Raw genomic sequence first — 72,089 nt, 5'->3', positions numbered from 1 at the left:
AATCCATACATTAAGCCAAAAAATATTTTTTCCTGAACCTTTTCTGAGGGCCAACAATTTCCAGGCATTGTGTATAATCTTATCAGCTTTGGTCCTGTGGACTGGTTGCATGTATTTTACACTGGACTGAATGAAGTTGTACTTCATTTCTAGAGAAAAATACTCAGGTTTTCAATTGAGATAATGTCTTAACTTGACTGAGAATGGTATTGTACCTCTGGTACAGATGTGTAGAGTTCCTAAAGGCATTTGGCTATCCAAAGGCAGCATATCTTATCTCTGGTTTTATTCTTAAATATAATCAGAAATGAGGTCTCTATCTACTTCTGAAGAAATGTCATTAGTGATCAGATCAAATTGGCTGACTAAAAAGCATCCTTCTCTACCTTCTACCCGCACTACATGTTAGAATTTCAGTGAGTTATAGTGGCCTGTGATGTTACAATAGTCTTTGATGCTCATGAGTTATACTGTCTTTAATTGATAGGGAACAGATTTCTCACCTAGTTGGGTACAACATAACCAGGATTGTAATGTTATCTTATTACAATTTACAGTAATACTTTTCTATAATGGCAACGTCATAGCTCTAAAGACTGAATGTAATAGTCTTGCAGAAAATGGATGAATACCTCTGTTCAATAGAGGAAATATGCACTGCTCTCTCTTTTTTTTTAAGTCAAAGGAAATACCAAAGTTATATTTTAAAGGCTAGAGTTTTGTAAGATCTTGGGTCCATTTGTGGCTATATAAGACCACAGTCTATTTGACTTGTTTCCCAAGCACACTCTAGTAATTTCGTCTCTTTATGCATCTTGTGAATAGTAAACATAATTTTAATTCTATATTTTTAGTAGAAATTTTACTTGAAATTAAAGCTTTTGTTATGTTTTTAACCTATAGGATAAGATTCTACTATTGTATATGAATTTCAATAAGTGAAAAAGTCAAATCATGTACATACGGAAATATCTGCACATATTTTTTATGAAAAATAATGTTACCTTTTAAACTACTCTGATGTGTCCCTTCTGAATGAAACTATTAAATATAATAAAAATGCTAAATTTTAGGTGTGCCAGTACTTTTTTATTAGTTGGGATATAGTTGACTTACAATATTATATTAGTTTCAGGTATATCATATACTGGTTCAAAATTTTTATAGAATATACTCTATTTAAAGTTATTATAAAATACTGGCTATAGTTCCTGTGCTGTGCAATATACCCTTGCAGCTTATATATTTTATACATAGCAGTTTTTACCTCAGAAGTCCCCACTGCTATTTTGCCCACCTTTCTACTCTCCCCACTGGTAACCCCTAATTTTTTGTCTTTATCTGTGAGTCTGCTTCTATTTCATTATATTCATTTGTTTGCTTTATTTTTTAGATTCCACATATAAGTGATAACATGCAGTTTTTGTCTTTGTCTTTATTTCACTAAGCACAATACCTAACAGGTCTATCCATGTTGCTCCAGTGGCATTTTTTCATTCTTTTTTTACAGCTGAGTGATATATATATATCATAATATTCCATGATATATATATATATATATATATATATCTCCATGATATCATGGAATATTACTCAGCTGTAAAAAATAATGAAAGAATGAATGAAATATTACTCATATATATATCTATCTATCTCTCATGTCTTCTTTATCTATTCTTGGACACGTAGGTTGCTTCTACATACTGGTTATTACAAATAATGCTTCTGTGAACACTGAGGTGCATGTTCTTTTCGAATTAGTATTTTCATTTTCTCCAGATAAATACCCAGCAGTGGAATTTCTGGGTCATATAGCAGTTCTAATTTTAATTTTTGGAGGAGCCTCCCTAAAGCTTTCTACAGTGGCTGCACTTATCTACATCCCCACCAGCAGTGTAAAAATGTTCTCTTTTTTCCACATCCTCCCCAACACTTGTTATTTGTGGTCTTTGTCATGAGAGTCATTCTGACAAGTATGAGGTGATATCTCACTGCAGTTTTGGTTTGCGTTTCTCTGATGATTAATGATGCTGAGCATCTTTCCATGTGCCTATTGGTCATCTGTATGTTTTCATTAGACAAAATGTCTATTTGGGTCTTCTACACATTTTTTAAAAAAATACTTACCTTTTAGGTCCCAGTTTCTTTCCTCTCCCTTCCTTCCTTCCCCCCTTTCTTTTTGGCTGCAATGGGTCTTTATTGCTGTGCATGGGCTTTCTCTAGTTGCGACGAGTGGGACTACTCTTCGGCTGTGATGCACAGGCTCCTCACTGTGGTGCCTCCTCTTGCTGCAGAGCACAGGCTCTAAGGCATGGGGGCTTCAGTAACTGTGATGCGTGGGCTCAGTAGCTGTGGCCCATGGGCTTACTTGCCCTACGGCATGTGGGATCTTCGTGGACCAGGGGTCAAATCCATGTCCCCTGTAACTGCAGACAGATTCATAACCTCTGGACCACCAGAGAAGCCCTTCTGCCAGTTTGTTTTGATTGGGTTGTTTTTTTGATGTTGAGTTGTATGAAATGTTTATATATTTTTAATAATAACTCCAGTGGATCATATAATTTGCAAGTATATTTTGTCACTGGTTTCTTGTGCTGTGCAGTGGTTCAGTATTTTTATCAGCCATCATTTTGATGTATTCTTCATAGCTTTACTTCCATTTGTTTGGGGTGTAATTTCTTTTTGTAAAAGACTTATTGATGCAATAAACAATGTCACATAAATATCTCAGTTCAATCTTATAATTCTTACCCAATTATTTCCAGCTTGTTCTGTGCAATGATTTTCATTATTTTAAGCAAACTTCTCTTTCTGGTACGAATACACATCAAAATGATGCAAAGCCTAGTGTACTGTATGAATTTTCACAAAATAAGCACACCAGTGCAGCCAGCACCCAGATCAAGGAGCAGGAAATAGCCAGCTCCCCAGATACCCTCTCCTGCTCTCTCCCAGTAATTGCCTCAATGGATGATTACTGTCTTGACTTCTAACACTTGTTCTTTGAATTTCATATAAATGGAATCAAAATGGAAAGATTTCTATCAAAATATAAGATTGTTTCCCTTTCTCTTTTGTGTCTGTCTTCTTGCACTCAGTATTACAAATGTAAGATTCATCCATGTTATTGTATATAACAATCTTCATTAATTCTCATTGTTAAACAGTATTCTTTCATCTTGGATTCCCTAGTGGCTCAGATGGTAAAGAATCTGCTGGCAATGCAAGGGACCTGGGTTTGATCCCTGGGTTGGGAAGATTCCCTGGAAGGGAGGGCATGGCAACCCTCTCCAGTATTCTTGCCTGGAGAGTCCCTGTGGACAGAGGAGCCTGGCAGGCTACAGTCCATTGGGTCGCAAAGAGCTGGACATGACTGAGAGATTAAGCGCAGTACAGCACATCCCACTGTATAAATTTACCACCACTTATTTATCTGTTCTACTGTTTATGAATAGTGGGGTTGTTTCCAGTTTTTAGCTTTCATGAACAGTGCTGCTGAGAACATTGTTTCATTTTTTTTGGTAAACATATGCAGACTACTGTATGAAGTATATACTCAGGAGCAGAGTTGCTGTGTCATATGGTTATGTTCAGGGCTTCCCTGGTGGCTCAGTGATAAAGAACCAGCCTGCCAGTGCAGGAGATGTGGGTTCCATCACTGGGTTGAGAAGATCTCCTAGAGAAAGAAAGGGCAACCCACTCCAATGTTCTTGCCTGGGAAATCCCAGGGACAGAGGAGCCAGAAGGGCTGCAGTCCATGCGGTTGCAGAAGAGTTGGACACGACTCAGTGACTAAACTACAACAACAATACGTATGTCCAACTTCAGTAGATACTGCAATAGGTATCTACGGCAGGCCATTTTCCAAAGTGATTGCATCGACTCACACTTGCATCATATATGAGAGTTTCAGTTGCTACATGTTTTTATCTACACTTGGTTTGTGTGTCTTTTTCATCTGAGCTATGCTTGTGGCTGTGTATTAGGATCACACTGTGTTTTTAATTTGCATTTGTCTGATGACTAAAGAAATTGAACACCTCAGATATTTATTATCATTTAATACTCGAGGGAATCATTGACCTGACTCATTTGTGTATTTTTCTTTTTGGACTAACTGCCTTTTCTTTTTTCCTTTTCTTTTTTTTTGTTTTTGGCTGCACTACATGGCACTTGGGATCGTGGTTCCCCAACTAGGGATCAACTTGTATCCCCTGCATGGAAAGCAAAGGGTCTTAACCACTGAACCACCAGGGAAGTCCTGGGCTTTCTGGCCTGTTCCTGTGGTCTAAACCACTCACCTGCCTGTCTGCCTGCTCTCCCTACAGGTCTTCAGAAAAGCAGCTGGGGATTCACTAGTATTCTCACAGAGCTCCAAGAAGCTGAAGACCTATCTAGACTTTATACTAATTTTAAATCTGCTAAGGTACCCCACTTCATCTCTTTCTTCAGGAACATCTTTAGGCCTAGACACAGAGGAAATATTTGTGCACAAGATCCAACCCATGTCACTGTTCTAGACCAAGTGCTCCAGTATTCTGAATCCCTCTCCATTATGTTTAAAGAAAAAAAAGACCCTTTTATTTTGAGATGATTATAGATTTGCAGGAATTTGCAAAGACATGTACAGCAAGGTTCCTTTGCACCCTTCACCCAGCCTCTCCCAATGTTAACATCTTGCACAACTGTAAAATACAGAACCCAGGAAATTGACATTGGTACAAACCATAGAGCTTATTTTTATCCCAAGTATAACTTCATGTGGGGCTTCCCACATGGTGCTAGTGGTAGAGAATCTGTGTGTCAATGCAGACCTGCAGGAGATGTGGGTTCGGTCCCTATGTTGGGAAGATCCTCTGGAGGAGGGTATGGCAACCCACTCTAGTACACTCGCTTGGAGAATCCCATGGACAGAGGAGCCTCATGGGCTAGTCCATGAGGTTGCAAAGTGGGACATGACTGAAGTGACTGAGCACGCATGCACACACATAGCTCCACGTGCACACCATTGCAGTCAAGATGCAGAGCTGTATCATGAACACACAATTCCTTCTGAAGGGCCTTGAAAAAAAGCACAGATATATGTCTCCACATCCCACCACTCCAGACTGAACAAGGACGTTCTGAGTTGGAGGAGCACCTCTGATAATACACTTCCTGTGGCCAGGATACATTGACCACCAAATATTCCACTTTAGAATGTGCTTGAAGTTTTCTCCATTTTTACTCATGACTATCCCAGCATGGAGGAGCTCTGGGCCATACAGGAGGAGCATGTGAAAATCACCCTTTGGATGTAAAAGAAGGATACAAGTCCTTGACCAACCAGTACTACAAGTTGGCAGAGACTCTTCAGTACGGAGAACAGGTATGGTTCTTGTCCTAGTCAGTTCAGGCTACTATAACAAATTACCATAGATGGAGTGGCTTAAACAACAAAAGTTCATTTCTATTTCGCACAGTTCTAGAAGCTAGAAGTCTGAGATCTTGTGCCAGCATGGTCAATGAATGCCCTCTTCCTGGTTTATAGAGGACACTCAGGTGTTGTCTTACTGTTTCTTCATGTAGCTAGCTCCCTACTTGGAAGACCCTAATTCCATCATGAGGGCTCCACTCTCCTGACCTAACTACCTCCCAAGGGTCCCACCTCCAAATACCATCACTCTGGAGCTACAGTTTCAACACTGGAGTTTGGGAAAGGGACACATTCAGTTCATTGCAGCTCTCTTCAAAAGACCTGTGAACTTGGTGGCATTGCTACACACCTGAGGATGGGTCCTGATCAGAGTAGTCAGCCCGACCGCTTCCAGGTGAATTCACTTCTGAGCTCAGCAATTCATGGTGAGTGTAGCACTTCAGGATCCTTTAACCCACTCCCCCAAGCTTACACCATATACAAAAGGAGGCCTGGGCATCCTTTGATTCCCTGGCACAGAAGTATTCAGGTGAATAGGAGCGGTCTGGACCAGTAGAACAATTGGTGTGCCTATGCCCTTTCTCCAGTAAGCTCCCAGTTAAGTGGGTAAAGGAAGGAAGTGGTGAGAAATAAGGCTGAGAGGTGGACTGGGGCCAGATTACGAGGGACCTCGTATGCCACATTAAGCAGCTTGGATTTTATCTATCCTCAATTCTGGTAAGAGATAAAAGCAAAATGGCTGGGTTACATTACCTAGCTAATCCAGTCAGCTGACCTGGATACCTAGAAATAAATTCAGAAGGTGAAATTAAAGTAGAGATGAATGAAGCTCTTGTTGTTGGTTTCCAAGGACAGAGTAACAGATGGAGGATTAAGCTTAGGGATTTTTAAAGACAATTTCAGAATTCTATCATCTACAATGATATGAGGCATTACTTTTATGATTAGGAAGGTATGTGCTATATTAAAACATTTAAGGCAGAAGTAGATACTGATTTGAGATTGAGGAGTCAATGTTTCTTCATAAACATGTTGCTGTTTCTATGCAGGAGTCCCTGTCTTTTCTGGTTTTACCTGCTTTTTTTTTTTTTTCCTTAAAAAAAAAAAAAAGAACTTTTGGTCCCTAAAACAAAGGAGGAAGTGATTGCTTAATATTCATGTTTAAAGCAGTTGTTAAATGAGTGTGACAAAATACAAGTGTACTCTGTGCTACCTGCTCCGGAAGAAGTGAAAGCTTCCAAGCTGTGGGGATGAAGCCTGCTTTCTTATTCCCTCACCACCTCTCCTCTACACTGAGTGGTGGCCCAACCAGAGATACAGCCAACCACTCAGTGAGAAGAGGCTCAGGAAGAAGATCTGGAGGAGAAACAGCATGCAAGCCTGATCTGCCTGCTTAAAGAGCTGAGGCTACTTTCTTTTTAGTTTCATCTTCTTTTATTTTGTTCAGGGTACTAGCTTTTCCATCAGCTCCTTATTCATCAAGTGCCTTTCCTGTGACATGTACGGAACTAGAAGCTGGGTAGACATTCAGTGGGCAACAAAATTGAGCCCATCTCTATCCTCCTGGGCTAAAGTCTAATGTGGGAGATGGTCGATAAACAGGCCAAGAGCCTGGTAAATAGAGGCTGACAACTTTACTTGTGGTAGAGGCTTGAAGGCGACACACAAAGGGCCTTCTGTCATGGTGGATGACTGGCTTGGGAAGGCTGTGTGTGCTCTCCAGGGAGGTAATGCTTGAGGAAGGAACTAGCAAGCACAGACCTGGGGGAAAACTGTCCATGCGGAGGGAACAGGTCAAGAAAAGCCCTGAGGCAGGATTAAGCTCGGCTGAGAAGCGATCATTTGGGACTGAAAGATCGGCAGGATGGAGGAAGGTCCTAGATACTCAAGAGTTTGTAAATGGAAGATTTTTAGCTGGGAAAGGGATGGCCAACTTTGGTTTCAAAAGATTACTCTGGGTGAATTGTTTGTTTCTATGTGCAGAGAGTATCTCTCAAGGAATACACAGGATCTGGTCATCCTGGTTGCCTTCAGGAAGAGGGACTAGGGGTGACTGGGGGCAAGGGCAGGAGGAAGAAGCTTTGTAGACCATTTGTTCACTTCTGATTTTGAAGGTATTATATATTCTAAGACTAGACACAGGAATAGGAAGAAAGCTATTGTAGATGTCTGGGACAAATCTGAGACAGACATAAAAAAATCTGGTGATCAGACTGTGGAAGTGAGGAACAGGGAGGAATTAAGCTGATCTGTGTTTTTGGATTTAGGACTGAATGACAAAGTAGATGGTGATCAAAACAAATTGAGGAGAGTTGAAGATGGACAATTTGGGAGCACTGGCAGCTCCAGAATTTCTAGTTAAAAGAGGCTTAGGAGTGCCCAGCTTGTTGAAGTAGTTGCTAGAAGAGATTTGCCTTAAACAATGAATTTTCTTAACACTTTTTTTTTAAATCAGGCAGGGTATGTCATATTATATGTAGTAACCCCAAAATACAGACAGGCTTGAGAGTCCCTTGGACTGCAAGGAGATCCAACCAGTCCATTCTGAAGGAGATCAGCCCTGGGATTTCTTTGGAGGAAATGATGCTGAAGCTGAAACTCCAGTACTTTGGCCACCTCATGCTAAGAGTTGACTCACTGGAAAAGATTCTGATGCTGGGAGGGATTGGGGACAGGAGGAGAAGGGGAAGACAGAGGATGAGATGGCTGGATAGCATCACTGACTCGATGGACGTGAGTCTGAGTGAACTCAGGTAGTTGGTGAGGACAGGGAGGCCTGGCATGCTGCGATTCATGGGGTCACAAAGAGTCAGACACGACTGAGTGACTGAACTGAACACACACATGAGAACTAAAAAAAAAGAAAAAGCAAAACCTCAGTGACTTATATAACAAAGGTTTTTTTTTCTTCTTCTTTTTTATTGTTTTCCTCTTGCTCAAAGTTTGCTGCATGTCCAAATGACTCTCTGGGCAATTTTCTTCCACGTGATGGCTCAGCATTGCAAGTTGCTTTAATCTTAGGTATCTTTATCTCAACAAATGATAACCTTAAAACAAAGAAGGGGGAAAAAAAGACAGCAAGGAGAATTGAACACCTAATCTTAAATAGTTTCTACCCGGAAGCAGCACATGTAATTTTCAACCGCATTTCAGTGGCTAACATAAGAGCCAGAGCTAAGCCTACCTTCAAGGAGGTAGATAAACATAATCCTTTTATATAAATAAATATGATGTCTAGGAAAGGAAGGAGAGCCGAAGTGCCGGTGACTCTAGTAATGCTTACTATTGTATCTTACATAAGCATAAAAACACTTCAAAGATCTGTATTAAAGAATGGGGGTAGAGGTCAGAGGAGAGGTGGAACTTGGGTCCTCAATGAGCACCAACGACCCTCTGCAGTATGCTGTTTTCTGTATGGAGAAGAATCCCAACCACTCAAGAATCCCAATGTATTCTGCATACATTAAAGATACCTCTATCCAAGTGGAAATGTCAAATAAGCAGCTAAATCAGGTCAGAGGACAAGTCTGGGCTGGAGCTATAATTTGTGAGATTAAAATATATCTACCTGCAGTTGGATATGAGAAGTCCACGAGAGTGGTGTAGGCATGAGAGTGTCTACAAAAGGAAGATTTACAGAGGATGACTCGGAGACAGTCATGGATAGAATCCTGCTGACAGTGAAAATTAAAGGTGGGTCTGGAAAGGAGACTAAAAGTTTTAAAAAGTATGCACATTTCTGCTCTTATCAATGCAAATGCTTCCACTTTCATGGTGGAGCCCATCCCTTCTGAACCTCAATTCCTCTGTTTACTGAGTCAATTCTGTTAGCTCTTAAACATGCGTCAGTGAGATCTCCCCTCTGATAAAACAAGGCCTCCTCTTTAGCCACTGTCCTCACAAACCTCTAGGCAAGTGGCTCTCCTTTCAGTCTCCCAACATTCCAAGTTCTGTGGTGCCTTTGTGCTTACTGTTCTCTCTGCCTGGAGGCTTCCTCCCAGGGTCTGCTAAAGATGGCCTCTTTTGCAACTTTTATGTTGCAGCTTAAACGGCATCTTCTCAGAGGCCTTCTTTGTCCATACTGTGTAAAGCAGCTCTCCCTCAGCCGTAGGTGCTCGTCTTAGTCTGTTTGGGCTGCTGCCACAAAAACGCCAAAAACTCAGTAACTTGTAAACAACACACATTCATTTCTCCCAGTTCTGGAGACCGGGAAGGCAAAGATCATGGCTCTGGCAGAGTCAGTGTCTGGGGAGGGCTCACTTCCCAGCTCACAGAAGGTGCCTTTTCACTGTGTCATTACACGGGGGAAGGGGCAAAGGGATCTCTTTAAGGAGTGATCATTTCCTCCTAAAATATATTTTCAGCAATTTAAAGATGCTATGTTGATAGGAGAGTTGTTAAGAATATGATGAGGGACTTTTCTAGTGGTTCAGTGGCTTAAGACTCCCTGGTCCCGATGCAGGGGTGGGAAGAAAGAAGGCTTCAGTTCCTGGTCAGGAAACTAGATCCTGCAATTAAGAGTTTGCAGGCTGCAAAGAACATCCTGTGTGCCACAACTAATCCCAGACACAGCCAAATAAATAAATAAATAAATAAAAGGAATATTAAAAATAATATGATGAAAATAATATTTGAGCAAGTGGTGTGAAAGGCAGATTGCAATGCAGAGAAGTGAGTCAAAGTGGGCACATTTATCAGAGCTTGCTGTCCTATTCATCCAAATAGTGGGGCTCACCTGCCCAAGCCCAGGGCCTGATATCTCTGATGAATGTTCTAACCTGGCTGCACCCTCAAGACAGGGCCTTATCTAGCTAAACATCATACTGCTCATGCACAGTAGGTGCTAGGTAATTACTGGATAAATGCTAACAGCTGCAATCAAATATTGCAGCTGGCTTTCTTAGATCAGCGCCAAAAATCACCCAAAGATCTTGACATGAGGAATTTCACTGGTAACCGGCGTGGGGGTATTTGCAATTGGGTGTTGGCAAAATGGTCTAATTGCAGGAAGGGCATAGAAAGAGAGGACAGGAAGGGGAGCCAGGGAGACTGCTCTTTCTAGAACTGTGGCTGCAAAGCGAAGAAAGGAGAGGATAGCAATTACAAGATGCTAAATGGACAGAGAATTATCTTTCAAATGGTCGAGATTTGATACACTTCATTAGAATCTCCTGGAGTCTGGGAATCAAAAACCAGAACACAGTTTTACCTGTAACTATTTTGGACAACTGCTTTAATAATTATTATGGATCAAATGCTTAGTTTTGGGGCCACAATATATGCACATTGCCTTATTACCACACTTATTATTATTACCACACTTTTCTCTTTCCATAGGACTTCCAAACTTTTGATGGAAGACAGACAGTATGTATGTGAGACTTTATTTACCTGTGACTAGTGCCATCTAGTGGACATCATCTCTGAAACAGATTTGAGTTCAGGATTTTTATCTACCTGGCAAAGGTGGTGATGATCTGGATAACATTCACTACATGCCTATTATTTATTAGTTGGAAACAGCCAACACCATTTTGCAGACTATGGAGACTGAGGCTGCTCAGGAAATAAATTTCAGGGTCCATGTGCTAATACATTGGGAGGTGAGTGGATGGTGGTGGTGTTTTAGCACCTGGGAGATGACCGATAGGTTCCAAGAAAGCAGCTCAGCTATCCCCTGGGGCAATACAAAGAGACTAAAGATATGTCCTGCACTGGACACTGGGCAGATAGGATTCATTCTGAATTCCTCTGGTGCTCTAAGCAAGAATACAGGTGGGCCAGGCCATCACTTTTATTGTCTTTCATTGCAAGAGATAAACAAACACAATAAATGGGATAGCTGAAGTAGGGCGAAGACTGGCACTTTCCCTCCTGCCGTATCCAATTAGAAAGCTCAGATTCCACCCAGACCATCTGGACTCTTTCTTTCCTGATGAAAGTGAAAGTGAAAGTGAAGTCGCTCAGTCGTGCCAAATTCTTTGCGACCCCATGGACCCACCAGGCTCCTCAGTCCATGGAATTTTCCAGGCAAGAGTACTGGAGTGGGTTGCCATTTCCTTCTCCAGATGAAGGAAGAGTATATATCTCTCTGGCCTCTTAGTGAGAAGTTCAGTACACTTGCCAACTCTGAAGTCTAAAGTCCAGAGTCTCACCTAAATATCATCTAAATACAAGTGAAAATGTAGATACAATTCATCCTGAGGCAGAATTCCTCTCCAGCGGTAAAACCAAACAAGTGCTCCCAAAATATAGTTGTGGGACAGGCATAGGAGACACTTCCATTCCAAGAGGGAGAAATAGTTAAGAAGGAAGGATCAGTTCAGTTCAGTCGCTCAGTCGTCCAACTCTTTGTGACCCCATGAACCACAGTACACCAGGCCTCCCTGTCCATCACCGACTCCTGGAGCCCACCCAAACCCATGTCCATTGTGTCAGTGATGCCATCCAACCATCTCATCCTCTGTTGTCCCCTTCTCCTCCTGCCCTCAATCTTTCCCAGCATCAGAGTCTTTTCAAATGAATTAGCTCTCCGCATCAGGTGGCCAAAGTATTGGAGTTTCAGCTTCAACATCAGTCCCTCCAATGAACACCCAGGACTGACCTCCTTTAGGATGGACTGGTTGGATCTTCTTGCAGTCCAAGGGACTCTCAAGAGTCTTCTCCAACACCACAGTTCAAAAGCATCAATTCTTCTGCGCTCAGCTTTCTTTATAGTCCAACTCTCACATCCATACATGGCTACTGGAAAAACCATAGCCTTGACTAGATGGACCTTTGTTGGCAAAGTAGTATCTCTGCTTTTTAATATGCTGTCTAGGTTGGTCATAGCTTTCCTTTCAAGGAGCAAGCATCTTTTAATTTTATGGCTGCAATCACCATCTTCAGTGATTTTGGAGCCCAGAAAAATAAAGTCAGCTGCTGTTTCCCCACTTATTTGCCATGAAGTGATGGGACTAGATGCCATGATCTTAGTTTTCTGAATGTTGAGCTTTAAGCCAACTTTTTTCACTCTCTTCTTTCACTTTCATCAAGAGGCTCTTTAGTTCTTCTTCACTTTCTGCCATAAGGGTGGTATCATCTGCATATCTGAGGTTATTGATATTTCTCCTGGCAATCTTGATTCCAGCTTGTGCTTCCTCCAGCCCAGCATTTCTCCAGGAAGGATCAAGCAGGTCCAAACTCCACAAGGCAAATTCCATTTGTCCCGGGTCTTCGTTGTGACATGCAGGATTATTACTTGCAGCGTGTGGGATCTAGTTCCCCCACCAGGTTCCATCCCTGGTTTGAGAGCACAGAGTCTTAGCCACTGCGAACCTGGGCCCTCTGCATTGAGAGCCCCTAGTCTTAGCCATTGCACCACCAGGGAATTCCCTCCATTAGATCTTATGGCTGTTTGGTTTGATGCTCTTGCCCTCCAGCCCCACAGCTCAGTGGGACAGCCCTGCCCTCATGGCTCTCTAGGAGGGACCTGTCTATGCAGCTCTGCTGAACAGCAGTCCTGCCCTTTGAAACATGATGGAGGCAGCCTTGCTGCCTTGTTCAGCCTTGCCTTGGGTGCACTGGACCTGTGATGGGCATGGCAGCCTTGAGAATCTGTGTAGTCACCTAAGGGATCCTTCTTGCTTCTTGAAGGATAGTTTTATGGTCCCACCCTTTGAAATCCAAGTCCAACCACCTTCCTTCATTCCATCCCATCTTGTCTATTCATTTTACTTCAAACTGGCAGTCTCTGTTGTATAATCCCATCTTTTTGCCTGGTTTCTGTTTAGATGGCCTCTGAGTCCATGACTCTACCAGATGGTTGTTCAGCCATAGCCTTAGTGTTCTCTTCAGAACAAGCTTTTTCATTTTTTTGTAATATGAATAGGCTGAAGATTTTCCAAATCTTCAAGTTCTGGCTCCTTTCTTTGCTTAACAATTCCTTCTTCAATTCAGTTCTTTCCTTTTGCATTTTACTATATGCAGTCAGGAAGAACCAAGCTGCCCCTTCAATAGTTTGCTTAGAAAGCTCCTTAGCTAAATGTCAGTTCTACCTTCCACGAAGCACTACAGTGCAGCCAGGTTTTTTACCATTTGATAATGAGGACTGCCTTTTCCTGTAAGCATGTTTCTGCAATAACATTCTACATTTCTTCTTAATGTCTGTATGCCTAGTACACATCTCAGAACTCTGCCAGCCTCTTCCAATCACCCATTTTCACAACTTTAGGTATTTGTGGCAGCAGCACCCCACTCACTGGTACCAAACTCAGTCTTAGTTAGCTTGGGCCACCATAGCAGGATATCATAGATGGGGTGGCTTAAACAATAGAAAGTTATTTCTTCACAGTTCCGGAGCCTGGACCTCTGAGGTCTCTGAGGGTGTCAGCATGGCTGGATTCTGCTGAGAGATCTCGAGCTCATTGCCTTCTTGCAGTCTGCTTACATGGCCTTCCTTGGGGTGTGCACGTGAATAGAGAGAACAAATTCTCAGCTGTCTCTTTGCTCAGTCGCTCAGTCATGTCTGACTCTTTGTGGCCCCATGGACTGTAGCCCACTAGGTTCTTCTTCCCATGGAATTTTCCAGACAAGAATACTGGAGTGAAGTGCCATCTCCTGTTCCAGAGGATCTTCCCAACCTAGGGACTGACATCTCTTGCATTGGTGAGTGGATTCTTTCTGACAAGGGCACTAATCCCATTATCAGGGTCCCAACCTCATGACCTCATCTAATCCTAATTACTTTCCAAAGGCCCCATCACATTGGGGTTTAGGGCTTCAATATATGAATTTTGAGAAGATGCGAACACATTCAGTCCATAGTACCAGATATTTAATTTCTTTCGTGCACATTTATTTATATTGCAAATGAGTCTTTCCAGAGCATTTATCCAACTTTTTATTATGTATTTTTTACACCAGAAAAATGGACAGTAGTACACCACACCTAGATTCATTAATTGCCTCATCTGCCTTATCTACATGACGTTATGCCTATTAGCTATATATTTTTATCTATAAGACTTTATGCCTATTAGCTATATATTTTGTTTAAAGTATCTTGCTGACATGATATTCAACCTCCAGCTATGACAGCATGCATCTCCTAGTCAGAATACCATTATTACTCTGAAGAAATAACTCCCTTATGTCATCTTTCAGCCGATCCATATTAAAACTTCCCTAATACCTTTTATAGCTGTTTTCCACAGTTTGGATCCAATGAAGCTGCAAGAATTGCATTTAGTTATTATAGTTCCTCAGTTTTATTAATCTAGAAAAGTCCTATCCCTTTTTTCCCCATGACACTGACTTTCTCAAGAGACTGAGGTATGATAATGGCCATGTGACTTATATTATCTCTTAGAGATTTGTACAGAAATATTGACCAACAGGGGAAACGCTGTTACAAAAATACAGTCCATAATTAACAGACCTCAGATTTAAACTTCTTACCTGAGTGGAATCAGAAGGTTTATCAACTGCAGTAGTTAACATACTGTGATATGGTGGTAATACTAAAGAACACTGTATGTTCATAATTCTAGAACTCTGCCTAAATTTACCAGTTTTTAACTTATGTTCATTAATGATTCAGCTCACCAAACTATATGGATGACAAGTTTTTAAAATTCCAACTAAAACTTTTCCAACATTACAAAAAAAAAACACACAAGGACAAAATTTTGGGAATCACTAAATATCAGTCTGAGCTTCCCTGGTGGCTCAGATGGCAAAGCATCTGCCTGCAATACGGGAGACCCGGGTTCAATCCCTGGGTTGGGAAGATCTCCTGGAGAAGGAAATGGCAACCCACTCCAGTATTCCTGCCTGGAGAATCCCAGGGACGGAAGAGCCTGGCAGGCTACAGTCCATGGGGTCGCAAAGTCAGACACGACTGAGCAACTTCGTGATCTCGTGTGAAATATCAGTCTATACAGAAATAATTATTATTACAAGCTGAACAGCTTGCTCAGCTATCTCTCTTTACACCTAGGATATCAGTAGCAATACTTTCATAAAGACAATACAGTAGCCTATATTCAATGCAAGGCCTGTGTGTCCATTTTTTGCGCTACCTTTGGTCCATCAGTACTGCACTTCCCCTGGCTCCTGTGCCAACTGACATACAGCTAGGACCAATTAATGGTGAAAAGCTGGCTTAAAAATCAACATTCAAAAAACTAAGAACATGGCATCCATTCCCATTACTTTATGCAAATAGATGGGGGAAAATGGAAACAGTGACAGATTTTATTTTCTTGGGCTCCAAAATCACTGCAGATGGTGACTGCAGCCATGAAATTAAGACACTTGCTCCTTGGAAGAAAACTATGACAAACACAGACAAGCATATTAAAAAGCAGAGACATCACTTTGCTGACAAAGGTCCATATAATCAAAGCTATGGTTTTTCCAGTAGTCATGTACAGATGTGAGAGCTGGACCATAAACAAGGCAGAGTGCCAAAGAATTGTTGCTTTCAAACTGTGGTGCTGGAGAGGACTCTTTAGAGTCCCTTGAACAGCAAGGAGATCAAACCAGTCAATCCTAAAGGAAACTAACCCTGAATATTCATTGGAAGGACTGATACTGAAGCTGAAGCTCCAATACTTTGGCCACCTGATGTGGAGAGCTGACTCATTGGAAAAAGACCCCAATGCTGGGAAAGATTGAGGGCAGAAGGGGACGACAGAGGATGAGATGGCTGGATGGCATCATTGACTCAATGGATATGAGTTTGAGCAAACTCTGGGAGATAGTGAAGGACAGGGAAGCCTGGTGTGCTGCAGTCCACAGGGTTGCAAAGAGTTAGACATGACTTAGCAACTGAACAACAAAACGTGTATACGTTTAAACAAGCACACACCTACACAGTTTTTTGTTTTTTTTTTTTTTAAATTTTTACTGGGGTATCGTTGCTTTACAATGCTGCATTAGTTTCTGGTATACAGCAAAGTGAATCAGCTATATGAATACATATATCCCCTCTTTTTTGGATTTCCTTCTCATTCAGGTCACCACTGAACATAGAACAGAATTCCCTGTGCCACGCAGTGGTTTTTCCTGAGTTATCTATTTTATACATAGAATCAATAATATATATATGTCAACCCAATCTCCCAGTTCATTCCCCCTCCCCCAACCCCGGTGTTTATATGTTTGTACTCTTCATCTACGTATCTATTTTTGCTTTGCAAATAGGTTTAACTGTACCATTTTTCTAGATTCCACATATATGCATTACTATTTAATATATTTTTTCCTCACTCAAGAAAACCTCAGGCTCGCTATACTGCTTGAGTTTCATGTTGGCAGACATGGGTTGTTGTCTTCTGGAATTAAATGTTCTTTGCTCATTTTACTGAATGAACTGTGAAAATTGGTATAATAAATTGTCACTAATTCTTTACAATTCTTGTGGTCATTGCCATTCTATTGCAGTTGTTTTTTTATTGCAAGGTTTTATCCAGTTGTTTGCCATATCCATTTGTGGTCAAAAGTTTAAATTTTTTTTGACAGGCTCATATTATGTTTGATGGCATTCTTCAGTAAGTCAACAAATATTTTTGTGCCTTCTGCTAAATACTGTATATTATACAAATATGAACTACTAATGAATGCTATCTTCTAGGGGCATACTTGGATAAAATGTTTCTAAAGTATGAATTAAGACAGTGATGTCCTAAACATAGATCTGAAAGAGCAGTAATTACCAAGAGGAATGAAGGAAATAAACATTTATTGAGGGCCTGTTATTTAGCAAGCAATAAGAAGCCTTCACAGATGGATCTCCTATGATCTTCAGACCAGTTCTGCAAGGAATGTTACTGTTACCATTTTACTGACATAGAAACTGAGCTTGAGTAATCTTCCAATATCACACAGCAAGAGCTGAGATTTGAACCCCATTTTGCCTCATCCCAAAGCTCATGTTCTTTCTCTACTACATATATTATCTATTGGAAGCATGAGTCAGAGAAGCCTTGATGGGGAAAATGGCACATGAACAGAAGCCTTGATGGGTAGGTAGGTTTTAAGGTGGGAGTAAGAACTGCAAATTCAGGCCTAGTATTTTTCTCAACTGAGGGACAGGTGGGTGTTAAATCTACGGTCAAAAAACTGTTTTCATGTACTAGCATGACACACTGCTCAGAGTAGTGTAAAACCGCTGAACATTCTTTTAGGTGTGAGCTGAACAGAGACGTGGAGAGAAAAAAAGACAAGAATCTTTTAGTAGAGGAGCGGTTGGGAGGAGCAGGCCTATAAGCTGAAAGGATATCCACTGCAAAACTGTCCTCAGAAGAGAAGGAAGGCTGCAGAGGTTCTCTAGAACAAACGTTCCTATCCAAATGGGTAAATACATTGCCAGGCTTCAAAGGACAGAGTGGGGAAGTGCCTTCAATCAGTAATGTTCAGTCCTTGTAGTCTTGCTTCCTTCTTACTCCCCAAATCTGTCTCTTGCCCAGTTTTTGATAGTTTTTGGAAAGCTGGGGGCCATACTTACTAAGGCTCAGCTGTGGTAACATGTTTGGGCCATTTCAGCAGCTGGTAGGGAGAGGAGAAAGCTGGAACCATGAGAGGCTGGAGTTAGTTAAGTCTGCTAATGACGCTTGAAGGCCGATCACTCAATTTACTCCAATAAACAAAAGTCAAAGAGCCTTGGCTAAACATCAGGCTTGCTTGGTGTGTGCATCAGTAGGCTAGGAGGTGTAAAACTGCCCTACTGACCTTATTGTCAAAACCTATCTCCAATCCATATTTACAGGCAATAATGAAATTGCAGCTAACATTTAACACTCATTTAATAATGGGCCAGGTGCTATATTGTTATCTCACTTAATCACCTCATGAAGCAATGAATATAGTAACTACTCTGGTAATAAAAACTATCATTTTATGAGGGCTTACTGGGTGCCAGTAGGTACTAACTGCTTTAGATAGAAAACAATATTTAATTCTCAAAATAGCCCTACAGGTAGGTACTATTACCATTCCCACTTTATAAATGAAGTCAGCCAGCAATGAGATTAGGTAATCTGTCTAAAGTCTTACAGCTGTGCTGGGCTTAGAACCCAGTTTTTAACGTCCAAGTCCATATATCTATCACTATAGTCCACTACCTTTCCTATTCATATCTACTTATCAAACTTGTTCACGTTTAGTGGACACTGTCCTGATCGGTTCTCTTATTAACAGATCACTCACACTTGCTGGCATTTTGGCCATCACAGGGAGTCTCAGGCTTCCTGGTCAATTGTTCTTACAGGTTAATAGTACTGACTTCCTCCTACGCACACTTAAGATCTGCTCATTGTTTCTGAATCTACCTTGCTGAATTGTGTTGTTTTTATAAACATAACATGCTAGGTTTTGTCTATATGCTCTTTCTGAACTGTTACTCTGAAATCTTCTTTTCAAGGTTCTCTATAATCAAACCTTATTTTTCAGTATTCCCAAACATGGACCAAAGTGAAGCTGATCCCTGTTCTCTATAGAAGTTATGACATCTGTGACCTTGCTCTTTCTGGTTTGATGTGCCTCTTTCATTTCTCTCACCTTCAAATGCTATCCTGTTCATCAAGATAAAGTCAGTCTACCTAACTGCCCTCAGCTCATAATTTTCTCTGAATGTAGGTAGCACTGCATTCTCCTGAAAGACACAGAATGTAATTCCATGTTTTTAATTATTTCTATAAATGCTAGGCTATATGGTTCTGCATATAGGAACCATTATTTATATGTTTTTTTCCTTCTGTGGTCTTAGGCACTACAGTGTTACAATTAAAAGAGCATTAAGGAGGGCCCTCACTGGTGGTCCAGTGGTTAAGACTTGGCATTTCCACCGCAGGGGGCAGGATTTGATATGTGGTTCCAGAACTAAGATTCCATAAGACATGCAGTGAGGCGGAAAAAAAAAAAGCATTAAAGAAATGAAAGTTATTGCCCTTGATCTGGCATTGAGGAATCTCAAGCTCTCTGACACACATCCTTTTTTTTTGTAATAGTGCTATGTATTTAAATGCAAGGTCATCAAAACACCTTGAAGAGCACTGACTAGCAGATGTCTGTCAATAAGATGAAAATATGATATACACCTTAGTGCTTCTGATTGTCCATTACCATGATGTTTCATTTTTATAAACCTTAGGATAGTACCAAGCTATAAATTAAGTATAAATGTTGACTTTCAGTAAAATTGTGACTGCTTACAGCACAAAGGTTAACAACAACGGATACCAGAGGGCAGTAATAAAATGTTATATACAGTTTCTCTTATCATTTTAGAGAAAGAAATTAATTTGTCATATTGCCACTGTACTAGTAAAGTGAGGTTATAGTTAAGGGAAAAGTGAATATAGAGCACAGATGCTATAGAAATGCATAAAAGCATGAGGTCAAATCAAAGAAATGTTTACCTAACATTTTAGCAATAAGAAATCTAAACATGTAAGTTTCCTTTTAGTAAATTTTCATAACTTGATGCACCATAAAATGTTGACATAACTTCTGATTACATATTAAATTACATAAAACACAGTTTGAAGACATTTAAAAAAATTCTAATTCTTTAGATAGCATCAGCAGACACTAATATTATTACTCTGAACCTGCATCTGCATCAATCTGAAGTATGGCTGAGTCTACGGCCATACCACCCTGAATGCAACTGACCTCTCTGAAGGATGGTTGATGGCTAAATATGAAGATCGAAAAAATTTAAAAAACAAAACACTTTCTAGGTGACAACTACTTTTCTTTTACACACAAAATTGCTGGAAAATGCTTCATTTTCATATCAATATTGTATTTAGAGAAACAAGGAGCTATGGAAGAAAGGTTGTTTCCCCCAACTCGAGAAACACAAAAAATGCCCAGCAATTGAAAGCATCTTGAAAACCACTTAGGGATACAGAAACTTACATTTTAACAAAAGCAAGTGTAACTCTGAATCACAATTGTCCTTAGTTGTGAATGCACCTAAAAACTTGTTTATAAAACTGCACAAACGGTGTCTTTTAAAAGATCCCACCAAAACATTCACCAAATAACACAGAACACTTACAGTATTACTCATCATATTATTCCAAGCTCTCACTGGTTAACTATACAGATGGAGCACATCACTACACATACTTGACTCCGAATTCAGCACCATGAAACCGCTTCTCTAAGAATCGACACAATAATCTTTAATTGATCTAGGAACTCTGGCACTGAAAGCGTGCATAACACAAGGTAATGATGTCGTCACCGAGGGACGACAAGAATAGAACCCAAATCCCTTGACTCCCCAGCTTGTGTTTTCCACTAATTGTGCTCCTTTCTACTCATTCGAGAGCATCAAGTGTGAAGGGCTGGAGAAGGGAGTAGACACATGCGCCAGGGTCGCGAGGTGGAGACGGCCCAGAAGGTCCTCAGGAATCACTCTTTGGCACTTGTCTTTTGTTTCGGCTGAGGACGATGAAAGCTGCAGCAACCACCAACCCTTGGGACCAAGAACTGGAACTAGGTACTGCCCGTGGCGGTAACTTGTCTTTTCATTTTAGGCCTTTTCCCTTTTTCACGGCTCCGTCGCGGCCAGCCCTAACCTCTCCCCATCCTCAGCTCTACTCCGCACTGGAGTCCCTGCTGACCTTTATAAGAGGCGGCTGCGCTGCATCCGTCCTCCACCTGGCCCCGCGTACGCTCCTTAGGACAGGTGTTCTAGGGGGAGGGGGAGGTTTCCCTAGAAAATGAATGCTAATCAAGCGTTAGAAATGGGTTTCAGCTGTTAGCAACTTGAGATGGGAACCGGGGTAGATACCCAAGTCAGCTTCTGCGTGGGTCTGTGCAGCTCATCACGACAAAGCAAAATGTAGATAGATATGCACAGAGCTTTTCTCTCTAGCTGGGAGCCTTACACAGCTCAACCGTCCCCTAGGCAACCTCCCGCTGGAGGACGCTTTCCGGAGCGCGCGTGTTTACACTCTTCCTGGACCGGGGGTGCTGGAAAACGTCGCTCGCGGACTCTGGGGGATTCCAAACCGTTACTCCGCCCGCCGGGGTGGGACAGCCCAACGGCTGAGCCTGCGCAGTTGGGCTAGGTCGGCACCAGGGTCCCGGCGCACTACAAGTCCCAGAAGGCAAAGCTCCGCGCGGGGTCGGGGGGAGCGGGGGGGCGGGGCCCGGCGGCTGCCTTACCTGCCGCGAGCTTAGTCCTCCGGCTACTACCGGCTCTCCCCTCCCCCGTTCCCGTCAGTCTCCGCTCCACATTAAAAGGCTACTTCCTCTGGAAGCACATGAGAGGAACCCTTAGCAGCCTCTACACTGACGCTCCCCGCGTACTCGCTTTTTCTCTCTCTGCCCGAACTGAGCCTAACTCCCTCACCGGAGTCGGTTAGCGGACGCAAGAGAAGGCAAATTTTGGAGGGAACCAACCTGGTTCCACCTGATCACACTTCCGCCTCCCGGGCTCCGGAAGGTACCGCGCACGCGCTCCCTGCGACTCCGGCGCGGTTGACTTCCGCTCCCACTGTGCCCTGCGAGTCGAATCATGGATCACACTGGTAAGGAGGCGGAGGCAGTGGGGGTCCAGGTTCCATGCCCCCTTGGCCGGCCTGGGACTGGTCGCCCAGCGAACATAGAGGGGTTACATTCGCCTTACAGCACTGGGGTGTGGCGGCGAGGAAGGAATCTCACAGACCCCCTTCCCGTCTCCGGCCAGGGCCTGCTACTTCCTGGCCTACCCTCCGATGTGGTACCTACAGCCTCGGTGCCGGCAACGGCAGCTCCTTCTGAGCCCGGAGCCGGCACCGCGGGGGGCGCGGGCTTCGCGGAGAGGAGAGAGCGCCGGCAGTTTTCCCCCTCATTTTGGGTGCTCTGCCCTACGTTATGGGGACTGGCGGGTAGAGAGTCTGGGAAGTGTCATTACGCTGCGAGTCGATGTGCTAGGGTGGGTTAGAGACTTCCTGCTGTTTCAGTCAGCTTTGGGCGGGTGCTGCGATGGTCACTGCCTGTCGTTGTCTCTCCGGTGTTTCTTGGACTAGAGGTGGGAGAAGGGAGTCGGATATGGTTTTTGGAATGATACTAGGAGCAGCTTTTCTGCTTAAGCCTGTAGCATGCCCCGCGCTTCATCTGTGGTCCTTAACCACAAGTCTTGAGCTTAAAATCAAGATATTCTCATCACTTTCTCCAAGTAAGAATGGCTCCATTCTTTCTTAAGTGTTTTTTGTCTTTTGCTCCCTTGCAGTTTTTGGATGTTGAATGAGTGCATTTGGAGTTAGATACTGCTCCGTTCAGTTATCAGCTGTATTACTAGTAGGGTGATAAAAGGCTTTTTTCCAGTATCACGTATTAGTTAGGATTCCTCAGTCATCAACTGTCTACCTAATTTCATATATATATATACACACACACGCACGTTATGTGTGTGTGTATACACACACACATACACATGTATATACACATATTCTTCTAGGCTTGGAGGTGGAATGATAAGGTGAACTGAGTCCCTGTCCTCAGGGAAGTTACGTTCTATTGGGAAAACCACAATGAACAAGCGTTTAACAGATTATTATGAGGGCTTTGAAGAAGACATATGGGGCTGTGGAAGGTAGAAGCTTCAGAGATGGTGGTCAGGAAGAGTCTTTTTAGGAAAGTAACATTTGTAAGCTGTGATCTGATGGATGAGAGGAATCCAGCTTGGCATAAATCAAGTGGAAAGTGTTTATAACAGGTACTAAGACTCTGAGGGAGGAAAATGTAGAGAAAACCAATCAGCTGCACTTACATAGAGGGAAAGAGCCCTAAGATAAGAATGGTAAGGAAGGCAGGACTCGGGTGGTGCAAGACTTTGAAGTCCATGGAAAAGATTTGAGTGTAATTTTAAGTGCAATATGAAGCCATTGAGCAGAAGTAGAGGAGGAACATAATCTCTTTTTAAAGTATAACAGGTTGTTGTATGAAGAATGGTGTCAGAGAAGGAGGCGAGATAAATAGAAAATTTAGGAAGTGATTGCAATAGACCGGAAGGGAAGCTTGGTTTAGTGATGGTGGCTTGGTTTAGTAAAAACAGGAATGGGCAGATTCAGTAAATATTTTGGTGGTAGAACTCAGGCCCTGGTGGATTGGTTTGGAGGCATGTGAGAGAAAGGTGCGTAGGGTTCTAGTTTTTGAGTGGTGTCCTTTATTGGAAGACTTGGGAGAAAAATACCTTTTTTTTTTTTTTTTAAATGGAGTAGAGGTGACAAATGGGAATTTGCCAACAAGACTTTGAACTGCTAAGGATGAGGTGTTTGTTGGGACATAGAAGGGGAGATGTCAAGTGGAAATCACAGGGCGGTTTGTTTGGAATGATTTTAAGGCATGAGGATGGATGAGATCACTTAGGGAAAGGGAAAACAGTAGAGAAGAGGGCCTAGCAGCAGGCTCTAGGGAGCTCTAGTGTTTGGAGCTTTTATAGAATTGAAACCCTGAAATCTTGGTGTTAGAGAAGCAAACGTGCCACATTAGCGAAATGTTTCTCATTTGAACCTGTTACTGGAATTGGAAGTCAAGCACTTCTCACAGTTTAAAGATGTTATGTTGGGAAATTGTAATGTGGGTTGGTGTGTATCTGAGTATTTATTATCCTACTTTCTAAGTTAAAAGTTTGCCTAAGAAAGTAAAAGTCATCCTAACATGAAAATACTCACTAATGAACTGACCTCTTGAAAAAATAGTTCCTGCTCAGCTATCCCTGCTGCTTAACATGAACCTCTCTTCTTTTTTTTTTTTAGTTAATTTCCTTATAAGGCAGTGTCCTTACCAGTTTCATGTCAGAAAATGGTATTAAATGTTGTATACTGATTGTGATTACAAACCTTACAAAATATTCAAGTTTTCATGATATTCATAAATGTGAATTTGGTAATTGAATCACAAATAAAATCATTGGGAAATGAAGATGTGCCAGATAGCCAGTAAATTGAACACATGTCAGGATAGGCATCTCAAAAGGAAAATTCTAATATCAAAGGATTAAAAGAGGCCCCTGGGGAGATTGATGGAACTCTCGAATGTTATGCAAAAATGACTGAACGTGCTGAAATTGTCAGTCATAAAATGAAGGCTATCCTGTAGTATTGTAATAGAAAATTACTTTAAGAAACTCCTAATTAACACTTGATTGAGTCTTTGGCCATTCTAAAAGTTAGTACTTAGTTGTAACTGTAACCTAAATTTTGTAAAAATATTTCTTGATTCCTTTAATTCAGGATAAAATTCTGCACAAATCTTTTAAAAACCTATATGATATAGTATTCCGTATTAGGCCTTTTACAGTGGATTTCACTTCATATGAGTGGTTACATCCTTAATTCTCACTCTCTATAATATCCAAGGACTTTTCATTGTTAGGGTTTTAGGGTTTTTAGTTGTGATATTCAACTAAATATATTGTTGAATATATTGCATATATACTGTATATTTTGACTCATAATAAAACCCCCCAGGATAAACCCAGAGTGATGTCACTGTTAACAGCTTGCACTTGGAGTCTGAGGCATACTGCAAGATGTTAGAGGGCAGCAGGCTCTTGAAAGTCATAATTGTGACTTCGGATGTCTAGGGTAGTGTGAAAAGGACTTGTAGTAATGAAGTGTTGTTCACCAAGGAAAAACCGTTCAGAGTCCTTTTACTGTCGGAAAGATGACATTGAACTGTCTCTGATAACTTGCTATTTTTTTAATTCATTGAAAAATCAGGAATCCCTTCCAAGCAAAAAAAAAACAAACCTCATTCTGCCATACCTTTTTGCTATTACATTGTTTGCAGCTACTTTAAACAGCTAGAGCCAAAGCAGATGAAATACATTATTATCTTTTTGCTACTTCATTGCTTGTAGATATTTAGCAACTAAATGCAACTGGAGTGAAAGCAGATGAAAGCATTATCTGATTATTGATACATTTGTGAAGTGTTGAGAGTTAAATCAAGATGGATTTACCCTAGTTTAAGACTTTTAACTGTCCATGTATTCCCATTCCCATGATTTTTTTTTTTTTTTGCAGATTAGCTGTTATGAAAATAATGATAGAAAGCAGACTGAAAGATATTTAAATTAATAATTAAGGACTGATTTTGAATTTTGTTCTGTGTATTATTGAGAAAGAGTGCAAATCTATGTGTTATTCTAGTATCCTTAGAGATCATTACTGCTGGGTAGGATACTACTTCCAAATTTGGCTTTAGAGAATTTAATGTGGATAGTTTGGTTATGTCTCTGTGCTGTCTTCCTGCAGTGGCAGTTACATAGCGTTGCTCACTAATTGTCATGTTTAAAATGTTACTATTTTAAATTATTTGCGTTTCCTACTTCAGGACATTTGCCTTTCTGCTTTTAGCAGATAAAGGTAAATATTTTCTGGATTGTAATATGTCATGGACTTGGAAAAGAGGTGGCTTTTAATCTTAAAATAGAGTCAGTTCTATGCAATAATGCTCGTATTACTCATAGGATATGAGTAAATTTATTTCGTAAGCTAATAACAGAGACATAGAAAGTGTCAATTGTTTAGGCCTAGTTGAAGTATAGAAATCTTGCATCCTCCTCACCTATAATTTACCATTACAGTGCTGACTAAGAATAACGCAGTCACCTGTACATATAGATATGTTATAGTACATTAGTGTCTGCGTTTACTGCTAAATTGTGTGGTAATTTTTACTATATTCCTGAATGCTTTTTAGAAAAACTATTTTACACCGAAGAGGATAATCACATCCCTAAAACTAGCTTCATTTTCAGCGTATTATTTATGTAATTCTACCGTTGTCAGTGTTAGTTTGTGTTTCCAGTATTGATTGTCCTGATGTAGATGCAGATTACGAAATTCATTGAGTGCCTACTTTGCATGCTTGATGGAAATGATGGTTTTCTTTCTTTTTGCTGTTCTTTCTTTACCTTTTATTCCTTCTTTAAAAAAAAATCTTACAGTTGCTAGACAGAGCTTCTTACTTTAGGCTCATGAAGGATTTTATGTTTCTATAAACCCCTCTGGAATTCCATGGAAAATTTTATTGTCCATCCTCTTAGGGAGGGGTCCTGTAACTTTTGTCAACTTTTTAAAGGGCTCCATGTCTTAAAAAACACTGCTTTAAGAGTTTATCCAAAATAGAGAAAATTAGTACTTGAACTTACATAGCATAGTATTTAAAATCAGATACTCAGCCCTTCATGATGTTGGGTATATTGCTTTAATACCTGTGGCAGAATAACCTTCAAAAAGAAAACCTAAAAGAAATTACAACTTTTTTTCCTAACATAGACAATGAGTTACAAGGCACTAATAGTTCTGGATCGTTGGGTGGTCTTGATGTTCGAAGACGAATTCCTATAAAGCTCATCTCCAAACAAGGGAACAAAGCCAAAGCTTCACCTCGAACTCCAAGGACTATAAACAGGATGCCTGCAAAGGCTCCAGCTGGTGATGAAGGTAATGTGTTTAACAGGTCCAAAAGTCTTTCTTTAATATCTGATTCCACCAAATAAGCCATGTGAGTTTATTTACTTTTAGCCACTTCTTTTTTTATCTTAAATGTTCTCTTCTTCAGTCTTTGACTTCTCATTTTGGCATATTTTACTTGCTATCCCTTTATAAATATTTTTGATTTATTTTCTTTTGTTGTTGAAAGTAACACTGTCTATTGTTTAGAAAAATCTAAACAGTATCACAGAAAACATGATACTAAAGTAAAATTGTCCTCCCATTTTTATTCTCCCCTCAAATAATCCCTGGTATGACATCTTCATAGTTGCTTTATAACTGCCCCCCCCCTTTTTTTTGTAAGATGCATGTGAGATTCCGCTTTCTCAGTAGATTCAGATATATCTTATTTAAGAAGATGGGTTTAGGTATTTCACTTATGGATATACCATAATTTATTTTAACAATTTTTTAAAACATTTTGCTGTTAAAGACAATTTTGCAATAAGTGTCCTTATTTATTTAGTATGTATGTTTTGTAGAATACACACCTTAGTATGTGTATTTTGAAACTTAAATTTTGCATGAATTTGGGCATTTTAGAACTTGGTGGATTTAGAATCTATGCATTTTAGAATTTAATAGATGTTGTCAAATGGTTCTTAAAAAATAGTACATCACTTTATACTCCCACACCAATATTGGTACTATTATCCTTTGCAGATTTTTGTACTGATACACATTTCTTTAATTTATGAGTGGTGCTGTATGTTTTCATAGTATTGGTCATTTCTTTTTTCTAGGCTCTATCTGTTCATATCCTTTTCCATTTTTTTCCTGTTTGTTTTTCTCTTGATTTTTGTGAGTTCTTCATAGATTAACAAAATTGGCTTTTGTTATATGTTGTGTATATTCTCTATTTGTCTTTTGAATTTTATGTATAAAATTTTTATTGTAGAGAAGCTTGACAATTCTTTGTAGTCAGACATTCAGTCTTTTCTACTGAACTTCTGGGTTTTATGTCATCCTTAGAAAGGCCTTTCACCATTTCTTAAGTATAAAACAGTTTTTATGGCCTATGGGCCAAATCCAGTGCTGTGTTTTATCAATAAAGTTGTATTGGAACACATGCATGCCCATTCTTTTACGTATTGTCTGGCTCTTTTCGGGCTTCCCAGGTGGGTCAGTGGTAAAGAATCCACCTGCCAATGCAGGAGTCTTGGGTTTGATCCCTAGGTTGGGAAGATGTCCTGGAGTAGGATATGGCAATCTGTTCCAGTGTGCTTGCTTGGAAAATCCCATGGACAGAGGAGCCTGGTGGGCTGTATATAGTCCCTGGAGTCACAAGGAGTTGGACATGACTGAGCTTAGGGCGCACCACGCATAGCTGCTTTCACACTATATTGGCATAGTTGAGTAATTGCAGGTATGGCGGTATTTACTTAATTGGTCTTTAGGCAGATAAAGTTTGCTGATCGTGGCTTTGGAACTTTTATGGATGTATATTTGGTTGTTAAAACAAAAATGGGGTGTGACTTGAAGTGGGAGGGGATGAAGAGATATCTGAGAGGAAAGGGCTAGAAAGGGGATTTTAGCTTTTTTGCACTGTTTTACTGTTACACAATAATTTATTTATACATTACTGTATAGTTTTAAATTATTTTAAAACTAGGAAGGCCAAAGACAGAGTACCCTAGGTTATTGATGGAGCAGCAGCTGCTGCTTTGTTATCTATACAGATATATGTATAGTTTAATGATGGGAGTATAGGTTGAACCACTCTGGATAGTGATAATGTGCTCATGATTTTCTTAGCTCTTGTTCTGCTCAATAATTTTCTGAGTTTTAGATAAGTAGAAAAATTAACTTTCCTTATTTTGAGTTTTCGATGACAGCAGCTTTTATAAGGTATAAATGGGCCATCTAAGAGCCTAGGGTCACTCAGATGGAACTTAGAAGAACTCTACATTGGTGTTGCAGGTAATTAGATAGCAGTACACTGGTGTATCAGTATCAGCTTCAAGAAATTATTGCATCTGTGCCTGTGTGTCTGTCTGCAGATGTTAACCAGTTCTAGGGCCAAAAGTTGTGAGCAGCCTGGCATATTGGAGGGATAGATTTGTCTTCTCAGCTTTACTTTAGGTAATTGAATTCTACTGAGAATCCCCATCAGACTGTTAACTGATTTTCTTTTCTTCTGTATAAGATGGGAGGATTGCCATCAACTTTTTAATCAGGTCAGAGAAATTGAGCCTATTTGATCTTTATCTTGAAGTTTATTGATAATGCTACATACAGTGTAGGGGAGGAGACTTGTAGGTAGGATATAAATTTTGCTATTCAGGTGAATAACCAAGGAAAGGTTTTAATTGAAATGATGAAGTATAAGTATGTTGAGATTTCTAAAATCAGGTTCAGTTTAAAGTTGAAGAAGAGGTTACCTAATTTTCTAAGTCGTAAGAAGAAAGCCTGCAGAATTCTTTGTTAATCTTTTGGCACTAATACCAGTTAAATGTAATACCACTTTTATAGATGATTGGAATAAATGACAATCAGTATCTTTTGTGTAATAATCATGATGATGATTATTAGTAGTTTTATACCAGAAATAGTCTGGTGGGTTAATATGAGCTCTTGAATAGGAGGGAAGAGATCAGAGATCCCTTCCTAGCTCGGCCTCTCTGTGTTGTTATGGTCTCCAGTACTGCAGTATTCTCAGGCATGAGAATTGGACTACATGGGTCCCGGGATCATTTCTAGCAGCTGTTTAGTAAGACTTGATTATGCTGTTCTTAGAGGAGCTTTGAAAGGTGTCAGTGAACAGGTCTATTTTGTCCATGTACAAAATAGAAATACAGGTCTGTGTACCTGTATTTCCAAAATGAAATTTGAGATGTAAAAAGTTAATAGGTAACATTTTGTTTCCTCAGAAGGATTTGATTATAATGAAGAAGAACGGTATGACTGTAAAGGGGGTGAACTGTTTGGAAATCAACGAAGATTTCCTGGACACCTTTTTTGGGACTTTCAGGTATAAGTAAAAATAAAAAAAATTTATTAGAACAATAAAATATTTTAAATGCTTTATTAGGACAATTTAGATTGCATAAAGAATAGTGTGAACTTTTATTATATCTTTCATTACCCATAAATCATTTGTTAATGCCATATTTCCAAAAATAATCTGAAGTAATTTTCAGTGATGTCAAGTAAAATCAATAAGTAATAACACTGTCAAAGGGGGAAAAAACCCAAAACTGATGGTTGCCCAAATAATGTGGCATATGTGGTATTATACCAAAAGATCTTCATTTCTAATTGTTTTAGTAACTTATACTAACCAATTCATTGTGTAATTTATAGACATAATTTTTAGAAATGCTTAAGGAAATTTTAATGATATCATTTCAACAGATAAACATCTTAGGTGAAAAGGATGATACTCCAGTTCATTTCTGTGACAAATGTGGATTACCTATTAAAATTTATGGGCGAATGGTAAGTATAACTAAGTTAAATTCTGTTTTTATAAATTTATATATTTGTGTAGAGATGAGGACTCTGAAATTTAAGTAGATAGATTTATTATTGTTTAACAATAAAGTTTATAATGAAAAAGTATAAAATAGCTAAGGAAAGTTTGGGGATAATATGCATTTAATAAAATTATCTTGACAGATTCTTGGATTGCTTGTAAAATATTAATTAAGGAAACGAATTCTGAAACTAATTTCTTTGAATGGTTTGATCCTTAAGGAAAAAAATTTTTTCTTTAACAGAACCAGTTATTTCTAAAGGCTAGAATTTTTAATATAAAACAGAATTAAATATTATTTATGATTTCTGGGTATTCTAAGCACTTAAAGTACTGTAATTTTATAGTAATTTTCATATATGAAAAGATAGTTTTACATTTTTGTTGGAAAAAAATTGAATTTACTGTTAAATCTGTGGTGGCAGAAGCCGTGGATTCTGCACTGTTGCTTTGCTATGTGGCATAACTAAATAACAGTAATGAATTGTGAGTTTTAAAATAGTGTAACATTATTTTACTGTGTCCTTCTGATTTATTTTAAATATTTGTAAGTTCATTAACTTAAGACTACCAGGGAAGAAGGCTGCTTATATTAAATGTAGAGGATACGTGTTCTTTCACTGCCATGAAATACTTTGTGGAGATAATAGGATTAGGTGAAACGTTGCACAGTATTCTTCAGGAGCTTTTAACCTGTAGGAACCATGAATGTGCATGTATATGTTTTTTGGGGAAGGGCCAAAGTTTTCATTGCGTTCTCACAAAGAGCTTTGTGACTGAAGAAGGTTAACTGTTGCTTTTATGTAACTAGTACTTAATATATGTTCATTTTAACCAACAGTTCTCAAGTACCTTCCATGTCTAGGTCACTGCGCTCACTGTTGCTTTTTATCGAAATATTTTAATTTGCTCTAGAATATTAACTGTAACATGTCTCTGTTTGCAGATTCCATGCAAGCATGTGTTTTGCTATGACTGTGCTATTTTACATGAAAAAAAGGGAGATAAGATGTGTCCGGGGTAAGATCATCATTAAATTTTTAAATAATAAGGATTGTGATATAATGATTTATGATCTAGGTTAAAGGTGAGGATATGATCTAGACCGTTGGCAAGATGTCAAGTGTGTAGACCTGGCAAATGTTTCTCTGTGAACCTAGAGTTGACTATAACCTTCTCCTTAGGATAGGGCTAATTAGCTATTATCAGTTAATTCACATTGGCCAAAATAACAATAATGAATACATCACAAAGTTAGCATTATAAACCAAAAATACTTTCTTATTTTAATGGGATGCTAGACAGGTAGTATCACGTAGTGATTTAGAGCAAAGACTCTGGAATTAGAATTATTGGATTCAAATCTTTATTTTGTGATTTATTAACTATGTCACATAGATGATTTCTTTATCTGTAAAATGGAGCTAATAATAGTACTTACCTCCCTGGGTTATTATTAGAAGTAAATGAGTAGCAGATAGCAAGTACTGTGTAAGTATAATCTCTATTGACTTCAAATCTGATTATGTCTTGAGTACATTTTAGAACACCTTCATGTTCTGAGACAGGCTCAGACAAATTAAGACCATAGGGAGGTATTGATCGATAGTGATCTTTTTGGGAATAGTAAGGATCCAGAATAAACTATGAATTTTTATATCAATTCAGAACCCCTGATAGAAGACTTAAGAAAAACCTTGAGAGAAACTTCTTTGGGAACAACTGTAGGCTTTCTAGGTCACTTATAACCTAAGTTAGAACCTATCCCAAGGGTTGTATTATAAGTTGATAATAAAATTGTGGACAGTTGTAAGGGATAGTTTTCTTTTATGGTGTAGGAAGATTAGCATCTGTGGGAGAGAATGAAGATTCATTAACAAACCAGTAAGAAGTAATTCTCTTAGCATATTTTATTAGCCCTTTAAAGTCATATATTATAAATTTTATAGTGTGAGTTTAAAGAATATTTTCTCAATAGAATTATAATTCAAAAGAATTAGGAAATTGACAGTGCATATTCACTATTTGCCTCATTTTCTGTAGTGCCTGATTTTCCAACACGGTGTACAGCCGCTTAAATTCTATAGTAAATTTGATTGCCTCATTGAGATAAGGGATTTTGGATGTTGTAAAACACCATGTAGAGGACATCAGAAGGTTTTCTCTTCTATGTAAGTGTTTTGATGTTAATATTTAAAAGGGAATTTAGTTTTCAAGTTTTTCAGTGTAACTTCAGTAAGCATATCACTGGTTGGCTGTTAGGGATATTAAAACAAAAGCTTATCTGGATTAACAGACCTGGGTCAGAAAGTGAAGAAATGACAACCCTAATTAATGTAAATATTATATACTAATGCTTAAGCATCACCCAAAGAAATACACCCCACCTCCCAATCCTGTTACTGTGGAGCTATTTCAGAGTTAATAGCAAATTAGAAGCAAAAAATGAGAAGTGTGCCAAATGGCCACTAAAGGGAAGCCTCCTAAGTATGAAGAAGTAGTACCAGCCTACAGTGAGGAAGAAACACCAGCCACCACTCCAAATCAAGAATATGGAGCCATTTGATACAGGTCAAATGACCTGATCCACATATTCAATGATGATAGCTTATACGTGTTTAGTGCTTAACTAATCATTAAGTCCTGTCATTTTCACTGTTTCATTGATGTTTCAAATGTTCTTTTAAGTAGGGTGAAGTCTATATAAAAGCATTATGAGTTAGATTAGATGTTATAACCCATTTTACAGATAAAGAAACAAAGTTTAAATGACTTCTCCAAGATCTCAGCCAATACTAGGTCCCAGTTCCAATTCCTAGTTCAGTCTTCTTTCTGTTGTTTCAAGAAGCCTTCTAAAGGCAAAAGTGGATTAAAAAACAGCAGATGAAGAATAGTTACAATTTGACCCTGACTTATTAAGAAAATAATTGAGTTAAATTTAGTGTTTATAGTTTAGAAAAGTAGGAGTGTGTAATACTTTGTAGTAGTAGATTTGTCTGACAATTCAGGAAGACCCCCTCCTTGAAGGACTCTTGGCATTCATGGTTTGAATTTAAAATATTGTTTAATATTAAGAACCTTGATGGTTAGGATGATCCTGTTTATTTTTGTAGTTCTTACAACACCTTTCACTTAGTATCTTCTACGTAGTATTATTTGCTCAGAAAATTGCTTACTGGTCAATAAATACTCTACAGGTTTGCATTTTGTGATTCTGACAAGATCCTTTGGTTTGCCCTTCCTGGAGTTTTGGGGTTTTTTGCACAAGGATTCAAAACATAGAATTGTTTGTGAAATCAGATAAATTCTAAATCTTGGTAAGAAAAGGGTTTTGCTTCAAACCTACTCTGTTTGATAAACACTTTAAATTTTTTTCTTAAGAATTTTGATGTTGACAGAAATGCTGATGCTTAATAGCAAACAAACCACAAAGTGGAAAATATTAAAGGTTCACTTACATTAACTATAACTTTTAATTGTGAACTTTTTGCAATGTTTTCCATAATAAAATTTAAAACTAGTCATATCTTTGAAATTTAGTGCATTATTTTTATAGTCTGTTTTTAGTAAATCAAATTTTTTTCCCCTTCTGATTTAGCTGTAGTGATCCTGTGCAGCGAATTGAGCAGTGTACACGAGGTTCTCTCTTCATGTGTAGCATTGTTCAAGGGTGCAAGAGAACATATTTGTCTCAGAGAGACTTACAGGCTCATATCAACCACCGCCATATGAGAGCTGGAAAACCTGTTACCCGGGCTTCACTTGAAAATGTTCATCCTCCTCCTATTGCCCCACCACCAGCTGAAATCCCCGATCGTTTTATCATGCCGCCAGACAAGCACCATATGAGCCATATTCCGCCAAAGCAGCACATCATGATGCCACCACCTCCTTTGCAACATGTGCCCCACGAGCACTATAATCAGCCACACGAGGATATCCGTGCTCCTCCAGCTGAATTGTCCATGGCTCCTCCTCCACCTCGCTCAGTCAGTCAGGAAACCTTTCGTATTTCAACAAGAAAACACAGCAATTTAATAACTGTCCCTATTCAGGATGACTCAAATCCAGGTGCTAGAGAACCACCACCTCCTGCCCCCGCACCTGCTCACCATCATCCTGAATATCAGGGTCAACCAGTGGTCTCGCACCCTCATCATATTATGCCTCCACAGCAACATTATGCACCACCCCCACCTCCTCCACCACCAATAAGCCATCCAATGCCACATCCTCCCCAGGCCGCAGGTACTCCTCACTTGGTGTATAGCCAAGCTCCACCTCCACCAATGACCTCTGCTCCACCACCAATTACCCCTCCCCCTGGACATATTATTGCCCAGATGCCACCTTATATGAATCATCCTCCTCCAGGACCTCCCCCACCTCAACATGGTGGTCCACCTGTAACTGCACCCCCTCCTCACCATTACAATCCCAACTCTTTACCCCAGTTCACTGAAGATCAAGGAACTCTGAGCCCTCCATTTACACAACCAGGGGGAATGAGTCCTGGTATATGGCCTGCACCGAGAGGGCCACCTCCTCCTCCACGAATGCAGGGTCCGCCTTCTCAAACCCCACTACCTGGACCACATCATCCAGATCAGACAAGATATAGACCGTATTACCAATGATAATAGTATTCTGAACTGATGATATGATGAGGAAACAAAACTTATATGTATAGTCAATCTTTTCTTTAAGCTTTGACTGTTCGGGGAAGGAAAAGCGCCTCTTGCTGAGGTGGCTGTACAACACTTAGGGTCTTGTCTCTTAAAATGGTTTTAAATCTTGACCTTAGGATTGATTTCAAGTACTATACTGTAGTGCAGTTATATTTTAAGAACTTTGTTCCCCTAGTGTGGTAAATTGACCCAGAGGTGACCATTTGTAAAAAAAAAAAAAAAAAAATTGAAAACATTTTTCCATTGTTCCACTTTCAAAAGTACGTCTTTTGTTAAACCCAATGTTTAAGTTTTTCTTGTGATACATTTTGTTAACCTGTGTAAAAGGATTAAACTTCAATATGGTTGTAAAAATACTATTTTTATGTGAACTTAAGTGCAGCCACATACTGTTTTTTAAACCATATGTTTTACCACTAATTTCCCAAAGTTACAATAAAATCCTAAAAGTAAAAATCTAATAGAATTTACTGTAAGGCAGACTGTTAAATGGTAGAAAATTATTTCACATTTTAGGCACTGAAATTTTGAGGTATATTAGGTATATAATGCACTTCACTTGGATGCCTTTTCATTTATAGGCAGCCTCAGGAGCACCAAAATACATTGAAATTCCAGTACTAAGAATATTTATGTCTGTAATGTTAAGAGGCATTGCTTGTATTTTTGGAAAGATAGGGCCAAAGTAATCAACTCTGTAGGCTCCAAGCTGTTGGGGATGCTGTTACTCATTAATGCTTTTTACCGAATGGTTGGAGTCATATGCATCACACTTATTAACCTTAAGTAACATTTTATAGAACTGTATAAGTGGTATTCTTTAGATGAAGTGTGTTCCTCTCTGCTCATTGTCTGAAACTAAATATTTAGGGCTGAATAGGCTTTATGTAATTCCTCATTTCATGGTAGAATTTGATCCTGTGCTTAAGTGGATTCTTGTTTATTGGGTTTTAAAGTATAATTTGAATGCCATGGAGGAATTTGAATACTGTATTAATGAAGGATGTTCTTGTAATCACATACTTGCGTTGCTCAGGTTTCATTACTGTATGATAAGGTGTTTTTCTCTAACTTAACATTTAAAAACTTACTGACTTCCTGTTTCTTTTATTGGTTAAGCAGTCTAAAACTTGGAACATTTTTTTAGCATAGAGTCAACAGTGAAGACTACCAGATGATTTTGTATTGAAGAGAAAAGTAATGTCTAAATTGTGAATTTCAATGCATTATAAGGTGCCTTCGGAGTCAGCTTTTGCATTCTAGGGGCTTGTTACAGTCCAGCTAAGATGACCACTTACAGTTTATACAGAATTCATATGTATAAATCAACATTCTTAGGATATTACTGTATATCCTTTGAATACACCCCTGTGAAGTACTTCCTCCCCCCTAAAATGGTGCATAACATAAACATGAAATGTGTAGTATACAGATACCATTTATTATTAAATAGTTTGTAGTGTATAAATTTAGAACATTTCTTTTTGACAAGAGGTGAACTGATGGCTAATTTACCATTTAATTCTGTCAGGAACAGGCAAAGCAGTTTCTCACTTTGGATAATCTGATGCAAAGTCATCTATAAATGTAGAGCTGAAATAATATAAATGGCCCTTTCAACCATGACCAGCTGAAAATAATACACTTTTTCTTTAAGTGAAAGTACGTGATTTTTCACAGCTAGCAATTTGAGAGTTCAGTGTTAATGTGGTGTTTCTAATGAGAAATTGTTATTAGAAGCATAGGAGTGAAATAGTGTGAAATGGTGGTGAGTGTGTCTATCATATTACTGTAGGTACTTGGACTGGTGCAGACTTGATTACCTTTAATGGCCCTCTTTGGAGCTGTTAAAATATTATTGAAAATTCAGTACCAATAATTTGGTTTCATGTAATAGGAAATAACAAAACTCACTTTAAAGCTTCTCAGCTATTTATGAAGAACTCACCTGATTTAATTGAAATTCACTAGAATTGAATGTATTGAACAAAAAAATGTTATCACGGTAAAATTCCACATGTTAAGTCTCGGAGGCTTTAAAATTTTTTGGTTAGGTTAAAGAAATATGTGTTATGCAGGGAGGCAGTTCAGATAAATGTGTTGTAGCAGACAGTTTTGTTTTTTTTTTAAATGGTGTTAGACTTGAATTCATCTAGTTATTGTTTGAATGAGGGTGGGTGGGTAGAAGGATAACAAAATTACTGTTAGTGTTTCTTTCCTTAAGGAAAAAGATGTGAATCCCAGCCTTATTTCAGGGAAGCCTTTGAAGCTATGATGGACGTAAGTCTAAATTAAATGTATGTATGTTTCATTATATTGCTCTTAAAAGACTACTGAGGTGGCAGTTTAATTCTTAAAAACAATAAAATGAAAGCATAAATACTATTTTGCCTAGGTGAGTTTTTACCTAATGATGACACATTTGGGAGACTGCAGAATTTTCCACGTCGATACAACTTTTACAGCAAAATTTCACGTTTTTGGAGATTAACCAGCAGGGTGAATGTTAGTATTTCTAAAGTGACATGCTTGTTCAAAGTATAATATATAGTATTGGAGAAAATGATCAGTTGCGAAGATTGTAAGAAACTACTTAATATTCATTTTGCCCTGTAAAAAACCACTTGCTCAAGTTATTGCATAAGAGACTAACACTAATACAAATGGAAAAGATAATTTGACCATATTTTTAAACTTGAAATAGGTCATTTTATGATATGAAGTATACAGAGCTGCTTTTGGCTTTGTTCTGATGTACTGGAAGGGTATCTTTCATATGACTTTTTGGAAAAACCATGTAAACTTATTTTTGAAAAAACGGTAATAAAAAAAAAAAGTATGTGGAAAAATCTCAAGTACCTGAAACAAAAATACACTTTTCTGATTATTAGATCAACCATCAAATTGGTATATTGATGTTAATTGACGCTTGACATAATCATACTATATTCTAACTGAAGTGGATTTATTTTTCTTCACTGATTTGTAATTGTAATCTGTTCAGTTGTGGCCTAGACCAAGCAGACTTTACTTACTACAATATATGCACAATCTAATAAAGCAATATTGGATATACTAGACTTAAAGGGGAAAGAGAGGTAAGCCAGTTAAAATACTTGGTAATAATACTAATAAAAATATTTGAATTTTCAAACATTTTTTGTTTTGATTCATGCCCCTTCAGTTTTCTGTCTCTGAGGGGAAAAGCGTTAAGGCAGAATTGTTAAAGCAACATTTTAATATTAAACTTAAATTTCCTCATCTCCCATTTGAAATTTTAGGCATTACAGAATCACAGGATTTAAATGAACAATGGTGGGTCATGAGTTTTTATCACTTGGTCAGGACCACATCTTTCTAAAAATCTAGCCTGTGTCTTCAGAATATCCTATTTCTATTTTAAGTTTGTTGTAAGCACCAACTTTAATACTGTATTTAAGTCTGTTTCTTATTAATCTAGTCTTTCTTGGTGGCTCAGTTGGTAAAGAGTCTGCCTACAATGTGGGAGACCCAGGTTCAGTCCCTGGGTTGGGAAGATTCCCTGGAGAAGGAATTGGCAACCCACTCCAGTATTCTTGCCTGGAGAATCCCATGGACAGAGGAACCTGGTGGGCTACAGTCCGTGGGGTCACAAAGAGTTGGACACGAGTGAGTGACTTAACACTTTCACTTTTTCCTGTTAATCTACCTTTGAAATTGTTCTCTGTCTTCACATTGAAAATCTTACTCCCTTTGACTTTTCTTCCTATGTGTTGCTTTCAAAACCTTTTAATTTTTTTTGTTTAAAAATTTGTATTCATTTCAGTTATACAAGCAGTAAATTTTGGGGAGAAATATGTCATATTACAAATACAGATCCCCTTGATCACTACCATAATTTTCCCTTCCAGAGATAACCACTGTTATAACTTTGGTGTACAAATCATGTTAGTTGCAGAGCTGACAACTAAATAATAGGCTTCATGCTCTGGTTAAGCACCTTTATAATCCATGGTAAATGTAGTATTTTGTGGCCTGTACTCAGATATGTACTGAACATACACCATGTGGAATATATTCATTTATATGCTAGATGCCATTTCAAATTTTAAAGATTTTATATTGAAGTATTGTTGATTAATAGTGTTAGTTTTGAATATACAACAAGGTGATTCAGTTACATATATACATATATCCATTTTCAAGTTCTTTTCTGGTTTAGGTTATTGCAGAATGTTAAGCAGAGCTCTTGTGCTATACAGTAGGTCCTCGTTGGTTATCTGTTCTAAGTATAGCAGTGTGTACATGTTGATCTAAGCTCCCAGGCTGTACATATCCCTACCCTTCCTGGGCTTCCCTGGTGGCTCAGCTGATAAAAAATCTGCCTGCAATGTGGGAGACCCAGGTTCGATCCCTGGGTTGGGAAGATCCCCTGGAGGAGGGAATGGCCAGCCACTCACGGTATTCTGGCCTGGAGAATTCCATGGACTCTGTAGTCCATGGGGTAGCAAAGACTCGGACAAGACTGAGCAGCTTTCACTGCCCTTCCTCACTGGTAACTAAGTTTGTTCTCCTTCTGGCTTATAAGTTCATTTTTTCTATTTTTAGGTTTTGCATATAAGTGATACATGATATGTATACTTGATCAGACACCATTCTAATCACTTGGGATGCACAAGTCTTTAGAGACAGATGACCAATGTGTGTGTGTGTGTGAAGTCGCTCAGTCGTGTCCAACTCTTTGTGACCCTGTGGACTGTAGCCCACCAGGCTCCTCCGTCCATGGGATTCTCCAGGCAAGAATACTGGAGTGGGTTGCCGTTTCCTTCTCCAGGGAATCTTCCCAACCCAGGGATCGAACCCAGGTTTCCTGCATTGAAGGCAGATGCTTTAACCTCTGAGCCACCAGGGAAGCCCAGCAAATTTCGTTAAATTATATAACATGCTAGAAGTGTGATAAAATCACAGTTGTCAGGAAAATAAGAATAAAGGGAAAGTAAGAATAATGTGTTGATAGGTTTGCGATTTTAAATCTAGCAGTCTGGATAGAATTCATTGAAAAGTTGACATTTGAGCAAAGATTTGAAGTAAGTAAGAGTTAACCACATATGTTATATGTGGAAGAACTTTCCAAGCAGAGGACAGAATCTATGAAGGCCTTAAAGAAGCCTAGCACAAATGAGTGAGTAGTAAGAAGAGGTCAGAGAGGTGATGACAGCAGAATGGAAAGATCACAGGCTTCTAGGCCATTGTAAAGACTTGGACCTTATTGCTCCGACATAGCAAGCCATTGTGAAGTTCTGAGCAAAGGAATGTAATGATTGGGTTCAATTTCTACATATAAATTGAACACCTATATGATGGACACAGGTATACAATGATGAATAAAATAGATACGATCCCTACCAATTAGGAGCTTATATTCTAACCCCTAAATTTAGTAGTCCCGAAGTTTTCCTCAAAAAATTTTATGTTCTTTTTCAAAATATGGTGGCCAGGTGGAAAAAAAAATTTTAAAATATTACAAAAATGGAATATATATACAACCATAATGAGATAATTTGTTTGTTCTGGAATTAATGTTTTCTAATTGCTTTTCTGGGTATATTTAATTGTGCAATGCTAAATAAGTGACTTTGGAACATATCTGTAGAATGCATCTATTGTTCCTGAGTTTAGTCTTGCCTTGTGCTAGATCAGATTTTAGATAGGTTTTTGTTTCTCTGGAGAGAGAATATTTCCTAAAGATTAAGAGCCTGAGCTCTGGAGTCAAGACTGTCTGGACTGAATTCTGGGTCTACTACCTATAGAACTAGCAAGTATATGCAATTCAGACTAATTATTTAATCTTTAAGTCTTGATTTATTCTGCTTTTCTGAAAAATGAGGATAAACATAGAACCTACCTTATGGGGACTTTTTTGAGAGTTAAATGAGCTGGTTCTAGATATAAGGTAGAGTCAGCTGAATTTCCTGACAGATTTTTCAGCTTGACCAGCTGGAAGACTGTGGAGTTGGCATTAACTGGGGTGGAAAGATGCTAGTAGAGCTGATGAGGGGGAGAAGATCAGTAGATCAGTTTTGGCCTGTAGATGTCCAGGTAAAAATGGCAGGCAAATATGAAATATTCCTCTTTGTTCTCTTGCTTATGCAGTGAGTGGGTGGTCCAGCTTGCATTTAAGACATTATGTTTCTCAATGAGAAATTAGTGTGTTTAAACAAGAATATGTATCACATGCACAAGTTAGTATTAGAAAATGATTTTGAAGGTAAACCTGCTTGGCATGGATGAGTGCCAACCTTTCTTAATTTCAGTAATATAGCTGCTTCTTGACAAGTGGTTCTGTCTTCCAGTTGATCATTGGATGTCCTCTCCCCTTCAGTCTTGCTCTGATTTGTGTAAGTTTTATTTTTATCTCCCAGCACCAATCTCTTGACCTCTTCCTAAATAAAAGATCAGAGTTTTTGTCCTAGTCAATTTCCAGTATTTGCTCCGAGGCAGGCAAGTCAAGGTCCAGCTCCATGCGTAACCCTTACTCAGCATATTCACCTTAGAGGCCTCAGAGAAAATAAAACATTTAAGGATGAGGAAAGTGAACCTCAAGATATTATGGTTGAATGGGTTGTGATGGAGGTTGCTATAAAAAGTGTTGAGATTCTAGTTTTTAATTAAGAGAAGATATGTGAATAAGCGTTTGTTTTATTTTTCTATAATTGGTTTTAAGTCAAGTAGACAAGCCCTCTCAGTAAGACTATTAATAAAGGATGAAAGAGTACTTCGACAAACATTTAGAAGTGAGATCTAAAACAACTGGGACAACTTTTCCCGTTAACAGAGTGGCTTTATGTTGAACAGAGGCCACTGAATCTTTTACTGTTGGTGATGATGTTTAATTTCTGTTACATAAAATAAATAAATTTATAAAATACAAGTCTCATTGCAGAAAGGTTAGAAGGATTCTCATGTAGCAGGTTTCCAGTCAGATCACTGTAAAGAGGACTCAGCATGTTTCAGAAAGCTAATAAGAAACTTAATAAAGCAAGACACACCTATTGTACAGTTGATTTTTTTAAGTGAATATATGTCAGTGTGAACTATATAAATTACAAGATTCAAAGCAGTGGTGCAAATGCACTGCGAACTATGCACAAAAGTAGTGGCTTGGATGGAAATCTGTCAGTGCTATAAAAATACTTATAAACAAAATAATTTTCTTTTGAAAAATCTACAAAGTAGAAAATTAAAAGCATTTACATAATTGGTTACTAGATATGTGAAAAATATACCATGCTAGAACAATCTCGTTCCAAAGTTTGAAACATAATTTCTGTCAGAAATACTCTTCATACAATGTATGAACTTAGCAATAACTTTCTGGGTATAAAGTTCTTCTTTATGTGAGGGATGAGGATCTCTGAATTACATTTTGTTTAGAATTTTGTTTCAATTGGTACCTGGAAGAAGAGAGAAAGTTTTTGTTTTAAAAGACTTGTTAAGTTCTATCCCTTTTAATAATCATATCTTGTATGTAAAAGGAGTAAAATCTGATTAAAATTGGGAGCTAGAATTTACTGGATTCACCAACAAATTTGTCTTCAATTTTAATGATCAAACATCTTCCAGGGATATTTGGTTAATGTAGACCCATGTGATACCATGTTGTAGTAGAAGTGTATTTTTCAAAGGCCTAATTTAACCAAAATAATATAATGTATTGTAGTAATTATTTCTTCACATTTGTTTCAGGGGCCACACAAACTCCAAGGGCTTATGTATGCTGGCCAGGGACACTCAGCTTTTACATGAATCACCACTGGTGGCATAACCACAACCGCCAATTTATCTTCCTCTAAGTAATGCAAGGGGCTTGTGTTAAATGCTTGTTTTTTTAAAAATATAGAGAAACAGATACAGGGTGGTATTGACTATATTCTGTCTGACAGTTGGTTCTAAAGCTTTGATCAGACATTGGATTGAAATTCTGTTCCTTTACTTTATCCCTTAAAACTTGGTGACGATTCTGAGTCCAGCTGCTGGGCAGAGGGTTTCTGGTAAGGCTCTCTTTATAGAGTCCTCAGACATGGTGCTAGGCGTGAATTTCCCTGGGAAACAGCCCCAGGAAGCAGAATTATGGTTCCCCTCACCCCTCAGGTCTATCAGAATTTCTGGAATGGCTTTTTTATCTAAGGTTTTTCTATTTGAACTCTTAATCACGCAGGGTTATCTTAATGCTATACATTGCTTCTAACTTAAATTCCTTTTTGATACGCTTCTTAGACCTTTCTTCATATGAGAGAAGACAAGCATTGGATTCTTCCTTGGGACCCTCACTTCCAATAGTTTTTCACCAAAGGATAGAGCCAGTATAATATAGCTCTTGACATCAGACAGATCTTGCTTCAGATCCTATTGCTGTCAATTTGGTGCGTGACCCTAAGCAAATTAGTTTAACTCTCTGAGCCCTTCTAATTTCCTCATTTGTGAAATGAAGATATCTTCTTTGCGTGTTGTAAAGATTGAATCATGAATGTAAGACACTTACCATGTACTTGCTTTATAGGGGATACTCATTTTGATTTGTAGTTCTGCTTTTCCCAAACTAGGGACAGACCTTGAAAGGACTGAATATTCTAGAAATGAATGTTCTAGAATGAAATGGCGCTATACAGTTAAATGATTTGGCAACTCTTTCTAGTAAGGAAGTGAAGGAACCTAACATTCAGCACTGAGCTAGATACTGGCTAGGGGCTTCCCATGCCTCTAGGGGTCAGGAAGTGTACTTAGCTTCTCAGCTCCATCATGAATTCATCTGTAGGTGGAAATAGTATTTCCTTCTCTGCCTCATGGATTATGACAAGACCAGAATAAGATCTTGGTTGTAAATACTTTGAAAACATAAAACATTCTCTTTCTATATGCTCATTATTGCAATAAGAGGTCTAGTATCACTGTTTTCCATCTCTTTTTGTATTGATCTGAGTTTATTTTCCCCTAATGTCCCTATTAGATGGGGATTGCTTCAGTTTCCTAGGAATGAGGCACAGAGGCTCAAACAGGGGCTGGACTTTCTGTAGCGTGCTGGAAGAGGCCTCAGCATTTTGAAAGTTCTTCGTCATACTGTCTATTTATACATAAACCTGCTGAAGATTCTTACCTGACATTCCCGATTACGTAACCCTCCATTTGTACTGATGGTGAAATCATCAGATTTTGCTTCTACTTCCTGAGAAAACCAGGATGGAATTAAGAATTAGGAATATGCTTTTTAATGTTGAAAAATAAAGAGAAATTTGAAGAAGTACTGGTGGTGGTTTATACAAACATGAAAGTTGCTCAAAAGTTGATACCTGACTGGGATTAAACTTTGAAGTACTGTAATCTTTCTTCATCAAAATATGCAAAACAGCATCATGGATTGTTAAGAAAAATATTGAGTCCTTGACCTCATCATCAAAAAATTCACACCGTGTAAGCTTCTCAATGAAGTCATCTGAAGAGAGGAAAGAAAGAATAACAGAAGTTAAGTGTTTGACCATGGGTTTCTCCTTGAGGTTGGGGACTTGAATGTCTGTTTTCAAATGTGCGTTTCACTGGTGTTCGGTAAAGTGTTTGGGAGTTGCAGCAGTACAATGTTAGTGTACCATTAGTACAATGTCTTCTGGAACTGAAGGGCATCTTTGTAATAAAATTACATGTGAAATACCAAAAAGGATCAAATGAGAAACACTGTTAGGCAGGAGCCTTGTGGGTTAATTTCTCTTGTTAATAACAGGAGCTTCAAAGGTGGCTTATTACTAAAAATGGAGATTCTGCCAAAATAGAACATACAGTCATGGACCAATGTCATGGTTCTGGATTTACCAATTAGCTTACTGTAGTCCATTTTACCAAAGCTGCTGGATACCATCAGAAAACATCTTCCTTGGCTCCCTCCATTACCTCTCCATTAATCTTTGAGGAATTACTTCTATTCTTGGAAGAACTAACCAGCATCGTTGGCTCAGATCAGTCAATCAAATATTGCCTCATGTCTATTATATGCAAAGCTCTGGCTGGGTAGGATCAAAAGATAAATTAGACATGAATCTTGCCTTTGAGGAAGACAGAGCACATATATATTATCTTAATGAAAAGTAGAATCATAGAGGCAGGAAGCAATCTAATTTTTTAAATTAATGTTTTCTTGGTTCTTAAAATAATGCCTAGAATATAGTAGGTCCTCACATTGTTGTCAAATGAATAAGAGGGGCACAGATCATGTGCTGTGGAAATTCAGAGAGAGAAGGGTAAACATTGTTTCCACTTGGCAGGATTCTGGGAAAGTTAATGAAGCAGATACCATTTAAAGAATGCCTAGGATTTGGGGCAAGAGGAGGAAGAGAAGGTATGAAAGCGTGGAGGTGGGGAAGTCTGTTCACAGGGAAACTTTCAGCAAGGACAAGACCTCGCAGTAACTGCAGCAGAGGGAGATGAGGGCTCTGCGGTTGTCAGGATGCAGGTGGCATTCAGTGAGCAAGGGTGACGACCTTAGCTAAGGACCTAGAGGGGTGCCAGGCAGCAGAGGCAGCAGGATGAGATGCTTTCAAGAGACCTGGGATGATGGAAGAGTAAAATTGTTTAAAGGATTACTGAGATTAAGAGGATGTTTTTAATTATAAGGAACCCTTGAAACTAGGGTATATCTGTAGATTTTATGGACAGGAGCCAGTACAGAGCAAAAATTAATGCCTGTTTCATACCTCCCTAAAATGCTTTCTCCCAAGACACTTTTAAGATTGATTCCTTCACTTCATTCCAGTCTCTGCTCAAATGTTGAGTTTCTGGACATCCTTAATCACCTGTGTAAAATAGCATTACCCCTGTGGCTCTATGTCTCAACCCTGATTTTTTTCTTGACAGCATTTATCATTACCTGAAATATCTTTGTTTATTATCAGGCTTTCCCACTGGACTATAAGCTTCATGAGAAAGATTAATGGGATGAGTCAGAAAATGGGATGGGAGAACATTCTAGGGATGGACAAGGACACTGATTAGTTCTTTCAGAGGACTTAGATGAGAAAGGATAAGGAGCTAGATTAAGGCTGTAGAAATGGAGAGGAAGAGACTGATTCAATATTAAATATTCATGGTGACTCACCGAATATAGAGGAATGGGGAGGAGAGATTAAAGATGGCTCCAAAGTTTGTACTTTGGGCAACTGGGTGGGTATGTGGTGATGTAGTGACCAAGATAGAAAAGGAGAAGTAGTAGTTGGGGGGATGTATATATTTAGTTTTGAATATGTGTATCTTAGGTAGTTGGAGGACATCCAGATGGTTGAATACACGGGTCTGCTGCTCAGAAAAAAGGTCTGAGCTGGAGATACAGTTTGTGGGTTCATTAACATAGATAGCAGTGTGGCTAGGAGCCAGTGTGAGGTACTGCAGAGCTCTGAGAATGGTGGGAAGGGACTCAGAAGACAGGTCTTTGAAAAGTCAGGGAGACAGAGGCCAAAAAGAGCCCGCTGTTAAAGCTCTGAGAGAATGAGGCTGGGATGGGGGTGGTTGATCTTTGATCACCGGGATATCATTGATGACCTTGGCAAGGGCAGCCTCATCAGTGAAGTGAAGCAGAGACCAGGTAATTATGGGCTGCTAATTCGATGGAGGCAAGGAAGAGAGTAAACCTACTTTTTTAGGAAGTTTAGAGTAAACTTAGGCTACATATTCCCTCCTTTGCTGCCCGTTAAACTAGAATTAAAATTGTAAAGTCAATTATGTATCAACACAACTCAAATATAAAGATGCCGTTTCCCTGGAGATTGCTGTTGGAAATCTACAAATTAGACCTTCTTGGTGATCATAAAAAATGCCTGTTCTTAGGAGAAGCTGTCTAGATTGAGAGCTAGCAGTAAAGGGATTGTCAGAAAATAAAAACAGAACAACTTACCGTCAGTTCCAACAATATACACGTCTACCTGGATCCTGATAAATTCTTGCAGAATCTGTTAAAAAGAAAGCAGATCTTTCTTAGGGAACAGTTTCACTTGTCAGAAACGTAAAGAAAACTATCATAATTGTGTCGTATGCTAATATGTTGCTTTCAGAGCCCTTTACATTTTTAAAAGAGATAATACTATAGAGATACTAAAATTAATAACAAGGCTCTATGACAGAAGTCTAAAGGAAAGAACTCTTCTCTTCAGTCAAAAGTTAAAGACGATCACTCTTGAAGGAAGTATAATGAAAAAATGTCTGCTCTGACTCAAAAGAGGAACTCTGATGTAATTTTTAAACAGTTTCTTCTATGGAATGATCTTTACGAGAGCTTTCTCTATATATAAACGTTTTAAAAAACCCATAACCCATATGTTGTTCATTATTCCTGTCCACAGTGCCTGAATGTGTCTAGCACCAAAGAATCTTTATCCATTTTCCTGGTCTCAAGGCTCAGAACAAATGCCAGTAGTGATGTGAGTAAGGTTATAAAAGATAAGGAAAGTAGCTTGTCCTGTTTACATTAATATCAATAGTGATCATTAATATCACTATTATCATCAGTAAAAACTTTTGGAGGCTCTACTGGGCTGAAGTAAGAATTAGGACCTTCAGGAAACCTAAGGTAGAGTCCCTGTCTTTTGTGCTATATGCCAAGATCAAAAAATAAATGTTATGTGTATTTTCTCCTTCAAAACAAAAATAAATAGACAAAAGCAAACGAAGAAAAAGCAGTCTCACAGGTCATGTGATACTAAGATTTTTTTAAAAGGTTAAGTTTGAAGGAGATAAAATTAATCCTGTTTTCTAATTTTATATCTAGTTCACCTATACTTAATAGATCTTAGCTCAGTTTTTATGTAGGCAGATTTCTGTTTAAAAAAAAAAGCAAAAGAGGGGGATGTTAACATTCTTAAATTTTCTTTATATCTGTTTCGGCATTTCTGTTAGAAACTCTTTTAGAAACGTTGACAAACCTGTGGTAAGGAAACAGCTTGCAACCAGATTGTTACAGTTCTGTTTTTTAAAATCATACGTGACATATATTCTTTCATATATCTAACTTAAAAAACAAAAAGACAAATTGTTACATAGCCAAGTTAAAGTTCATTGGCTTATGACAGATGAGGATAAAAATAAAAGGACCACTATTCTACTTTCTTGCAAGATCTCTGTTTCAGGACAATTTAGATAGAATACCCACAAGGATTTGAAACACAGCAGAACTGGAATTTAATAGGATTGTGAGCAGTATTGCCTATAAGCATATGTCAGAAATTATATGCAGTCTCATGGGAAATGCACTTTAAAGGGTCCACCAAACACACCCCACCTGCACTCCCTCCATGAAATATTCTAAGATTAAATTTTACTTCTGCTTAAGCATGCATGTGTTATCTAAAGGAACATCCGTCCACAAATACAACTTTTTTTTAACCTGTAGTCACTGATTAGTTGTTTTCATTCAGAAAAAAATTACCGTTTTGAGACCCCTCATTGAAGAAACATCAAGAAATGACACTGCTGAAAAGTCAAGAATGAGGCTGTGGAGGTTGATTTTAGGGACCACAATGTTGAGAGGAAGATTAGCATTCCAGTCTATTTGGAAAGGCAGGTCTGTGGTATTGATGGGCTGATCCAGCTCTTCAATCTTATCATTGTCCAGCTCTTCATCAGAATCTTTAAAGCCATCAACAGTACATATAAATCCTTTCTGCAAGAGAGGACACTAACATGCGTAAAAACTCTGACCAAGAAAAGCACTGAAGGTTAAGGTTAACCAGTGAATTTCTGAAGCATAGAGTCAAAGTTGGCTCAAGTGATGGGATTTTAATTCTTTTATTTGGAGAATAAAAATTTTCCCTGGAGAATACAATTTTAAAGAGACCCCTAAAAACATGACACTAATTGACACATGAAGTACCTTGTTTATCTGCCATTTCATTAAAAGAAATGGAACCAACCACTTGAACTACCTTTTACTAAGCTTTTAGCTGTAATACGTAGACATGTGGGAAAGAACTTACTGGTGTTACTTGTAGCAGGCCTTTCTTCTGCATTTTTCGGATTTTCTTCAAAGCCTTGTTGCGCTTGCGAAGAATTCGAAGTGGACGAAAGCCAATCTGAAAAACCCATTGCTGTGTTACAAGAATGCTGAATATTCTGCTACTTGTATAGCATAATTCTACTTATATAACCTAATTCTAGCTATAGCATAATTCTACTTAATTAAATGGGACCATCATAGCATAATTAAATGGGATGGGTTGAGGGACTGAGACATATATGAAAGATACTTACATTAAAATTTAAATTTGCTTTGAAATTCAAAACTTAACATCATCATTGAGGGCACTGTATCAGACCTATGGTCTGCTACTCTGTATGCAGTTAACTAACATTGAAAAACCTCTGTACCATCCAGGTTTTATCCCTAGAGTATCCACAAATGGATCGAAACTATTTGAAGTTTTTGTTTTCTTTCCACACAACCCTTAGGGAATTTCATTTTATTTTTTTCCATTTGTTGAATATGAGTGGTATCTAATTAGTATCCTGCTTCTAGATATTTTTTATTCTATTAGAATTTGTATAATTATCATATCTACTATATGAACTTTTTATAATTTTAGTGTTAGATATGAGGGTAACCTTCATTTTTTTCCCTTTCCAGAACAAATGTGTTCTTACTGCAGTAATATTTAGCTCCAGAGTAATAAGTACGTGTGTGCGTGCTAAGTCGCCTCAGTCTTGTCTGACTTTGCGACTCCATGGACTGTAGCCTGCCAGGCTCCTCTGTCCATGGGATTCTCCAGGCAAGAATACTGGAGTGGGTTGCCATTTCCTCCTCCAGAGGATCTTTCTGACCCAGGGATCAAATCCTCATCTCTTATGTCTCCTGCATTGGCAGGAGGGTTCTTAACCCATTAACACCACCTGGGAAGCCCAGAGTAATAAGGAGGATCAAATTATATAATAAAAAACCCTTGACCAAAAAATGTAGTGAGATGAAAAGATACTAGATTAAGTGAAAAGAACAGTATCTAAAGCCAGATAGACAATCTGATCCCATTTTTGTAAAAAAAAAAAAAAAAAAAAAACTTGGGTAGAAAGATATTTGATGCATAACAGATGACTAAAAATAGTTAGGGCTTAAAGGCAAGCTCTATGTGAGGGACAGAGCGGACCAGAAGGAATGTGAAAGAGTGCTGAGCTTTTGTTTTTTAACCTTAAAGTCTGCTTTTTTGTCAGCTTCTTTCCAGTCCACCAGGGACACTAGTTGTTATTTAGTGTTAAATATTCATTTATATTTTATTTATTCATTTTTAAGTATTCACTTGCTATCCTGAATCTCTTCAATGATGCAGTCAAATATTAAAGACTCCCATTGTTTCTGAAGTTGATTCCCAAGGAAAATCTATAGGAGACCATCTATCTTATGGTAAATCTTTTTACTTTACAGCAATATATAATGAAAAGAGTCTCTATATGGGACCTTAGATAAAAAGTCTCATTTCCTAACATGTTAATGGACCCCTATTAAGATAGTTCCACCTGGGACAAGGATACAAAAATATGAACACTACCCATCTGCAGTATTTGTGAAATCAGTGACCCTCCTCCTTGTTATAAAATAAGCGTTTCATTCCTAGGTATTAAGTGGAATTAAAAAAAAATTAATAACCCCAAACCTTACAGCATCAATAAGTTTCTGCTTAAAGAAACTAATGTTTGCAAAGTAGATAGGAGATGGGCATCTGAAAATCTTCACGCCTTCTGGTTCATATATCTGTAAGGCAGATAAATCATATTAGATGGTGCCCATTCGATTTATGTTAATATTACTTAGCAAATAAGAGTAAAAAAATGAAGCTTACTTCAGAATAATCTTTTCTATTCTTATAGATGTTGCTCCTTCCAACGTTAGCCAGGGTGCTGCATTTGGGACTGTAGGGAAAATCAACACCAAGTGAATCATTCCTGCATATTTATTAAGCCTATAAGGCTAACACTGGTGTTTTCCTAGCAACCCAAAGCAGGCTCGCTTATCCAAAATTTAAAGATTGGAAAATTCTCATGCCATCATGCCCTGGAGGGCAAACACCTTGTTTGACTGACCCTCCCACAGCTCCGAAACTGTGCCTCCTCTCCCATCTCCCACATCCAGTTTACAAAGCACTTCCATATGCCTTTGCCATTTTGATTCTGAATATTACAGTTATTGGGTGAAATAAGGCAGATACAATCACCTTGTATGGATGAGGACATAGAGAACTATTATGACTTGCCTACAACCACTCAATTTGTCTCATGTTTGATGAGTCCCCAAGAAATGAATGAAAATATAAGTAAATAGAAGAGTGTGGGAACATCTCAGTGTAAATGTATTCCATCAGTCCATCAAACTTAAGTATGATAACACCTTCTATTCTAGAACACCTTAGATCCCAAGAAGCCTTCTCTCTCTGTCACATCATATAATCCATCAAAGGCTGAGTGACCACATGGTGGTGATGTTTTATAACAAATTTAAGAATCCAGAAGATGTTTGGAGAGGAAATCTGTTTGAATTCTGTTAAAAAATCAAGACTTCTAAGTGGCTTTTGTGGCATTTTAAGTTGAAAGGGGCCTTTGAAAAGTTCTCTAAATCCAGCTTCATGATTTCCAGGTGGGAGTCCAATCTAACAACTTGCCCAGAGAAACAACCCTCCCTCAGACACACAGAATCTCCAGAATCTTCTCGGGAACACTTGCCCTGTGTTTAACAAGTCTGAGGCAAAGACAGTAAACTTGCTCAGAATTACTTCCAGTTTACAGCTGGGTAAACAGACTTAGGGAATTATGATTTATTTGAACTGTCAAAGAAGGAAGCAGACCAACAACTGGTGAGATTCGGCTGATGTAAGATTGGGCCATCTTTTGCCTTCAGGTCTTGGAGTGAGGCAGAATAGACTGGCCAATCTTCTTTTCTTTTCTTTTAGGGGGGTGGGGTTTGCATGGTAAGGCTTGTGGGATCTTAGTTCCCCAACCAAGAATCAAACCCACAGCCCCTGCACTGAAAGTGCAGAATCAAGCACTGGACCACCAGGGGAAGTCCCAGTCTGGCCAGTCTTGATAGATTTGCATACCTATCAACTAAACTGCTTTCCCCCTAACCAGTGACAGGTTTTTTCCTCCTCTGACCCAGGCAAGTCAAAGCCTGCAAGGATGCAGACCACAGTGAGCACTTACAACTGAGTCCTGAAGACGATAGTCAGGAGCTGAAATGCCACGCTAGCTGCCAGGCCCAAACCGAGCCCCAGGACAACGGCAAAGATGAAGGTCATGACCCAGATTAGCTGTCAAAAAAAGAGCAACACATACATTACCGTTTACTACTCTGATTCAAATAGAGTGTCCTAGGTTCAGAGGTATAAGAAAGCATGAACTTCTAGTGTCCAAAGCAGAGGTCAGGAGTACACAGTAGAAGGGAGCTGCCTTCCGGTCATTCTGCTGGCTCAGGTTCAGATGCTGCAGAAGCGCAAGCAAATCTTTCTAAAAATCCCGAGAGAGTGTATCCATTTTCTAACCCCATCCCTGAACCAGTTAAGGAAATGACTGAATCTGTCCCAGCTAAAATTCCAGAACCAGTTGCTGTTTGTTATTAATCGGTAGAATCTGGACTAATATCTTACTTTTGGTCTGCTGATTTAATAAAGACTACTATCTCTGCTGCGGGTTTCCCTGGGGAGCCCATCTGCTAAAGAATCTGCCTGCAATGCAGGAGACCAGGGTTCGATTCCTGAGTTAGGAAGATGCCCTGGAGAAGAGAATGGCTACCCACTTCAGTATTCTTGCCTGGAGAATTCCATGGACAGAGGAGCCTAGTGGGTGGGCTATAGTCCATAAGGTCACAAAAAGTTGGACACGACTGAGCGACTAACACTTTTATCTCTATCAGACTCCTAGCGTGTCCCAGAAGTGTAAAAGTCCCTAACACTGATCTAGCAGCAGCAAAACTAAACCTGGCTTATTACCTCATGCTTGTTAAGAACCATAGGCTATGTTAACAAGCCTTTTTACACCACAGACTTTGACCCTGATATAATTTAGGGACACAGCTTCTCAGAGCAAGGCTTGTTGAGAGTGAGGGGAGGCTTTACAGAGTGTTTCCGAAAGGAATGTTCAGAATTTGAGTTCTTTGGACACTGCCATACGAGGTAATGAAGACCAGAAGCAATGAATACCGTAAGATTCAGAGTTTCTGTGGCATTAGAGATGACTACAAGAATTTTTAGAAGAGATCTAAGAAGTTGTCTCTTTGTGCTTCATGGACTATTTCCTACTTGTAAGTAACTCATCATTTTTCATTCAAATCCCAGAGAATAATCATTAGAGTGTGCAGTTTCAAGATAGCAAATAAAACAAGCAGGTTATTTGAACAGGTAGATAGAAACAAGATTTCCCTTTGTTTACAATATAAATATACATTTTACATCAGCATTAAAATGAAATTCCAATTCTTCTCTCAGATAATATCACCTCTACTTACACAATCATACTTATCCTTTCGCCACAATCTTCGTATTTCCGCAAACTGCATCAGCATTCCTTTCAAGTTTCCAAGTGCTAAAGCTGCCAGGACAGACTGTGGAAACATGAAGAGCAGATGTACTTTGAGATAATCCAGTAACCATATAGAAGCAAAGGTGAAGGCTGTAGATAAGCGAATCCTTTCAAGGGCCTCAGAGCCTATCAAACGATACACCCTTTTCCTGTGTACAATGCCAATGCATAGCACAGCAGCCCTGGAACTCTGACCTATCCCCAGGTATGATTTTGGCTCCACCACAGTGACAGGAACGTGCCATCTGATAGCACTTACTCATCTGTACCTGGGGACACAGAAAGGCAGATCTGAAGACCTGTGACTGAAAGCAATTCTTTCTAATCAGAGATAGTCTAGTGTGTGTCTATTTACTGTAGTAGGGAGTGGGTGTTGCTCTTTGTTTAAAAAAAAAAACAAACCTCAGGGAGCTTGGGGGTCTTGGAATAGAATTCAAAGCTTTAGCTCAGTTCAGTTCAGTCACTCAGTTGTGTCCTACTCTCTTTGACCCCATGGACTGAAGCACACCAGGCTTCCCTGTCCACCACCAACTCCTGGAACTTGTTCAAACTCATGTTCATTGAGTGGGTGATGCCATCCAACCATCTCATCCTCTGTCGTCCCCTTCTCCTCCTGCCTTCAATCTTTCCCAACGTCAGGGTCTTTTCCAGTGAGTCAGTTGTTTGCATCAGGCGGCCAAAGTACTGGAGCTTCAGCTTCAGCACCTGTCCTTCCAGCGTCAATGTACTGGTTTTGATATTGCCGTGTAGCTGTGTAAGATGCCACCCCTGTGGGAGCTGGATGAATGGTTCACGGAACTCTGTACAATAAGCCTCCTGCTTTGGGGAACTTTAGTATAAAACAAGTCAAGTGCAACTTGCAAAGGAGACATGTTATTTTTTTCTTTTCATTAATTCGTGCCTAGTCAGTATTCCATGGAAAAACAGTTTGAAACTAGGTAAATAACAAAGGGGCTTCCCTGGTGGCTTAGTGGCAAAGAATCTGCTTGCTAATGAAAAGACTCAGGTTCGAACCCTGGATCAGGATGATTCCCTGGAGAAGGAAATGGCAACCCACTCCAGTATTCTTGCCTGGGAAATCCGATGGACAGAGGAGGCTGGGAGGCTACAATCCATGGGGGTCTCAAAAGAGTCGGACTTAAACTACTTAGTGACTGCTTAGTGACTAAACACCCACAAATAAGAAGGACCTGTATAACACAGGGAACTATACTCAGTATCTTCCAATAAGGGAGAAGAATCTGAAAAAGAATATATAATTGAATCACTTTCCTGTACACATGAGACTAATACAGCATTGTAAATTAACTATACGTCGATTAAAATGTTTTTAAATTAAAAAAATTTTTAACAGTTTACAATGAAATACATACACAGTAACTCCTTAAAAAAAATAAAGATTACAGAGCATTGAGAAGCCGCAGACAGGGAAAGGGGGATCATTTTACCAGGAACTGGCTATCCTGACTGTAATTGAGACTAAGGATTAACTATTAAAAAAAAAACGCTTAGAACTCCGCTGATACTAAATAAGTGCTTAAGGAGCATTCATTCTTAGCTATCATGAAAGGTTATTTTGCCTTCATATGATAAAACAGACCAGTTATTTAGATGAAACAAAAACATTATAGACACAGCGATCTAAGAAGTAATTGTCAGATGGATCCTTTACAAAGTAAAGCCTTTAATTAACATCCTGGCCAGTGTGGTTGGTGTCATTTATTTACGAAAGAGATAGGATTTTAAGTGGCAATTGCTTTTTTTTTCAGTTTCTCCAAATTGAAGTGGGTGAGGTAGAGACCAAGGATATACACAGGAAGAAGTACACCGGGCCGAATTCTCTATGTAGGGGGGTTGTGTGTGCATTTATTTTTATTGAGATATACAATTCTTACACATAATATTTCTTTAGGGGTGACTTTTTGACTCCTTTTATGCCATTCCTTTGGAAATCAGGTTAGCACAATAAAAATGCATAATTTTGACAGCAAGTACTGTGCACTGTTTGGCCAGGTTTGGGATAACCATATCAGGACACCAGAAACCTGGGATAAAACTCATGTTCCAGCTACCAACCAACAAAGAAAAAGGCCTACATAAAAACCAACAGACTTTGGTGGACTGTGTCCTATGTCTATGTGCTCTGTAGTCAGAGGTATAATTGGATGTTTAGAATAACAACAATAATAATCTTCCCAATAAAGGGTATCACTGGTTAAGTGTTTATCTTGTGCCACACCCTGGACTAAATATTAATACTTCACATGCCCTATTTCATTTAATTTTCACAACAACTCTGTGAAGTGGGTGCTATTTCCCTCTCTGTTTTACAAATGGGCAACTTGAAGTTCAAGAGGTTAAATGATCTGCCTAAATCACAGAGATAATAAGCAGCAGAGCAGGATTAGAAGAATTTCTATAGGACTAGAGCCAGTGCCTCCTGTACTACCTCAAAATCACATTAACACTGCAAAGAACAATATATTGACCATCATTTGGTTTCCTACAGATCCTGTGTTTCCTAGGGCCTGCTGCTATTTTTGTAACCTGGGTACTGCAGTGGTGGACAAAGCATAAAACTGCACCCTCAAAAATTACAGTAATTCTGGAGAGGCAGACAGAGGAGCATGAGGGTAAAGGTGCAAGGTCAAAGTCTAACCATTTGCTCCCATCCATCAGTTTGACCGTTTTGGTCTTGGAGTCAAACTACACTCTGGGAGCTGCAGGGCGTACTCCTAAGAACAGGTTGTGTGGTTGGTAGTACCATTCTCTGAATTCCATACAGGCCTCAATGGCATCAACCTTTAAGAAAATCTTCACTTTAGTCAACCCATATGGAAGCTTCAGTGCCAGGGTGCCTTCCAATCTAAACATTAATCATATCTGGGGTAAACACATAGAGGCTGAAGAGCAAAGTTGATCAGCAGAGTAGAACTGATAAGGCAGTGTAGAGTTTTAAGAGTAGCGTTGTTGGATATTTGCATTCCTAACATTTATAAAGTAGTGCCAAGAGAGAAAGAAATATTTTTGGCCCATAGAATATTGGCTAAGAAGTACTTGAGAGTTTGTAGATACTCATGTTCCCTAGTTTAGTTTATGCCTCCTGAGTTTAAGAACCAGAGTCCTCGGTTCATCATCCAAAGGAGAGAGATGTCAGCCCGAGGGATGAGTGCTACCTTTTGTAGAGGCTCCAAGAGAAATCCGATGGCAACAATGACAATCAGCACGATGATAGCAGAGAGAAGGCCAGCTATCTGTGGAGACGAGAACATTTCTCATCACAAACTCAACTTTCCCCCAGGGTTCCAAATCCCCAGGGACTCATGCAAAGATGGGCCTCTTAGCAAAGACCCCTCAGGACCTGAGTTTTGCCTCCTGTACTCTCCTGGACCCCCGATCTGGAGAGAGAAGTACTTGCTGCAAATCCTTTGAACGATCCACCGAATATGTTACTCGCTCCCAAGGCGATCAGCTCCTGACAGGAGAGCAAGGAGGAATTTTTTTTAGATGCAGCACCATCAATATCATGTATGCAAAGTAGTAGCTCAAGTTGCCTAATTAGACCCATTGTCGGTTGTATACTTACCTGATTGCCATCAATGGGATAATCATACTTGAGGGAGTAGACGCTGGCCACAGAAAAGGCCACTGCAAAGCCAACAATGGCAATGCCAAAGGAGTCTCCAATGGTATCTTGGAAAGTCTGCCTGCTAGGTGTGACAGGGGCCTGAAACCTGAAATTGAAATTAAGCAAGTCAGAATGTTGCCCACCTGGTTAGAAGCCTTCAACAGCATCCTTGTATCCTCAAGAAAAAATCCAAATTCCTTAGCAAGGCCCCAATGACCCCTTGCTCCACATCGTGCTTAATTACTACCATTTCTCAGAATTTAGACTCCAGCTATACCAAGTTTTCTTTGTTTCTCATCACCCATCATCTCCCACCTTGGAAGCTTCTAATTTTCTGTTCCCTCTGCCTGAACCATTCCCTTCATTCCCATCCTTCCCTCCAGAAAGTCATTTCTCATCCCCAAGGTCAGGGTTAGGCGAGATTGTCTGTGCTTCTCCAGTATTTGATTCCTCCTGTTTCCATCTGCCCTCCCAACCGGAAACTCTCACCCGGACCCAGAGCAGGGACAATGACTAGTTCACTGTTCTATGACCAGGATCAAACACTTTTCACAGCATATATCAGGTGGTCAGTATTTGTTGAGCAAGTCAATGAATGAATGAATGCATTCTAGGCTGAGTTGTGCCTTTCAAGTATGACTAGCAAGAATTTAGCACCACTGAATATCTTGCAATCTGTTATCTTAATGTTGAAAAGCAATGCTGCCTGGATTTGATATAAGATTGTAAAACTAGTCCAATGATAGTGACAAATCTGATATGATTTTGCTAGTATAGCTGCATTACAGTGTACATTTAGATCAATATAAGCTTCCTGCAAAACATCTCAGATCCCAGTTGTATTGTTACATTGATTTACAAAGCATCACTCATGATACCGCCAATAGTTATCCATGGATGAAGGCTCTTTGAGCAAATACAGTTCTGAGACAAGGAAAGCAAGATATATTTCCCTCCATTGATAACAATAACCTTTCATGGCAAACTCTTAGCAAACAAGCACTGGACTCTGCCCTGAGCTCCACTAATCGGCTACAGCCAACTGCAGCCGTGATGGAGAGTGGGTTTCCATTTTAAGTGGGATTATGTCAGGGAAACACTGAAGTCACAGAGGATATGTCTGTGTTTATACCGCATGAACTTAGAGCAGTTAAATAAATTTACTAAAATGTTCAGCTCCTATAAACATCTGTTTCTGATGTAAAACTTATTACAACTGGGTTAACTGGGTCCATTCAATTCTTTTTTAATTGCTGTTCATGTTTGGTAAGTATTAATACAGTTTTAGCTCTAATTTCGAAGGAGTATTATTATTTCATATTCTGCAGCTTTTATAAATCAGAAAGTTAGCTAGGAATATTATACATGTAAAATATAAAATGAGTGATACAATTTGCATTTTATACCAAAATACCCAGAAGCCTGCTATTATTATTTTGTTCTAGCCTCTAAACGCCATAGGCAGAATGATGTGATGGGGGTTTGCAGCCTGAAAACTGGACTGATTTCCTGGCTGTGCTCCTCACCCAGGTTCCTCATTTGTAAAGTGCTGATAGTAACACTTGTTCTCTTTTCTTCATAATTTTTGTGGAAGGTTCAAATAAAACAATGAATGTGAATACTATTCACACATCGTAAAGTACAAAGTGCCTCTTAGCTACTATTACAGTGTCCCTCTGGAATCTGAATATATCCTTGGTGTTCTACTTTTTCGATGATCTCTCTCCTTCAGCCAAGTATTTGCACTCAGTGTACATGACTTCATAAAGTCACTTCTAAGATGTCATATTCATTAATAGCAGATTAGCAATAATTAATAATCATTATCTTTCACTTATATTCTATTTGCAAACACCAATGGGCATTTAAAATGCCCACTCAATCATCACTCAGAAGAAGTGGGAGTGTAAAAAGCATGTTAAGTGTCTGGCACAATAATTTAGGTGATAAATTAAGAATAGCAGTAGTGCAGTTTGAATACTTACAGTAGGCCAGGCACTTCAGGATATCACATGCATTAATTAACTCACTTAATCCTTACAAGAATCCTGCGTAATAACTACTATTTTTAGCCCCATTTTTTACAGCCAAAGATATTAAGGCACAGAGTTTAATTATTTGCTCAAGGTCAGGAAGTGAGTCTGGAGTAAATTCCAGGCACTCTGCCTCTAGAAAGCATGAATTTGCTTACTGGGCTACACTGCCTGTCTGTAGGGTGTGATGATCTATAAATATGTCACCCCCTTCTTCACCCACACATACTGTGGAAAGAAGTCCGTTGACATTTAAAATACATTTACTAAGTAATGTCACTGTAATTCAGTGATCTTAAGTTTATCTTTTATTTCCAAAATCTTCTGACAAGATAAAGTATAATCACTTGAAAGTTGCAGAGTAGAGAGAAACCCTAGAAATAGTCTTTCAACTTCAGCCTAATTTCTACCATTTAAAGTGATATTTGTGATCTAAATATCACAAGTATAACACATTTTTATCTGGTGATAAAAATATTTTTTGCTTAAAAATATATATTTGCTTCTAATAGAAGTTCCCTTGTGGCTCAGACAGTAAAGCATCTGCCTACAACGCAGGAGATCCCAGTTCAATCCCTGGGTCTGGAAGATCTCCTGGAGAAGGAAATGGCAACCCACTCCAGTATTCTTGCCTGGAAAATCCCATGGATGGAGGAACCTGGTAGGCTACAGTCCATGGAGTCCCAGAGAGTCAGACACGACTGAGAGACTTCACTTTCGCTTTTCACTTTCTATTAGAAGTTAGTTATTTTTAAGTCAACAATGAAATGCATATAAATTCTTATTCCTAGAATAATTCTTAAATATTCCTAGGTATGGAAAGGAGGGAAGGTTTTCATTTTTGTTTCATTTTCATTTCATTTCGTTACCAGGAATACAACGTTTCCTTGGTAAGCAAGCTGGAAGAAACTGATGCAATGGTCAGAAGGCAGAGAAAGGAGAGAGCACAAAACTGGATCTCTCTCAACAACTGAATAAAGGCAATGGACTACATTTTCAGACTCCTTGTAAAAACTGCACCTCCCAGCCTTTTGGAGCGGTAAGAGTTGCTCTGGGCTTGTTTTGAACTTGATCTTGAGAAAGGACAGAGTGTGCCCATCTGGATTGCTCAAGCAGTGTGTGGCAGGTATTCCTTCAGTGTCTCCTTTGAACTATTGGAACTTGGCTCCAGTAACTTCAAACAAAACACTACATAGTGTTTATGGTAATTAATGGCCAGGGAAATCTGGTTTCTCTCGGTTCTTTTTTACGAGAAGGAACAAGTTTAACCTCTTTTTCTACTTCTACTATCTTGCTTTTACGGGCGTGTGAGTCCCTTCTCTGATTTGTGAGTTCTTTCACATGGAGACACTTTTTGATATTAAGAACTGCAGACCTGATGTCCTTCGTGACTTATTCCTAGAAGGACAGAAGTGAGCCTTCCTCCTGGATGCGTGATGGATGCCAGATACAGGGAGAGTGCTGAGGAGGGTTAATGCATTTCAGCTTAGAGTCCTCTGTCACTACTGCTAACTCTCTTGGTGCTTGGAGATGCCATCATGAGATAGACACTTACCCAGGCTTCATCTCCCCAATCACAGCCACATTAAACCTGGTTTTGAAGTCAAAGCCATAGGATACACCCGTTGCGATCACAGTCTGCAAAGTTGCAAATTGCCCAAGTTAGAAATGGGAGATGTCACTAAGAATCTTGCTTTGGAAAAAAAAAAAAAAGTACCATTGCCAAAGGCCACCCTTTGACCTATTACGTAGGAATCTCAAGCTCAGGTTTGGCTACTTTTTGAGAAGTCCCAAGGCAATTCTAATGTACTACTGAAACAGAACCACAGCTTCATTCCAATGAGTCTATCACCAGGCTTCTCAGAGGGCAGCTCTCTTGCCTTACATGGAAAGAATAAACCTCAAATCATCAAAGCAAGTTATTAAAGTATGAATGAAGAAAAATACCATACTAAATATCATACCAGAAACTGCAGAGAGATTGCCTGTCTCACTAAAACCTCCTAATTTACAGATAGGGAGGGCTTTCAACATAAAAACACAAGGCAGAAGGTGAGGGTGGGATGATTTGAGAGAATAGCATTGGAACGTGTATATTACCATATGTGAAATAGATCACCAGTCCAAGTTCGATGCATGAAACAGGGCACTCCAAGCCAGTGTACTGGGACAACCCAGAGGGAGGTGGGAGAGGGGTTCAGGATGGGGGACACAGGTACACCCGTGGCTGATTCATGGCAACATATCACAAAAACCACCACAATATTGTAAAGTAATTAGCCTCCAGTTGAAATAAATAAATTAATTTCTAAAAAAGAAATTAAAAAAAAAAAAAACCACAAGGCAAACGAATTCTGAAAGGAAACCAGAAGATGATCACTTACCACAATGAGCTCAATTGGGATGGGCACAGGAAGCTTGGCTTTGTAGCGCTGATTTAGTTCTTTAACCACAAATACTACCACCAGGATAACCAAGGATGTCACAAGGTCTGCAATATTAGTCTTCTCTATTTGTGAGAATACGGACTCTAGGACCTGAAAGTATAAAAATTAAAAAACCCAAGTGCTATATTAATGTGTAATTTGGATACAACATTTAATTCCAAATACATAAAAATAAACGTAAGACATGAAAGGACTGACAGATGGATAGCAGTTGCCTGTTCTGCTCATGTTAGACACTAGTAATTGTAGAGACTAGCATGGAGATATGAGAAGAGTAAGTTAGCGTAGCATTGTCATCGCACTGGTTTAGCGATGCTCTTCATCTGGTGTCAGATTTTCTGGGATGCTTTTCACATTTTTAGAACTGGTCTCTTCTACTCTTAGGTGTCATTGCCATCGTTTTTTTTTGTTTCTTGTTTTTATTATTGGAGTAAAATTGCTTTACAATGCTGTGTTAGTTTCTCCTGCACAACGAAGTGAATCAGCTATATGTATACTTCATTTTTCATTTCATAATCAACACTATTGCTCTGTCCAGGGAATCACCTTTCACCTTTGACAGTTTTTCTTAGCATGTTTCCCCTGAATTCCTGGCTTTTTAAATTAAGGTTCAGACCCCTGATATTGCTTCATTGACTCTCTCTGTCACTTTGGAAAATAGCTTCCTGGCTAGCTGTGCACTGTTTACAGTCTTAATTCTCAAGGCCAGTTGGATTTCCATATCTATGGGATCTGGACAGCTCAAGCAGGCCCAGATTGGATCCCAAATGACTCCCTAAAGATTCCACTTCTGGAATAGCTCTGAATGGGAGTGAGAGAGGTCTGGTTCCAACTTGGAGCAAGTTTTGCCTCAGACTCCCAAACACTGTCTTGATAGAAGCACTAACAAGCCCAACAGTAAGGAAAAAGAAGGAAATAACAAAGAACAGAGAGGGAAGAATTTAAGCAGAGACTAAAAAAAAAAAAAGAAAAAAAAAGATCAATGGAACTAAAAGCTAGCTTTTTGAAACGATAAACAGAGGAGACAAACCTTTAGCTAGACTCACAAAAGAAAAACGAGTGAGGACTTAAATATATAAATTCAGAGGCACTAAGAACACTGTTTGTTCTAAAGTACATCCTCCAGAGGAGAGAAGAACCACTGTTCTATTTACATATTGGCCAATTTCCTTTTGCTTTATAAACAAGGATACATAAGAGTCAGAAGAATTTCAATTCTGAAAAAACAAGACCTGCTTTTTTAGAAATAGGGAAGCAGTGCCATCCAATTAGCACATTTCTTTCAACATAAGATTTTGAGAAAGATTTTAAAACTCGGGACAAAGCTTTTCATCATGTGCGCCATCATTTTTTTTCTTTTGAAATATACTGAAGAGTCAAACCTAGAAGAAGTGATACTTAATTTCTGTTGTTTACATCAGCTTCATGGGAGCTGTGAACGATTTTCAGTGTTGTTCTCTTTGCCACTAACTTTTTCTTCATGTGAATACATTTCTCAGCCTGTTGATTTCCTGGAAGTTGTTAAGTAAGCCCCATAGCAAAGGCACAAAAGGAAAGTTCTCTGGGAAACATGATAGTGAATTTCGTGTATTCCTTATCTTTGAAGCAAAAAAAGATACTCACTTTAAAAAGTGAAAATGGATCGGTATGTGCGGGGACTGTCAGCTGAAACATAAATTTGAGCTGGGATACCACAACATGAATAGCGGCAGCGGTGGTGAAGCCACTGATTAGGGACTCAGATAGATAAATCACCACGAAGCCCAGCCGTAGAACCCCCATCAGCAACTGCAAAGAGAGGACAGAGCCTTGTTAGTGTAGATTCACAATATACCTCGGCAATCTGAAAGATCAACCACTGAAATGGTTCAAACTGTGGAGGTTCAGCCTCCACTCTTGGGTCTGGAAGAAAAAAAGTGTCTCAGCCTCTTGGAACACCTCCCATTAAGGTACCTCCCTCTGCTTCCCTCCTCCCCGCTGCAGCCCCAAATGTTACGTGGTGTTCAAATAGCACATCATTTCAGTATACCTCCAAGAACTAGCATGTTTCTTTTCTTCCCTCTTTTGAAGGCAAAGTATTTTTAGGAGACTCACCCCATAAACTTTTCATAGCAGAATTTTATCTAACATCAGTCCTCATAATTTTTCCCAGGGAATTGTCAGTTACCTTTTTTTGGTTGCTGTTGCATGCATGGGCAAGCATCCATTCAGATTCCCTCAAACAAGTTGGTCAACTTTTATTGGAAAATAGATAACTGTTTATGACATCAAAACTGCTTGATTTTAACTGAGGGCAAAACTGATTCATTCCTCCAAAGCATTAGGATTTTGCAATAATGTAAATGGGTATAGAAAGTTGGCCTGACTCTCCACTCCTGTCACCAGAATGCAACCTGAACTGTGAGGTTGCAAAAGCACTAGAATCGGAGATGTACTCAGACCCCATCATTGAACTGACATATCACTATGTCTTGGTTTGAATTGACCCTTTTTTCACTTTTGTCTTTAGGCAACACCTTGAGGCGTTTGACATTATTACTATCTAACATTTTGAGAACAGGGACATTTTTTACAATCCAGTCATGGTGGTGGGGGTGTGGCTTGGGAGTAAGTCTTTAAGCCCTTCCCTAATCTATGTGGACTATAGAATTCTCCAGTCAGGATATTGGAGTGCGTAGCCATTCTCTTCTCCAGGGTATCTTCCCAACCCAGGGATTGAACCCCGTTATCCTACATTGCAGGCAGATTCTTTACCGTCTGGGGCTTTCCTGGTGGCTCAGATGGTAAGCTTCAGGGCTTCCCTGGTGGCTGAAATGATAAAGAATCTGCTTGCAATGTGGGAGACCCAGGTTTGATCCCTGGGTCAGGAAGATCCCCTGGAGAAGGAAATGGCAAGCCACTCCAGTATTCTTGCCTAGAGAATTCCATGGACAGAGTTCATGGGGTCACAAAGAGTTGAACACGACTGAGCAACTAACACTTTCACTTTCAATAAGAAATTGGGCTTCCCAGTTGACTCAGTGGTAAAGAACTTGCCTGCCAATGCAGGAGCCACCAGTTCTATCCCTGGGTTGGGAAGATCCCTTGGAGTAGGAAATGGCAACCCCCTCCAGTATTCTTGCTGGGATAGTTCCATGGAAGAGCCCGGCAGTCTATAGTCCATGGGGTGGCAAAGAGTCAGAAACAAATGATGTGACTGAACACACACACACAATGTGAAATGAGAAAAAATTTCCAAGCTGCCAGTTTCTCTATTACTTGCATACAGTTCTGTTTAGTAAGAACTGTGAGTGTATCAATTCCCAGGTATTCTATTGAGTTCAGCATTGACTTGTCATCACATGTGCCTCCATGTTCTCATATTTCCTACTCTCCAGACCCATGTTCACTCCTCTTCGCAAAGTGGATCTGTCCCTCCTCTTATGGTTGCCATGAGTGACTCTTCTTAAATTATTTCCAGTGGGCCACTGAGGGAGGCACACCAACTAACAGGAAGAGTTGGGAGGGGTGGCAAGAAGGAGAAAAACCAGAAAGATGTGTACCAGTCAGGACACATAGATTGGGGAGGGTAGATTATGGGACAAATGCTCACCTGGATGATTCCAGAAAGCATTGTAACTGTTGCAGCCACTATCACCTTCTGCTCATCTATTGATGAATCATTAGTCATTGAGCTATTAGTGAATGTTGAATCAGCTGTATTGTCTGTTGCGGTTAATCTCACAACTACTGCTCCCACCATCATACTCAGAACTGGAAATGGACCTAATAAAGAGAGGGTGAATTGTGGTCATTATGCTTCCCCATAGCACAGTTGTCTTTCAACCAAAATGTAGCATGTAGAAAGATTACCATCTGGAGTTCTGGTCTCCTTCCCAAGCCTCAGTTCTAATTTGTAATTACAAGAAATTATGACTCCTCTTCTGGATGCTGCACAATATGGAATTGATACAATTCATGACTGGGGCTTCCCAGGTGGTGCCAGTGGTAAAGAGACCGCCTGCCAGTGCAGGAGACACAAGCGACCTGGGTTTGATCCCTGGGTTGGGACGATCCCCTGGAGGAGGGCACGGCAACCCACTCCAGTATTCTTGCCTGGAAAAGCCCATGGACAGAGGAGCCTGGCAGGCTACAGTCCATAGGTTTGCAAAGAGTTGGACACAACTGAAGCAACTTAGCACGCATACACAATGCATGGCGAACGTCATTCGTAAAGAAAAAGCAATGAGCATTAATTAGCCCAGTAATTCACTTACCCACAGATATGTGTCTAGAAGTGCCCAAGAAAAAGTAGATGATGACTGGGAAAAAGGCTGCATATAGCCCATAGCCTGGGGGGATGGTGACTAGCAGTGCAAATGCTAAACCTGTAAATATACAAGCATCAGTGTTCTTATTTCATGCAAAGGATCATAGAAGTTTTAATTAGGGTCTTCTAGTATTTAAGATTGCACCTTAAAACTTGTTTTATTAACTCAAATGTATCAAAGATGTAAATGTAAGAGCTAAATCTATAAAACTATTGCAAGAAAACTTAGGTATAAACCTTTGTGTCCTTGAATTAAGCAAGGGTTTCTTAGTGACACCTATAACATAAGCGGCCAAATTTAAAACACATAAACTGGACTCCATCAAAATGTAAAAATGGGTACTTCAAAGATACTATGAAAAAGGGAAATGACATCCCTCAGAAAGGGAGAAATTATCTGCAAATCATATGTTGGATAAAGGTCTATTATCCAGAATGTGTAAGCAACCATTGCCACTCAAAAATAAAAGACACATAACGTAATTTTAAAATATACAAAAGATTTTAAAAGACATTTCTCCAAAGATATACAAATGGCCAGTAAGCATATGAAAAGATGCTCAACATCATTAGTCATTAGAAGAATGCAAATCAAAACCACAGTGAGATACCATTTCATACTCAGTAGGATAGCTAAAATAACAAAGGCAGACAGTAACAAGTCTTCACAAGGATGTGGAGGACTTTGAATCTTCACCATTACTAATGAATTATTATATGACACAGCAATTATACTCCTAGGTATATACCCAAGAGGATTAAAACATACGTTCACACAAAAACTTGTGTGCAAGTGTTCATAATAGTATCAGTGTTATTCATAAAAGCCACAGGGTGGAGACAACCCAATGTCCATCAACTCATGAACGGACAAACAAAATGTGGTGTATCTACAGAGTAGGATCTTATTCATCCATAAAAGGGCATGAAGGACTTGTACATCATGGGAGAAACTTGCAAACATTATGCTAAGTGAAAGAAACAAGACACAGAAGATTGATATGTTCTGTGATTCTGTTTGCATGAAATGTCCAGAATAGATAACTCCAATGAGACAGAAAGTTTTTGCCAAGGGGCTGGGTGGAGGGAGGATGGGAAGTGATTTGCAAGAGATTTGGGGGGATGGATATGGTGAAAATGTCTCAGAATTATTTAGCCATGACAGTTGCACAAACTTAGTTGCACAAGATTTTGTAAATATCCAAAACAAACAAACAAACAAACCCAATACCGAATTTACCCATTAAAAGGATGAATTTTATGATATATAAATTACATCTCAAAAAAAAGTTACCTTGCAGTACAGCCACCAGCCCTGTGCTGACTCCAGAAACAATGTCACTGAGGAGCCATTCCTTTATGCGGTATGCTGGCAACCAAGATGCTATGGGGAACAATGAGAAGGCAATTTTCTTGGCCTTTTGTGCAGAACAGCTGTAACAATGAAAACCACAGGTCAGTTAATTAATATCCAATTTTAAGTTTAGTACCTATTGTAGATGGAAATTTGTTAAAGATGATATCATTGCACTAATCTTCCCACTAATATTCACCTCTTTACACGTACTAGCTGCCCTGACTACCACCAAAGGTTTTTTTTTTTTTTTTTTCAGAAAAATACTTCTTTTCTTTAGCTACAATAGAACTTATTTGTCATCCTCAGCTTGACTTGTACAACAGTTGACAGAAAATTTTCCTCTGTCCTCATCTATCAGTTTTCTGATATGGAAAGATGGTGTCGAGAGCCGAGATGGTGTTCATTTCAGAGACTACCTTTCTAGCCCTGGAGTAGGAGGTTTGGAAATCAAAGATGAAAAGACTGACTCTGGAGACTGGGCTAGAAAGAAGAACTTGGAAGCTTAAAAATTTCAGAGAAAGTGCTTCATTTACTCCTAATACCAGTACTTTAGAAAACATCTTACCGGCACAACTTTTTGAGATGATCCAGAAGTGTCTTATGATGTCTGTGTTTCTTCTTATGTTCTTCCCCAAAAGCATTTGCAGAATACACTGGCCTGGCCACAACGTACTGATTCCCGATGGGTTCGATCATTTTGCTTTCTCTGACGGTTGTAGTAAGTGGAAGACCTTTGAAACTATGTGGCAAACGCTTCTTGCCTTTAGCAGGTTAAAATGCCTGAAACCAAACACAGCTTGCTTCTTAAATAACTCAGAGATAATGTGATGCAATTTACAGATGAGTGAGCTCTGAACTGAATGTTACCACCTTTTGAGATCAAAAGAGGCTGGATTAAGGGACCTAGACCGTGTTTTGTGACAGTGATATCTCTTTTTACTGCAATGAGCTGGACATGGATTCATTGGGTAAGTAAACAAGGGTTTTGATTGATTGATTTTTAAAAGATTGCCAAAGAACAATAGGAAGTGAGTGACTCAGTTTACTAACCAGTCAGTGCATTTTTGATTTGTAAAGCAAGAGCTCAAGAAAAGAATTTACTCAAATTTTTTTTTCAGCAAAGTTTCCAAAGCTATGGCATTGTGGATACTGGGCCACATAAGATTTAAATCAAAGTCTATTCATTGCTGATAACTCGAGCCAAGGCTATTCCATTTGATCCATCAGAATTTTTGTAATATCTTTTAAAATGCTTTTAATCTGTGAACTTCAAGGCATATTGCCCATTCAGGTTATTTTCTTATCATTTCTGCCTCAACCTCTGGCTTGACCTCTAGCATTTGAGTCCCTGTGAACTTTGTTATGACTGTGAGACCCTCTTTGCTATTCTTTCTTTACGTGGACCATTTTAAAAATCTTTATTGAATTTGTTACAGTATTCTTTCTGTTTTATGTTTTGATTTTTTGGCTGCAAGGCATGTGAGCTCTTAGTTTCCTGACCAGGGATTAAACCCCTGCCCTGACATTGGAAGTCGAAGCCTTAACCACTGGACAGCCAAGTTCTATTCAGTTCAGTCACTCAGTTGTGTCTGACTCTGTGATCCGGTGGACTGCAGCAAGGAAGTCCCATAAATAAATTTTCTCTCTCTTTTCCTTTTTGGCTGCCCCACAAGGCATGTGGGATCCTTGCTCCCCAACCAGGGATTGAACCAATACCCCCTGTGGGGGAAGCCCCAAGTCTTAACCACTGGGTTGCCCGGAATGTCCCCAGTCTAGCCAACCTTAGAATGAAGATGACTCAGGTACTGTGCATTCTATTTATGGCAGATGCTGCCATGGACAAAAAAAAAAAAAAAAAGAAAGCCACCGTTTTGTTGCTTTACTCATATTTTCACCAGGTTGTTGATGGAAACACATTGGTTCTTTTCCTTAGTCATTTTATTTTTTTTCCCTCCTTCCTTTTGCTGTTATATGTTTTATCTCTGTTACGTTATGGTCTAATCTTTTTTGCTAGTGACAAGGATGGCAGATATGATTACATCTCCATCTCTATGAAGCTTCCTTCCCTGAGGAGGACCATGTCTGGCTCTTTTGTGGGTCAAAGGCTCAGACTACAAAGGGAGTGCTTGAGGGCAAGAGTCAGGGTTGCTTAAGAAATCTTTACAGAATTTAGAGTGAGAGAGCTTGAGGGCCACAATTCCGATCTTGTGGTTCTTCCCTAGGCGGGCATCACTGCTCCCGAAAGCAGCTGCCTCATAGTCCGCATGTAACCAACCATCTGAGCCACTGAATCATCCACCCCTATGGTGCCTCTGCTGGAAAAAGCTCCTGACACTCATAAATTAATGTCATTCCCCAGTCCGTCATTTCTGGGATTCTTGAGAATGACCTAATTTAGTTAGGAATTCAAAAGTGATTTTTCTTAATTTAAAAACAAAACAACCTGAACATGTTACCTTTACCTCAGAAATTCTTGGAAAACTTTTTTTATTGGTGCCTAGAGTAACAATTCCAGTTTCAAATATGACACCCATATTAATGTATAACCTTTTCATTTCTGTTTTATCTTCATGCCTCAGATTTTTCTCTGGGTTCATTAAGGTGTCAGTGGTTTTGGGGGATTGAAATTCATTCTTAGGCACTTTTTCTCCTAATGATTTTTGAACTTTAAGTCTCATTTGTATACATTTCCACTCTTACCTCCTTTCCTATGATGTGTTCTTTTTAATTTTTTGGGTTTATTTCATACCAGTTACATACACAAACACACATATACATATATACATATACCTACATTCTTTGGTCCTGTGACTTAGGCATACAAGTTTGTCTTTCTCTGCATTCCCTGCCACCAACCTCCACCCCAAGCACAATTTAGTCCTGGAATCATTTTATAGAGTTCAGCTTTTTCCAATTTAACTATTTTGATTTATTAATAACACTTTGATATTTATAGGAATTAGGGAGAGTCGTGTACATTACCCATTCCCCTCCAACCCCCTTAAACTCCACGCATCCACAACGGGCTGTGGAAAACTAAGTGTCACCACTGGGCTTCCAGCTACCTGGTCACCTCCATTCTGCCTGCCCCACTCCTCTGAAAAGTGGCCATAGCCCTAACCTTTGCATATCTCAGCATTTACACATTTATCCATTCAGTGTTTTGTTCTTTCAGCATCTGCCCTTCCTGTGGGAAACTAATTTGAAACAAGATGCGCATAAGTGATGCTAGTATTTTTCTTTAATTGGTGGTCATTTGAATCCAGGAGGCAAGCAGGTGTGCTGAATATTTCCTGGCCTCTCCCCAGTCACGGTAGATACCTCCACCACCCTTGCACAAAGTTGGCTGTCATTGACTCCACCCTGAGCCAGATCTCAAAATACCGCTGTGCCAGTCAGTGGAAAACCAGAAGTAAGCCAGCCTTATTTTCATGAATAGGTCTTTGGACAATGGGAAATACAGCCATGTCTTGATAGCTACACCTGGGAGAGAGGTGGGAGAACAAGCAGAATAATGGGTCCAGTGAACACTTTCAGAGGGACCCCAACCCACAGCCAAAGAGGAACCAGTGCACCAGAACTAATGAGCCTGCAGTCTGGAGCCTCTGCAACTACTGATCCTAAGCCACAGCTACTAAAGACTGCCTGCCCCAGAGCCTGTGCTGTGCAACAAAAAGAAGCCACTGCAATGAGAAGCGCTTGCACCCCAACTAGAGAGTAGCTCCCTGTTCACCTCAACTAGAGAGAGCCTACACGCAGCAGTGAGGACCTAGCACAGATGAAAATAATAAATATTATTCAAAAAAAAGTAATGGGGTTGGAATGAGGATCCTGAGGGTGTGGGCTCTGTAAAGAGTCCCAAAGCAAATGGCTATAAAAAAATATCTTGGATGTTTTTTCTTCTAAAATAATATGGATGATGCACACAACTCTAGTTCAGTGGGCAAGAATATAAGAGCATCCTGTATTGCCAGCAAATTTGGAAAACTCAGCAGTGGCCACAGGACTGGAAAAGGTCAGTTTTCATTCCAATCCCAAAGAAAGGCAGTACCAAAGAATGCTCAAACTACCACACAATTGCACTCATCTCACATGCTAGTAAAGTAATGCTCAAAATTCTCCAAGCCAGGCTTCAGCAATACGTGAACCGTGAACTCCCTGATGTTCAAGCTGGTTTTAGAAAAGGCAGAGGAACCAGAGATCAAATTGCCAACATCCGCTGGATCATGGAAAAAGCAAGAGAGTTCCAGCAAAACATCTATTTCTGCTTTCTTGACTATGCCAAAGCCTTTGACTGTGTGGATCACAATAAACTGTGGAAAATTCTGAAAGAGATGGGAATACCAGACCACTTGACCTGCCTCTTGAGAAACCTATATGCAGGTCAGGAAGCAACAGTTAGAACTGGACATGGAACAACAGACTGGTTCCAAATAGGAAAAGGAGTACGTCAAGCCTGTGTATTGTCACCCTGCTTATTTAACTTATATGCAGAGTACATCATGAGAAACGCTGGACTGGAAGAAACACAAGCTGGAATCAAGATTGCCGGGAGAAATATCAATAACCTCAGATATGCAGATGACACCACTCTTATGGCAGAAAGTGAAGAGGAACTCAAAAGCCTCTTGATGAAAGTGAAAGTGGAGAGTGAAAAAGTTGGCTTAAAGCTCAACATTCA

The 72,089-nt window shown here is 39.2% G+C and overlaps 2 protein-coding genes across 3 annotated transcripts; one reads left to right on the top strand and one right to left on the bottom strand.

Annotated features, from left to right (window-relative positions):
* CBLL1 (Cbl proto-oncogene like 1) lies at positions 21,586-38,030 on the top strand. Of its 2 annotated transcripts, none has more exons than XM_005679138.3 (6): positions 21,586-21,948; positions 26,689-26,856; positions 29,781-29,878; positions 30,262-30,345; positions 31,329-31,402; positions 33,981-38,030. In XM_005679138.3, the coding sequence occupies exons 1-6, from the start codon at positions 21,936-21,938 to the stop codon at positions 35,017-35,019; spliced, it is 1,476 nt and encodes a 491-aa protein (XP_005679195.1). In that variant the 5' UTR covers positions 21,586-21,935; the 3' UTR covers positions 35,020-38,030. The 2 variants fall into 2 exon arrangements, with proteins under 2 accessions (XP_005679195.1, XP_005679194.1); XM_005679137.3 differs by having other exon boundaries at positions 21,588-21,948; positions 29,778-29,878.
* SLC26A3 (solute carrier family 26 member 3) lies at positions 41,918-68,213 on the bottom strand. Its single transcript, XM_018047224.1, has 20 exons — positions 67,974-68,213; positions 67,346-67,485; positions 65,999-66,109; positions 65,335-65,507; positions 63,366-63,530; positions 61,680-61,832; positions 60,851-60,933; positions 57,221-57,368; positions 56,996-57,109; positions 56,811-56,888; positions 53,561-53,656; positions 52,261-52,367; positions 50,907-50,976; positions 50,726-50,818; positions 49,056-49,151; positions 48,509-48,742; positions 46,982-47,036; positions 44,397-44,539; positions 44,204-44,272; positions 41,918-42,503 (listed from the first exon to the last, which is right to left on the bottom strand). Exons 1-20 carry the CDS (start codon positions 68,102-68,104, stop codon positions 42,480-42,482), a joined length of 2,283 nt encoding a protein of 760 aa, XP_017902713.1. The 5' UTR covers positions 68,105-68,213; the 3' UTR covers positions 41,918-42,479.

Source organism: Capra hircus, chromosome 4 (assembly GCF_001704415.2).
Source record: "Capra hircus breed San Clemente chromosome 4, ASM170441v1, whole genome shotgun sequence".
In the NCBI taxonomy this organism is placed as follows: domain Eukaryota; kingdom Metazoa; phylum Chordata; class Mammalia; order Artiodactyla; family Bovidae; genus Capra; species Capra hircus.
This window is presented reverse-complemented; position numbering and strand designations above follow the sequence as displayed.

Coding starts and splice junctions, on each gene's coding strand:
- SLC26A3 (XM_018047224.1), bottom strand. CDS start 68,104: ATGATCGAACCCATCGGGAATCAGTACGTTGTGGCCAGGCCAGTGTAT. Junction 52,368..53,560: donor GAAAGGATAAGTATGATTGT/GTAAGTAGAGGT, acceptor TTTTTTTGACAG/CTAATCTGGGTCATGACCTT. Junction 50,819..50,906: donor ATAGAAAAGATTATTCTGAA/GTAAGCTTCATT, acceptor TCTGCCTTACAG/ATATATGAACCAGAAGGCGT.
- CBLL1 (XM_005679137.3), top strand. Junction 26,857..29,777: donor GGCTCCAGCTGGTGATGAAG/GTAATGTGTTTA, acceptor TTGTTTCCTCAG/AAGGATTTGATTATAATGAA. Junction 29,879..30,261: donor ACCTTTTTTGGGACTTTCAG/GTATAAGTAAAA, acceptor TCATTTCAACAG/ATAAACATCTTAGGTGAAAA.